Here is a 72,089-nt window from a genome sequence, read left to right on the forward strand (position 1 = left end):
AGGGGGAGGGGGTCAGAGTTTTAAAATTTTGATATTAGTTGCATCGTATTTTCCTAGAAATATTCAATTTTCTTTACATAAATTTATTCTCAAACACACAGTGACATACCATTAACAAGCTCATAACTTTTAGGCTTTTAATCAACATTTGAACATTATTATTTACTATAGAGACTAGATAATGGTGATAGTTAATAGAGAATCTATACAACAAGAAAAAAAACAATACTATATAATTATATAATATTTAACATAACCACACTTGGATTAGGAGGCTCATAAATGCTCAAATTGTCTCGAAAATACAGAAATAACTATATAGGTAATTATTTGTAAAGATATCTACAAACTGATGAGCTGATTGAATGTGTAACATATAAACTTGACTAATAGCATTTCGTTTCTCGAAAATGTAAATATATTTCCACATGTTTGGTTCTTTAGTGTTGTAATGGTTAAATGTTATGTACATCGCACTCACATTGTCACAAAGAAACAAAGGATATGGAGAAACATAAATCGAGAAAAAGCTTTTGAAGCCAGAGAGCTCCAATTACAACAATAGTCAACATCGATACTCAACTTCAATGTTAGACATGGAGAGGAAATGTTGGTGTTAAGAGGACAACGGGATAATATTGTCACCAGAAAAAAAGGACTGAAGCAGTATGTATGAGGACGACCAACCTAATCAACATCATAGTAAGAGGCCAAATGATAAATATGAGATGAACGAATCTTAAGGCGGAGTATCATGAAGGTAGAATATGATATGTTTTTAGGAAAGAAAATGTGGTTTTTGTGAGTCATACTTGTAGAGGCATACTTGTTAAACTGTGTGCACAATCTTAAAGCGGGTAAACGTGAGATATTGCAAGGATCCAACAAGAATGCAATAATGTTTTGAGTCTAAAATATGTTTTCCTTTGAAGGAGACCTTATGCATAAAGTCCATAGGTAAGGGTTGAGTGTAACCATGTTGGCATGAAATAGATATCCTAGTCAAAATAAGATAGAGAAAAAAACTAGAGGACTTCCTTGTGACAACAACCCCAATAAAGAAAGAGAGATATCCCAAGTTAGACATGAGAAACTCATATTTGAGTCAACCAATGACACAAGTAAGTAAGTCAGTAGAGGAAACAATGAAGATGATATCATCGAAATAAAGAAGTAAGTAGATGGTACTAGACTCATGATCATATGTGTTAGGCTTGTTAAGGTCATATAAGGAATTTGTAACATCCCAAAAATCATGACATAAAAATTTTAGTTTTTAGATTAATAAATCGTTAATACATATCTTTCCCATAAAACTGAGGTAATAAAAATCATCTAATCAGAGTAATTCGCAGAATGCAAAAACTTGTGTTGTGTGCTCTGCAACCATCCCGAGCTCTTCTAACTGAAAACCGGAGTACTTGAAACATAAATTGAAAACCGTAAGCACAAAGCTAAGTGAATTCCCTAAAATACCACATACCAAACATACAAATGGGCCTAGCCCTAAGGTTCATTCAAACCCAAAAAAGCCAGTATGGGCCCCCGGCTTTGGGCCTCGGCCTGGGGTATATTTCAACCCGAACATATCACAGTGGTCCCCACCCTGGGGTATATTACAACCCGATCATAACATAGTGCTCCCCCTAGCATATATTTCAACCCAAATATGACACAGTGGGCCCCCACCCTGGGGTATATTTCAACCCAAACACTCATGCAAAAGTCACAAAGACAACTAGCACAATCGAATGGTTCGGCATTAGTGTCTTCGACCCATGAGTATAGTGAGAAGACTCACGTCACACTATTGAATCACGCAGATAAATCTCTGGCTGCTGGTAGACTGATCCCTAAACTATCAATAACAAAATAACACCCAATTAACAATTAGGTTCCAATCTATAACCATAAATACATTACTAGGGTAAATGACCAATTTACCCCTTACCTAGTTTGGACCAAAACTTAGGCCCTAACCTAATAATCCAAAAGGCCCAAATACAAAAAACCACCCAAGGCCCAAACCATGTCCTAGTTTCCAAATTGGTCCCAAACCCATGGTAGGCCTTCCCAAAATAATTATCAGCCGAAACCTGATGGCCCAACAGGGCTGAAGACAACTAAGCCCAATAAGTGGCCCAAACCGAAGCCGAATACGTAAAATCCCTCGCGATTAAGTACGCCTCATATACTCAGTGGATACGCTAAGCTTACACCCAAGAAACCCAATACACATCATGTACGAGGAGGTACGACCTGCATACTGACCTTGCCTGCAACCCCTTAAGCCAAGACGTCCAAAACCTCAGAATAGCTAAATATAAGTGACTTGATCCATAAAGTCGAAGGCTTTAAACATTTTCATGGGTTAAAGAAGCCCAACACAAAAGATGAACTCCAAGGGTCAAAATCACTCCAAAATGTCTTAAAACTTCTGAATACCTTAAGACTTAGTTCAAACTTCCAGATCTGGTTCAAAGGGACATCGTAAGTTATAAATTCCTGACTTTATGACTTAGCATGAATTAATGGAACGAAAATCAAAATCCTAAGTCCTAAGATTCACCAAAAGACTACCAAACCATGCATGGAAGGTCTATACTCATCAAGATCCAAACTTTATGACTCCATAAGCCCAATAAAGGAAAAATATGAAGCTCAAAGGTTTTGGAGTAACTTCTACTCACAAGAACCACCACAAAGGGACCAAAATCATAACAAAGTGCCACCTAGCTAGATCTACAAGAAAGAATTGTCAAGGTTAAGACTTTATACCACCAAAAGTTAGATCTAAGTGAACAAAGATTAAATCCAAAAGCTCCAAGTCAAGCAACGACTCTTCAAGAAGCTCCTTCTTCCTCCTCAAGCAAAAAAAAAATACACACATAAATCACATTGAAGCTCAAAAATCAAACAAATATAGGCTAAGGGTCGATTTCTATGATTTAGATGGATTGAGCCTAAAGATATTAGGGTTAGCTTATGAGATAAGGAGCTTAAATAGGGTCCAAGACTCTAAAATAGGGTTTGGGTCTGACTGGAGTACGCCAAGTGTACATATGGTACACCCAGAATACTTCGAAGATCACCCACGACCATCCTGATCAGTACGCCTAGCATACGTCGAGGTACGCCCCGCGTACTGTCCTTTTCACTAGTACGCTACATGTACACCTGTATACGCCCCACATACCTGGCTAAGACCGAAAACCACCAAACTTCCGAAGGCCATAACTTCTTCATTATAAGTCCGTTATATATCCACGGAAAGGTGATGACAAGCCCTAAACTTATGTCAACTCACCTCTGCTGAAGAACTCCCTGAACAAAAACCCAAAATTCATAAAGGATCAAGATATCAAATTATGGTTATACCCTGCGGCTCCAAAACACAAACAAACACCCGAATCACTTAGACTATAAAAACCAAATCCAAAAAGGGCCAAATCCTTTCTTCCCCAAGGTCCAAAGCCTTATGATAACTGATGACCGGGCCACGGCCCCAAACAAAGAAACGATTTGAAACCAAGTGTTACAACTCTCCCCCACTTAAATTCAATTTTGTTCTCGAAATCATTCCTTACCATTTTTGGCATGCTCGACAGCCCGAGGGACACAATCACAACCTTGAGCATACGACGACCTTTCCAAAGCAACCAAGCCCAACCCAACCAGAAATTTCCAATGCAAAGTAGACGAATCCAAAATGCCATGTAGAAACCAACCTTAATTTTCCTGAAATATGAAATCTCAAGTTGGTTTGACTACCCAATAGACCGCCCATACCGAACCATTTCTAAATCCATTCCACTTGTCCCCTAACTAACTACTCATCTTCTGATAAATTGAGGTCCCCATTAGAGAATAGAATCACCACCTAATTATTTTTGCAGAACACTTTTACTTGATAGAAGGATCAGATAATCCTTCAAGTAAAGGACTCATCCCTGCAACGGTTAGACTCAAAGGAGAGCTATGCAACAGGGTCAAATCTTTTACTCTGAGATTATTTAACCCAAACTGCAAGTGATCTAACATATTTTCCAAAAAACAAGAAAATCTTTTTTTACACCAATTAATTTTTTTGACACCAATTTTTGCCACAACTGAACCTTGGATTGTCACATTGGTTCATTTCATATTGGTTATCTGGAAGAATACTCCTACCGTAGTTGAACTTCATATCATTCTTTATGATGCTTGCACCGCAACAGCGATTGATCAACAAAGTTGTTTCGCATTCTTCACTTTCTGGGATTTTATGACTTGTTGCTCTTGATTTTTTGTTGACGAATTATGTATCTTGAGCACGTGGACTTTATTCTCTATTGAAGACCACTTCGAGAGTTCCGGCACCGCAGTTTGGATATTTTGGTACATTTTTGGCACAACGGAGATATTTTTCATGCGGTGATTCTTCGTACTTTGGTATTTGTTCGAGCAGTCTTCAATAACTTTATCACCCATCTTCTCATGACCATAGAGTATTTATTTAACTCTATTTCTCGTGTCTTATCGAGACCCTTCATACACCTAGGGAGAGTTCTCTTAGCTCTTGGTATCCGACACTCTCCATCCGATGATTTGTTGATTTTTGATATCCAGTCATTGGTTATCAAAATTAGGAAGAGAATATCATTCGGATTTGGTCCTTATGATTGATTGAGTTTGGATTTTTGAAGACTTCTGAAGACGATTATTTATTTAGTAATGCGATGTGGCACTTATTTTTGGTCTTTACGGATCAATTTTTTGGCATTACTCGATATTTTCCGATTCAGATTATTTATTATTCAGGCTCTTCCATAAGATGATTTTGTGTTCGTATCTGGTTCAGATCTTATGGTTTCACGGGTGAGGATTTGTGATATTTTGAAGACGAAGATTATTTTGGTGATGTGACATGACACTTATTTGTGATCCTGGGATCAAATTTTTGGCATTGCTGGACCATGTCATTGGATTCACATTATTTTTATCCGGGATTCATTTTATGAATGCTTCACATTTTTAGCAGGTTATTCTTTGAAGAATCTTAGTGTATTATGATTCGAGAACTCGAGATGTTTTTCAGACTTTTTGAAGCCGAAGTGTTTCGTTTATTAGATCTTCTACTTGCTTATGGCGATCTTCTTCTTGCCCATGGCGCTTTGAAGAATTGGATCTTACTTTTCTGCTTCATTGGTGGTGATTTGAAGCCGAAGACATTCATTGTTAGATATTCATGACCAGTTTCAGACTTCACAGACACTTTAGAGTTTTAGAGACATTTCAGCACTTGGTTCTCATTATGTTTCATTTTATTACCATAATTGCTAGTAAGATTACTGTGTTATAGCCTTGTATCACTTATTATATCTCTCATCATTTGTAAGCATTTAGAGAGAGAATGTTGGAGCATGGAAATGCTCTACAAATAATGAGTGGTAGTTAGGTTGTATTTTTCCATTTATTTTATGGTTGGTGTATTTTATCTCTTCCTCCCATATAAAGGGAGACGTGGTCATTTTCTTAGTATGCATCTTTTCTCCAATGTAATTCTAGAGAGAGAAAGTAGTGGGTTCTCCCCACATACGGAGAGTTTTTCTCTCCCATCATTGTTATTCATGAATATTATTATTATCTCTCTTTTCTTTCTTATCTTCTAAGAATTCTCATCATGTTCTTCATGTTTTATATTTTGATACACGATAAATCTCGAGATATTATTCTTCCGCATCCACCGTTCGTTATAAAAGTGGGTTCCTACATGTTGATCTAGCTCCAAAAATCATAGAGTTTGAATCTTGGTGGCTTTCTCATGTGGATCTAGTGGGGTGATCACTTGTTACGTTTGGCTTTTGAAGAAGCAGGAGCTTTGAAATAGAATAGCTTGAGCACCTAGCTTTTAGATCTATGTTTTTCTCTTGTTGGTGCATCTTCCAGAGGTATCAAGTTTTGAACATGCTTAATGTTGTGCTAGTTTTTGTTTTGGGTCCATTTTAGGGTTTTTGGTCCCAAAGCTTGAAGTTTTATGAGTTGTTGAACTCCAGAGCCTAATATACGTCCCTTTGAGTATATTAAATGGTGTTATGTCATAAAAATCCAATCTTAGAGGTTGAAATCAAGCTATGCGTGAGATAGGAGGTTTTTGAGATAAGGAAGTGGGTGTTTTGGGTGTTTTGGACCTTTCCAGCCATGAAAAGGCTTAAAGTCACTGACTTTATGGAGTAAGTGCCATTAGGGAATCCAGATCTAGGGTTTGAGGTAATGTCTTAAGTGTTTCAGACCAAATGAGTAGAAAGAGTGAATCTGTGGAGTACGTTGAGCGTAATTCCTGTACGCCTCGCATACTGCCCCCGTGTCCCCGATGACCAATATGGATTCGTGAGTACACTAAGCGTACCAAGAGGAGTACACCCTACATAACCTTACTGTGGACTTTTGGGCTAAGTCTCAATTTGGGCCTTGAGTGTTGAGCCTGGAGTTTGGACTTGTTGCAATAGAGTCTTGGACCAGAGGATTATATATATATATATATATATATATATATATATGTGTGTGTGTGTGTGTGTGTGTGTGTGTGTTTTGGGCCCTCGAGTTGGGCTTGCTATTAGATGTGAGAGAGTTGGGCCTCAGGAGAGCCCATTTATTATTAGGCCTTGGTGGGCCCAATAGGTTTTAGGCCATTGATGGGCTGGTTAGTAGACTACCTTTAGACCTAATGAGTGAGAGTTGGGACTTAGTTCCTAATTGGCATAATTGTGGGTTCGGCACAGAGTTAGAGGCCAGTGCGTAGCAGCAGCGTTTATAGGGGTTGTTCATCATCTGAGGTAAGTCTTCTCACTATACTTTACCTAGAGTGGTAATTATGTGTGACTAGAGGGTCTTATGTGCTCGCTTGAGATATGCATTTTCTATGTGTTATGTGATGTGTGCTATCTTATGTAAAACTTAGATTGGACCAGAGGGTCCATCGAACTATGAGACTGGAAGGTCCTCACTTAGACCGAACCGGGGGGTCCAATGAGCTGTGAGACCAGAGGGTCCCAACCAGACTGGATCGGAGGCTCCAACGAGCCATGGAACTGGAGGGTCCCAACCAGACCGGACCGGAGGGTCCAACGAGCCATGGGACTGGAAGGTCCCACTAAGACACATAGACCGGAGGGTCTTACGGAGTTATAGCCTTGAGTAGCTTACGTGTTGTATGTGGAATTCAGGGAAATCAATAAGTTTCGTGCTTACCGTGTTATGTGTTATGTGTTTCAGGTTTTTTTCAGAATTGCGGGAAGGTACCGACTTGATTGTACACATCAGAGAATGAGTTATGATTTGAGGATCCTGGATTATTATTAATTAATTATAAACTTGTGTTTTGTAAATATATTAAATGGGATTTTTGTGAAATGTGTTATGAGAATTATGTGATTTTTAAATGAAAAAAAAATTATTTGAAAATTTATTGTGTTACATACACACACCATGATGTCTAGCCCGGAATGGTACTCTGATATATTTGACATGTGTTTTTTATGGATACTGATCATGATGTTTTGAGATACTATGGCTCCTTTTTTGATAAAATGATTTTAATAATTATGGTTTATTTAATGATTTAAAAATGAAAATGTTGGGAATGATTTTTGGGACATTACATAATCTAAGGAGGCCTAAAAGATACATAAAGCTCCAATCGGACATAAGATCTAAATGGACTCAATCAGATCCCAACCCATCACGACTCAACATATTCAACTCAACAAAGTAAAAGTCAGCGGGGTTGCCCTCACGCTGTGAGAATCCTTTCTCACGTCGTGAGTCCCAAGTAGATAACCCAAAATGGGACCAACACTTCTCACGTCGTGAGAAAAGTTTGATGCTAAAAATCCAACTTTTAAGTCCTTAATCCATTAAGCCTTCAATCCTATTTCTATCAAAAGCTAACAAGGACTCCAAAGGCCAATAAAATCGATTACTTGATGGACATGCATGCCCCAAGCATGTCCTAAACCTATCTTAGGTCAAAATGACAAGAAATGACCCCAAACTCAAACAAGATTCATATATTACAACCACACTCCAGATCCATAAGAGTAAATCATAGAGTATGACTCATTGATCCATAAAGTTGCCAACTTTATGGATCCTAAGCATGCAATCTAACATAAACATGCAAAAGGAGCTTAGAACTTAGATCTAGCAATATGAGCTCTTAAAGATTGAACGTTAGACACTTACAATGGTCCAGAATATACACAAGATGTTGATGATGAAGGCTCCTTGCTGAACCAACACTCAAGAACCTTTTCTTCTTCTTCTTCTTCTAGCCACCTAAACACTAAAAATGGAGCCAAAATCACTAAGATCGATTAGGGTTAGGATTTTCTGAGTTAATGGCAGATGGAGTCTGAGAAATGAATTATAAAAACCGAGATAAGAGGGCTTAAATATGTGGGAAACCCTAAAACTTTGTGGGCTTGGGGTGCAGCGCTCCTCACGTTGTGAGCTCTTATTGCTCATGTTGTGAGATCAGCCCCAGATGGAATCTTCATATGTCCTTCCTCGTGTCGTAAGCCTCCATGCCTCACGTCGTGAGGACCCCTTTTTCACCAAAATCCAATCTTTTGACCCTCCTAAACCCTAATTCGATTCGTCAAAGGAGTTGGATGTTACAAGATGAGAATGGATTAGTGTCTGTTGTGACTTCTAAGATGTTGTGGGAATACAATGGAAGTTGTAGAATTTGCATTAGAAGCTCAATTCTTGTTGAAAACCGGTTAGGGTGGGTATTTATACAAATCACCCTACACTATGCAAAAAGAACAAATATAAAATACTATATAAATATACAATATTTAACAGCGAGAACTCTCTTGGAAAAGCATTTAAGGGCTGCGTTGTACCAACTGTTTACAAAGGAAAAGCTAACCACGCATATATCTATTTTACTCAACTTGCCCCTCCTTTTTCAATTTGTCCCCTCCTTATGTCATACTATGTATATCTTATTCCTCCCATATCATATTCTAAAACACATGTACTAAAACTTTGTGTACTTAGATCACAAAAAGTGGAGTTAAACCTCTCATGCCTTCAATCGTGTTCTTCAACAGAAGTAAATTGTTCCATGTTTTTATTTATTTATTTTTTGTGGTTTATATTGTGCTTTGCCGTAATTAAATATTGGCAAAAACAAATCTAGTTTTGTTTAAATTAAATATCATTCTATTTTTTATTCCTATAAATCATTCTATTCAATTAAATGAAATGATGATATGTGAAATATTTCATGTTTATTTAATAAATTTTTTTGATATTTTATCATAGTAATGTTATATATGTTATTATTTAAATGGATATGATAATTTGTAAAAACAAAAGGTATGTGGATATTTATTATAGTAATGTTATATATGTTATTATTTAAATGGATAAGATAATTTGTAAAGGATATTTATTATATCGTAATACAATAATAGAATTATTACCACTAAGCATTTAAGTTTTTGTTTTAAGGATTAAACATGAAAGTAGTCAAAACAAAACCAACGCCAAAAGTTGTCTATTTAATAAACTTTAACAAATCTTGATCCAATTTTTAATATCAAAAGAATCGGGAAACCTTTGTGACCGATGGTTAACCGGAAGTAGCAAGTAAACCACTAAAACATATAAACATCTCATTTGCTTGCGATATATGCATACCAGCTTAAACCTCCCTCTAGTCTCCCCTACTCCTCCATCTGGGCAGTCTTATCAATCAAAATTTAACTATGCCGATCCGTGCAATCGCTTTTGGCCGATCTGATGAGTTTAAGCACCCGGATACCATCAGGGCCGGGGTGGCGGAGTTCATCTCCACCTTCATCTTCGTCTTTGCAGGCACAGGTTCCGGCTTGGCTTTGAGCAAGCTAACCAACGACGGTCCTGCCACCCCTACTGGTCTTATGGTAGCAGCTATTGCCCATGCTTTTGCCCTGTTCGTCGCTGTCTCCATCAGTGCCAATATCTCCGGTGGACATGTGAACCCCGCCGTCACCCTCGGTGCCTTTGTTGGTGGTAATATCACTATCCTCCGTGGTCTTGTTTACATACTTGGTCAGGTACTGGGATCCATTGTCGCTTGCTTGCTACTCGAGTTTGTCACCAATGGCATGGTGAGAATCTTATTAATTTTTTTCGCTTTTCAATATATTTTAATCTAGCTATATGTTTGCATGATAATGAATGGATCATGTTTATACAATCTCTTTACTTTTTGTTCATACCCTTTTACTTACATAATTCGACCACTATACCAATAATATTTTTCTTATAATATTTAATATAATAATTATTTTTAAAATTAACAAATATCATTTACATAAATACCACTATATCAATATTTATTATATAATTAGACCACTATGTCAATCTTAAAATAAATCCTTTAAAATGTTATTTAAAAGTATATTTCATGTTGCAAGATTTTTTTATTGGACTTGAAATGGTAAATTTGCATTCTGTAGAAGAGTTTACGTTTGATGAAGGAGTCGGGTTCTGGAATGCTTTCGTATTTGAGATCGTGATGACATTCGGGCTTGTTTACACAGTTTACGCAACCGCAATAGATCCCAAGAGGGGTAATTTGGCAACAACCGCACCAATTGCCATTGGGTTTATTGTTGGAGCAAATATTTTGGTGGGCGGGGCATTCACTGGAGCATCCATAAACCCTGCTTTGTCAATTGGCCGGGTTTTAGTGAGTTGGAACATTACATTGCCCAACCACCTGGTGTTTTGGACTGCATCTTTGATTGGTGGTGCTATTGTTGGGTTTGTTTATGACTTCCTTTTCATGAACCAAACCTATAACCATTTGCCCACAAGTGCCTAAACATTTTACAACCATACATGTTAAAATTAAGTTTTGAGTTTTTCAAAAAATAGTTTTCTTGTTTGTTCATCTCCTTCTGGTATTTAGCTACGAAATTTTCTTATTTTCGCTTTTTCAGACCCCAAACGTCGTTTTTTCTCGCTTCGTTTTCTTCAAAAATCTATTACACATGATTATATATATTTTCACCAACTTATAGCTATTAATATCTTTCATAAAGTCGTGTGCATCTTCAGGATCTAGTATTCGTTTCACAGTTTAACAATGTAATCATTATACTTTTCACCAACTTGCAATGAGTTTATTTTTGTATATGTATATTTACATACATGAATGGATTGTGGTATATGTGTACATGTATATTTGTATGTATACGTGTTTGTGAGTATTTTTATGTGAATGTAGATCATAAGCATTATAGTGTTAAACCATTAAACGGGTAATGGGTCCCATATGTGCATACGACTTTATGAATGACATTAATATATATAAGTTGGTGAAAATATAGATAATCATATATAATAGACATGTGAAAAAAACGACGTTTTGTGCCCAGAAAATCGAAAATAAGAAATAGCCGTAGCTAATTCGTAGCTAATTAGCTACGGATTAGCTACAAATTTTTATTATTTTCGATTTTTTGGGCACTAAACGACGTTCTCTTCGCTTTGCTTTTTTCACGCATCTTTTATACATGATTATAGTTATTAACATCATTTATAATGTCGTGTGCATCTTCAGAATCAAGTACCCGTTTCACGGTTTAACATTGTAATACCTGTACTTTTGACCATCTTTTGATGAGTTTATGTTTGTATATGTATATTTATGTATATGAATGAGTTGTGGTATATTTGTATGTGTATACATATTTCTAAGTATTTGTATTTGAATGTATTAATAAGTATTATAGTGTTAAACCGTTAAACGAGTAATGGATCACGTAGGTGCATATGACTTTATGAATGATATTATCAGCTATATGTTGGTGAAAATATAGATAATCATGTATAAAATAGGCGTGAAAAAAATGAAGCGAAAAAAACATCGTTTGGTGCCCAAAAAATCGAAATAATAAAAATTTGTAGCTAATTAGACGGATTAGCTACGGAATTTTAACGGAAAGCATATTCCGTAGCTAAGACGTAGCTAATTACCTACGGATTAGCTACAAAATATGTTTTCCGTTAGAATTATGTAGCTAATTATCTAAGGATTAGCTACAGATATTTCGATTTTCGATTTTACAGACACCAAACGTTGTTTTTTCCGTTTTGTTTTTTTACACCTCTATTGTACATGATTATTCATTTTTTCACCAAGTTATAGCTATTAATATCATTAATAAAGTCGTGTGTACCTTCGGGATCAACTATTCTTTTCACGGTTTAACAATTTAAGGATTATACTTTTCACCAACTTGTGATGTGTTTATTTTTGTATATGTATATATTTGCATACATGAATGAGTTGTGGCATATGTGTACGTGTATGTGTGTATGTATACTTGTTTGTGAATATTTATATGTGAATGTAGATCATCAGCATTATAGTGTTAAACTGTGAAATGAATATTTGATCCCGAAGGTGCACATGACTTTATGAATGATATTAATAGTTATAAGTTGGTGAAAATATAAATGATAATGTATAAAAGAGGTGTAAAAAAACGAAGCGAAAAAAAAACAACGTTTGGTGCCCGAAAAATCGATAATAAAAATACATTATCATCGCCCCTTTCTTGCAAAAACCCTAGATCATACCCATATTGTCGTTTGCCTCCGTACATGAAACCCATCTTCATCGGTAGTCGTCGCCATCACCACCATAATAATCAGCGACCACTACCATCAGAAACTTCCAACGTCCCCATTTCTTCTAGGAACCCACTCTCTCATCTAGATTTTTTTATGACAGAGTTTTGAGAATTGATCTGGAACCACAAGACAATCGCACCACTAATGTATTTCTCTTTAGAAAATCTCTCTAACATTGTGTGTGTGTATGTGTGTATCTTCTTTGATTTTGTAGGTTTTTGGATTGAATTCGAGTCTTATACTGTTAACCACTACCATCAAGTCTCACCTCCATCGCTTCTAGATCTGCTTATTTCCCCTGCTCTGCCATCTTTGTCACGTACCACCAACACCACTTGCTATTGATCTTTGGGCAATGAATAGGTAACCCATTTCTAGCTCTCACGATCCAAAATAAAACCCTAAAGCGTCATCTCTTCTCTAACTCTAACTCTTTGTTTTGTTTGTTAAAAGTTTAATCTGGTATAAATATGTTTCTAGACCAATGTGTGCATGTGTGTTGTCTCTCTAATTGTGTGTGTGTGTGTATGTTTCGATATTGCAGGTCTATTGGTTGGCACATGTGCTCCTCTGCTTACAAAAATGATTTTAATGCATCTAAAAATGTAAGTACTCATATTAACAAAAAAAAAATTAACTGGTCTCTTGGTTTTTATCTATTCATTTATACATAATCAAAAACCACGTAAAAAATATGTGTATTTCAGAGACAATAGAAGCACACACCTAATATGTTGTCTTCAAGACAACGAAGAACCAAACTTTGTAAAGATATTGAATTTTGATCAGCAGCTGCACCAAAATTAATAGGAACAACTATTGTTCTAAATTGAACTTTCATAGCCTTAAGTTGTTGACGATTGTTCTTGGGGATTACAGAAAAAGCAATCTACTTGTGGCTGATATACTAAAAGACCTTGGACTATTGGAGTATTCCGGGGAGCTTACGTATAGGGCTATTGAGTTGGGTGCGCCTTAGAGAAAGAGGTTAAATTCGCCCATAACAGGTTAGGCTTTTGAGATAGGGGCAAGGTTGTCCAGTAGGTTAACTGAAGAGACATCAAACTTTCATGTAGATTAACTGAATACTAAGCTTTTCAATGAAGATTGATCTTTATCATCTTTCAACACCGATAATTAGATTATTGATTTAAGAAGTTTTATATGCCCCAAGTTTATGTTAATATTAAAGCTATTATGTGGTAAACATTCTTTTCATAGCTTTTTTGTATAGGTAATATGAATAATTTTTGTCAAATTTTTTGTGTAGAATATTTGCACTAATTCTTATCAAAATAAATATGTTTACATCTATCGGGTTAATTTATTTAGATATTGTTTGTTATTAGAGAAATTTATGCAACCAGAGGCTCAAATGGAAACCATTAAAGAGAAACTAGTTGAATCAGAATAGGATTGTTGATCTGCATGTAGTTTCTATGATGGAAGATGCTCAATAGTCTTCAAGTTCAAGAATTTTGACTGGTAAAATGCTATATATAAGTATATTGCTATTATTGAAATAAATGTAAGTATATTTATATTCTAGGTGAAATCGAGTTATGTTGTCAATATCGGTTAAAATCAGTTTAAATCCCGTTTTGTCCCCAAATTTTTATTCAAGGTTGATAATTTTTTGTTGATAATAATTAAAAATTTATATTGATGATAATAACATGAAGATTGTATAGATATTGATGCTCCAAACAAAGAGCAAAAAGTAGAAAGTGAGGAGATACTGATACATAGAGTGGTGAAGAAACGATGAGAAGATCAAAAGACAAAGATTTTCCATAGAGCATTAAAGGTTACAAGAAAAAGTAAATCAAAAATCTATGTTTACATGTTTTTGATGATTTTTAAATTTTCTTACTTTTGTGAATGTTAATTTTATATTCTTTACAAAGTGGTGATGTTTGTGTCAAAATCAAGATTGTTTCCTAAATTCAAAGCTTTTATGGTAGCATGCTTAAATCTCACATAATAAAATCTATTTATTGGAAAACATTACAAGAACTTTAACAAAAACCAAGATTACGTATTATTTGACTATGTAATAGAAAAGTATACGAATCACTAATTTATATAAATATGGTTTTTAATAAGAATCAGTTGTCTAATTGAACTTTTTTAGCACTCATTCATACAAAGTATGTTCTTGAGTAAAGACAACAAAAAATATATCTTTTTACATCGTAGTGCTAAAAGTGGAGTAATAAGAATATACAAACAATTATAATCATGAAAGTTACAAGACAAACAATAATCACCGAAGTTTCAACCCCCTTTGTTTTCTATCAGCATGTTTTTGCATTTTAATGTGTAGCTTCAGATAAACATCTTTAAATTATAAAATCATTTAGAGCAAAGAAGAGCTTATTAAAGATATTACAACATATAAACATCAAAGTACTTTAAGGAGCTAATATGAAATATAGAACAACATATATCAACCCTCTTAATATTATTCTCCAACTAAAAGAATAATTTACAATATGGTAATCATATATATATTTTTTCTAATTTTCATAAGTCTACAAATCAAATTTCTCAAAGTAAGGAAAAGATAAATATTATATGAAATGTATTTATCATCTTGAATGCTATTTTACTACCAATGTTATTTAATTTGATTACAATAAAATGAAATAATGTGAATTTTTAAGATTATAAAAAAAATACATGATTGATTAATGAATATAGCCATTAAATTATGTTTCAAACCTAAATAATTACATATTTTTTTTTGTTATCCTAAATATTCAAAGCATTGTGTAATTTTTTATTCTGAAGGCTATAAAAAACCAATTTTCACATATTAGAAAATATTGTTTTCATCCATGATTTCTTCAAGTTGTTGTTTATAAAGTTTGATAGGTTTCCGAATACCAATTTTCAACCCTTGTAATAAAAGTTAAAGGTTCAAAAATACTGTTTGAACCTCATAAATGGTCCCCAATGACCGGAAAATACCTCAACTCATTGTGTAGCCAAGAGTTTTACTTATTTGCCCGTTGTATTGTCGGACTATACACCCAAACCAAAATTTTATACAAGTTTTAGTCTCCTAGCTTTAAGTAGCCTTATCCAGAAGGATATCACATGGCAATATAAAAATATTACTGAAGCCTGACGAATAATTCTACAACAGTAAACTCTATACATCAAATGTCGTGTATAAAGAAGTGTTGCACGATAAATAATGCACAATCAATCATGTGTTTATGTACAAATTTTCATTTTTAATTTTTATTGATTTTGTTTATGCCAGCACGAATTTTATTGATATTTGTTTAAATATAAATGTTTTGCGCAAAAACATTTATTGCCTCTAGAACCAATTTTCGAAGGAAAATATTTGCACCCGTCGCTTGACGTGGACAAACAGATAGTGTGTGTGTGTGTATATATATATATATATATATATATATATATATATATATATATATATATATATATATATATATATATATATATATATATATATATATATATATATATGGAAAGGATCAAATGAGAACGCCTAAAAGGTTGAGAACGCGAGAACAAATCTGGTACATTAAATATTTATAATCTAAGGATCTCATTGTTAATTAATATAAAGAAATTAATAAATGAATTTAATTGTTTTTTTAATTAAAAAAATATAAAAGGGTATTCAAGTAATTTTATGATGCTATCAAATTTGAATATATCGGGTAAGTTTGAAAATTAAAAGAAACCGTTCCTATGTTTTAGTAATCACAGTTACCTTCTAATGTTTTGGATGATTCGATCGTATCTTTAAAGAAAAATAGCGTCACAGATAAACGATTATACCACATTAGAGTGATACTGTGCATTCGGGAAGAGTTATTTTGCATTCTGAACTTTGTGAAGCGTCGTAGGTGGAGCAATGTCGTCGTTGATCAATCGAAGTGGAAGAAGTAAGTTTTCTAATCTTTATTGAATGTCGATTGACTGGAAAACGTGTGTATTAGTGTGTTTAGGTTTTTATAATGTGTACATTTAACGATTCTTAAAACCTTAGAAGTTGGGTGTTTCGTTTTTTCTTTATATCGTCGATTATGAACTGTAGGTATTCTTCATCTCTGATGAATGTTGTTTTAAATGTTTTGTTTCACAAATAACACGTTGGTGTATTTGATTGTTAAAATGAAAATGGTAATTATAGATGAGTTCCAAATTTACGGTATTGTGATTTTGAATGTGCTTAAAAATCAACAGTTTATGATTGTGTTTGATAGTTATAAAATGAATATACATGTGTAATCGTAGTCGACTACTTTGAACTGAAATAAGGTTACGTAAACCCAAAAATTAGGGCTTTTTTTACATCATAAGTAGCACAGGAAGAGTAATTGATGTTAGTATTCGATTGTGAATGTTTTTTAGTTGACAAATAATAGCGAATTGTTAGAATGTCATTCATTAATAATGATTACTTGTAAAATCCGATTATGCGACAGAAGTACTTTTCAAGTATTAATCGTTGTTGTTGGTTGTATGTTTTGAATATAGTTAAAGTGATATTCAGTTGTGAATGGGTACTTTATTGAGTATGTATGTGGTTTTGATCCTGTACATGTTTTTGTATGTAAAGATTAATGATTTAGGAGTGCAAACTGTTTTATGTGGGTAAGTTAATTGCACTGTATGTTTGTTGATGATCGTTGTAAACATTACTCTGATTTTGGGGAGAAGACGAGTCATTGATGTTAGTATTCGATTGTGAATGGTTTTTATTAGAAAAAGAATAATGAAGGGTATAAATGTCATTTATTACTACTGATTACTTGTAGAAACGGATTGTTTTTGAGACATAAGTACTTTTTCTATTATTATTCCTTGTTGTTGGTTGTATGATTTGAATATTGTTAAAGACATAGTCATTTGTGAATATGTACTTTGTTGACTATGTTTTGTATGTTAATACTAATGATGTATGAGTCCCAACTGTTTTATGTCAGTAAGTTAACTACACTTGTTGTTTATTGATGATTATTGTAAACATTCCTCTGTTTTTTGGGTATGTGTTTAATGTAGAATGTATAATGGATGATTATTTGAGTTGTTAATGTTTCAATTCTGAATTATAAATGATTAAGGTATATTAATGCTATTATTAGGTAGAAAGAAAAGCGAGAGGATATTACTAAAAACGACATTCAGCAAATTCACTAATGAAGAATCCAATCCATTGCTTATTGATATTGAAGATGCAGACAATGAAGGAAACGAACTAGTACAACCTCAGATTAGAAGAGAAGGACAGAAGAAGTTTTCAACACCTAAGAAGAAAACTAAAAATCAAACTATTGGTGATGATGATTATATGAAATTTAAAATTTTAAATATCAATTTGAATCTATAGTGATTATGAGTCTTATTTTTTGGACAGGTGTGGGGGAACGTGTTAATCGCACACCAGCTCATTCAATGCGAAGGGATCTTAAAATTGTAGTTTTGAGCTCAGATTCAAGTAATGTACTTGTTTAGAAATAAATTTATTTACGGTTTGATGTTGTAGTTAGTTTTAATAACTTGTTTGTTTTGTATTTATTAATAGAAAAAAACAGGAAACCCAAAGTCAATGTGAAGAAGGTTGATGGAGGAAATTCAAGGTTCTCTAAAGCTAAAAAAAATATACAGAAAAAAAAAGGTATGAAGGATGATTTCATGAAATGTAACTTATATATTAAAGTATCTTCAGTAATGATTATGTTGTCTAATTATTGATAGGTTTCATTGAAAGTTATGACTTGACAGAAGACAGTGGATTAAATAGGGAAAATGAATTGAGAACAAAAAGACGTTTTGATAGATGTAAAACAAAAGGTGATGAAGTTGTTGTTATAAACTCATTTTCAGGTAGTGTTATTTTCTTTAATAAATTTACTATAGCATTGGTATGGTAATTTATTTATAATCATTTATTGTGTTAAATTTGACTTAACAGGAAAAGATAATGTTACTGTCAAAAACCTTGACGAAGATGAAGACTCTGATTTTGAGGCAGACATAACCGTGGTAACAAGGAAAAAGAGAAGGCATCATACTTCATTCAAAGATGATGACAAAGAAAATGTGAAGAAATTTAAAAGACAAAGGAATAAAGAAGGAAATGTGTTGAAGCCAAGAAAACATCCTAAAGTTGTAGCAAGTGGTGCAGAAGAAGCTAAGCGAATACAAGTACGGACATCTCCAAATGTTTTGTACAGTTGTATGCATAACCTTAGCAAGGAACAGGAAGGTTATATTTCTTCTATTGGTTTGGGGAATTTGTTGAAGATGAAAGTGGATGAGTGTGCATCAATTATGGGGCATTATATTGTAAGGAATTTTAACGCAGATAGGATGGTACTCAAACTTCATCATGGAGAGATACCAATCAATCGGCAAGTTATTCACGAAATGTTGGGTCTGCCTCTGGGACATGTTACAATAAAGTCTATGCCTTATAGAGAAGTCACAGATGACACGATAATTGTTTGGAGAAAACAATTCGAAGATGAAGATAATATTAGACCAAGGGCAGTTCAACAAGTTATTATGCAGTCAACACGTGCGGATTTAATGTTTAAAGTAAACATCTTTGTCCTGTTGTGTAATACACTAGGTCAGTCGATGAGCATGGGCACGTGTGACCTGTCGATGTTATCAAAAGTGACTAAAGATCTGGATCTAAGTGACATTGATTGGTGTGGATATGTTTTTGATTGCCTTAAGGAGACAAAAAGTGCGTGGAATCCAAACAGCAAAAAAGGATTCTATGTTGGGCCAATTATATTACTGCTGGTAAAATTTGTTTTAAATTAAACTGTCATTCAATATTTGTAGCCTTATGTGTGCAGATTCATTAAAGTGTATTTAAGTAAAACATTTTTTATTTGTCTTTGTTGTAGTTGCTATACGTAGAAAGTGTTCGATGCGATTCAGTGAAGATTGTACGATGCAGACCAGCAATATGTTGTTGGAGTGTTGATAAACTACGTGAGCGAGAAAGAGTAGAGTGTAGGACAATTGGTCTGGGTATGGGTGAATTGCAAGATCCATTTCAATTCATCAATGAAGCATCGGGAACTAGTAATGTAGGGTAAGAAAAAGTTCAGGTAATATTTTATTGTATTGAAGAATGCATATGAAATTTATTATTTGTTTATTTGGTATAGTATAAATTAATTACATTCATAAATTATTGATAGGGAAATGATGCAGGAGATGTAAGGTGTAAGGTAGTATTATAATATAATCATAACTAAATAATAAGTTATTAGTACAACAACTAATATTGTGTTGCTTTTCGTATGGAAATCATGGAGATGATATTTTTAGTGGAAGTGGGGAAACTGTTGAGGTAGTTAACTACCTATTCACATTTGAATAATGAGTTTCTACAGTATTAATTAATACTAACTGACATATTAATATTTTTATTTGGTTTGTAACATAATTCTATTGTGGTGACCTATTTAGACAACTGTTTCAACAATAAAGGAGATGTACGACATGATATTGCAGCAAAAGAAAGTGTTGGAAGAAAAAATAAATGATGCTGTCAAGAAATATCCTGATAATCAGTTGGTCAAAGAATGGAAAAACAAAGTAAATGATTTGTTTACTGAAGTTTCTGCATTAGAGGAACCAGAACAATCTCAATGGTGGTATGATAACGAGGCTGAAATTGAACGTACGCTGATTCTAGCTACAACTAACAAACAGTTTGACAACTCCGCGTTAGCAAAATGTAGTATTCAAATGTCACAGGAATATGCAGATTTCGCGAATAGATCTGGAACAAAATCTTTTAAGAATACACCACCATCTAAAATGGAAATGCCAATTCCTTTGTCTGTAGTACCATTCAACAAAGATGAACATTGGGTTAGTAGAAGAGGGTACAGGCCTCGCATGAAATCCGAATATCTGAAATCTCCTTACGTTATACGGGCTGTTGATATCATCAAAGGAGTTCCACGGCAGGAAAAACATGTAGCAGAATGGATATTCTCTCTCCAGGGAGATCCAAAGTAAGTTGCATTTAAAATATTTTTAAAATTACTTACTTTTATTGTTTGCTCATTAAAAATAGTATTAATTGTTCACGTTTATTGCAGTGATATAGTTTTCCACACTCTGGATGGGTTTTCTACACAGAGGTTTCATATGGAAAGTTTTTTTCCAACATGTGAACTATTTGGCCATGTCATTGATTGTTGGAGTCAAGTGTTGAATCTTGATGAAAGTAAGCGTGCACCTGAATCGCCCCTGAGAGTTTATTGCAAGACAGATGTGATGGTATAAGTTAATATTGTTCGATGTTGATTGTATTATTTTTTAAATACAAACATATAAAGAAGTTAACGAGTTTTTAAAAATCGATCACAGAATTCGTATCTAGAAAGTGGTTTAACAAAAAGTCAACGTAAAGATAAATTCATTGAGAATTTGGTGCTTTCTATTGAAGATATGGATGCAAGCCTACGTTTTGTTGGACTGGTAAGATATATATCTCCACAGTTTACTTACATGTGTATTTATCGTTGATCAAATATGAATATAAAATAAAGTGAATACAATTGTAATTAATAAACGTTGCAGCTTTTCCTACCAATCATCCGTTCCTTCCACATTTTCCTTTTTGTGATCAATCTACAACAACCAGAGTTTGTAATCGTTGACAACAGCAAAGTTGATGATCCTGATGGTGAGAGATATGGTCAGTTGCCCCAAATCATTGTAAGTGATTAATAAAAATTACTTTACATACTTAATAAAATTTAATATGTGTTAACAATGTTTTTTTTTACATTTTCAGAAAGAGTACATAGTTGATTACTTAAAATCTCAGAATCATCCAAAAGTTGAGATGTTTTCACATGTGATGCCACATAGACTGGAAATGCCTTGGAGAACAATAAACAACAGCATTGATTGTGGTGTGTTTACGATGCGTCACATGGAAACATATATGGGGGGAAGTATGAATGAGTTTAAAGCTGGATTCAAGAACGAGTCTTCTGCACAAGATGATCAACTTGTTAAACTGAGGACAAAGTATTTATACAAAATACTCACTCATGAATATAATGTGCAAAAGGATTATGTGCTGCAAAAGGTTGATGAATTCCACAAGATTCCTTCAAAACAACGTTCTCAAATGTTGGCCATTGCAAAGGAAGAAATTCACAGGAGATTGGATGTTTTAAGTTAATTGTTTTAAGAAAGTAATTTTAGTTATGACTTTAATGGTTTCTTTTGGATGGATTAAAAATAATGCTTTTGTATGCTAAGGATGTTAACTTGGGTTGCTGTACGTACAATACTTACTTTTGGTTTGCTAATCTTAGTAATGGACTAGTGATATTTTAGTATTTATATTTTTACATTAACATTTGAATAATTAAGTTATCTTAGAAAATGATGATTAACATTGATGGTATAGTTTTAATGTATATTCAGTAATGATTCTAACTAACAAACATTTGTCAATATGCTATTTTACTATGAACATACAATCAGAGTTTTTAATAGTTAAAGTGAACATATCTATATTATATAATGATTGTTGGTGGGTTTATATCTTAAAGTAGGTTGTTATTTAAATATTGAATAATAGCATAAACACTTACTTGAAGTATTCCTAACATATTATACTTTAGTTCAACCTACATACTTACCTTTGGTTTGATAATTTTAGTAATGGACTAGTGATATTTTAGTATTTATATTTTTACATTAACATTTGAATAATTAAGTTATCTTAGAAAATGATGATTAACATTGATGGTATAGTTTTAATGTATGTTCAGTAATGAATATAACTAACAAACATTTGTTAATATGCTATTTTACTATGAACATACAATCAAAATTTTTAATAGTTAAAGTGAACATATCTATATTATATAATGATTGTTGGTGGGTTTATATCTTAAAGTATGTTGTTATTTAAATATTGAATAATAACATAAACACTTACTTGAAGTATTCCTAACATATTTTAATTTAAATGCAAATTGTTTTATCTTAAACTGAATAGTATTTAACAATGTTCATATAATCAATATGTTGAAAATAATTAACATATTTATGATGTTATTCATTATTGACTACACTTAAGGGTTAAAAAGTCAACCATGGTTAAACTTATGACTAAAATTTACCCAAATGCAAACGTAAATCAATATATGATGTATAGCTATTTTAAAAGTTAATCGTACAAACATTTGGTATTAAGATATACTACTAACAGCATACAATAAACTATGAATATTGCTTGGATTGTATATGACTATAGTATATAATGATTGATGGTTTTATAATTTGAAAAAAGCGCAAGTATATCTATTGTAAGTGCGAACTGTTTTAATATAATAAAAGAGGTTTAAATACCAGATATTGTCATTAATCTGTTAGCATTACCAAATTTGGCATTGCTATTATTCATCTATGAATAAAATAAAAACTTCAAAAGTAATGAAAGTGGTTTAAGATAACATAACCTACTAAACCATAGAAACATATTCGTATTCATAAGTGTAATAGAAAAGTAAAATCTAATGGGAAAATGACTGGGCAATTTTAAGCTGCTTTTGACTCTCGTGCAAGTCTTACTTTGCAAGTCCTCCAATTATGGTTAACATATTGATTGCAACCTGTGCACATTCTGGTTTTTTTCTTCGCAGCTGCAACGGCTTTCTCAATAGCACTAACCATTCTTTTCTTAGTTCCACTACCTTTGGTACGTATAGATGCAGGTGGATGGATATTTATTTCATCAGGAATGCTGCGTATTCCAGGCATCCGAATAATTTCTTCTTCATCGTTATCAGATGATGTTTGGTTGGAACTGGCAAACTCAATTGCTGCCCGCTTCAACGTACGTGTTTTTTTAACAAACTCCAACAGTTTCTCTTTGCTTCTTTTAAAATGATCCAAGCAGTATTCAATATTGTTGTATGCCTCTGTTAAAAGTTTAAAGGTGTCATCTTCTATTTCCATGGCAACATGTTTCATGGCAAACAAATGGCTGGAAATTGCATCCCTACTCCATCTTCTTAGAATATACTGCTCTGGAATCTCTTCAATATGGTTGTTTTTCAGTACAGCAAAAATATGACGACACAAAATGCCAGTACGTATGAAGTGATTGCATGAACATTTAACTTCTTTTTCAGGCAACTTTAGTTCAACCTACATTGTATAATAAAAATAATGTATGTTAGTAACTGATTGAAGTAACATATTAGTTGGTGGTTATTACATAATAATGAAAAAAATATATGTAATTTAAAAATAATTAGATATTATACTTGTATGATGACTAATGAAAAGCATTTAAACGATGAATATAACCTTGCATTTTATCTTCAACTGTTTGCTCTTATCCGTTTGTGTAATCATAACAACTTGCCACCCATCAATCTTTTCAACACTGTCGATAGAACAGTACTAGGCTGCTTTAAATATTTCCTTTTTGACCTCATAGAAAATCTTTTTTGTGTAAACCGCAGCTGCATGTTCTAGTAAGCCACTTGGAAGCGTCATTTCATGCTTTGCATTTTTGTATCATGTTCTAGTTTCTGTTGAGCATTTCGTTGCTTTCCAATTGCGGTGTCGTAGTTCATCATGAAATAGATAAGCAAATTACCACAGTTAGAGTATTTATTAAAAAATGAGTTCACGCTTTCAGACCTTGAAGTAGTTTTCATCAGACCGTGTAGTGACATGTCTTTAAAATAGGCTGGAATCCAAAGTTTTCTATCCCTGTACATGTCTTTGAACCATCTTTTGTCCAGTAGTTTGAATTTTCTCATAAGCAGTTTCCACCTTGATTCAAACACTTCAGGCTCGATATAGACATTCAATACAAGCTTTGTAAAACGCTTGCGAAAATCAGTGTTTTTCAAAAAATCGGCTGAAACCTAAAAAAAATAGAAATTTATTAGATTAACTATGAATAAACAATATGTATGCTAATCATTATTAGAAATATGTAAAACTGTGTAAATCATTGTTGAATAAAACTGTTGCGTGCTAACTTAGGCCAAAATATACACACCTTGGCTTGTAGTTTTTTCATAATGTGCCACATACATAAACGATGATTAGAATTAGGAAATATTGCTTCAACGGCCTGTAGAATTGCTGGATCTTGGTCTGTTAACACTAATTGAGGGTGTTTCACATGTGCTTTCAAAAAATCTTCAAGCAACCAACGATAAGATTCTATTGACTAGTTGCTTAACAAACCTGCCCCAATGTTTATTGAACGTTTGTGGTTATCAATGGCTGTAAACGGCACAAAAATCATTCCATACCTGTATCAAAAAGGTAATTAAAAACAAATTCAATATTGATTACGAAGTAAAAAAAACATCAATATTCATACTTAAAAAAAAGTGTGTAATGAGTATAAGAGCATACTTATTTGTTCGGAATGTAGCATCAAATGATATCACATCTCCAAACTCCTTGTAATATAACTTATCGGTTTCATCTGCCCAAAACATTGCGTTTAACACACTATCAACACATTTATACTCAAATGTGTAATTATGAAACTCATCTTTCCTCATGTTCATTTTGTCAACAACCAGCTGTGCATCCTTGTCACCAATAATGTTTCCCACCTTCCTTCTGAAATTTTTATAATCAATTGATTCAGGGCCAATGTTTTCATAACCTCCTTGCAAACTAGCTTGTAACTTGTGTGCCTTTGTTGCACCAATGTTAGATGTTGAAGAACGCACTATAAACTCCTTGTCTTTGTAACTAAGTCGTCGTGCACGTTTGGAATACCATCTTTCTTCTTTAGTCTCTAGGGGGTGGTTGTGATTCTCTTCAAACTCATATATTTTACAAGCATTAGTTTGCATATGTAACCTTTCAAACTTTATCAATGCCTTGCAGTCCGTAATTTTGAAGTTTGAGTTTCGTTTATTCCTTCCACTCCCCTCAGGATCCAAAGTGTCAGTTGATCTGTTAGGTATTTTACCCATTTTGTTGCAAACTACATACCTTTTTTTAATGGTTTTGTCACCAAACCTCGTTACTGTATTTAACCTGACACCAAAACCTGCTTTATCTGCATATAATTTATACATTTCAGCCGCCTCCTCTAATGATTGATATATAGCATCTACATCTGGCATAAAATCTTTAGGAACAATAGGTTTCCACAACTTGGTTTTCCCACCAGGCGAGTCAACAACATTACTATTGAATGATTCCTCTTCAGAATCAGTTCGATTTGTACCTGTTTTTTAAGACAACAAAAAACAATAATGCGACATGCAAAACCTAATATAAAATTCTATGAATTACGTATACATAAACTAAAGAACTTTATAATCATAATAAACGTATGTGAAACAGTAACCAAAGTTGAATTGTTTACATGTTTGAGTCGTATTAACGCGTAATCACCAATGATTATCGAACTTAATCAATATTGTATTAAACTTAAGAAAAAAACACCAACGAGGGACTCCTGTACAACGATATGTGATATAAACCATCATTACGTAATTAATACATGCAACGTATATGACTAATCATATACAAATATGTACTCGGTCTTATTCAACATATACAAAAACTCAATAACTATTGAAAAACACGATATGTAATTACAAGATATTGACATTGTTTTCATTAGTTACCTTCACCAGCATAATCAGAGATCTGATTTCTTCCGTCGAATTGATCATCAGACTTATAGAAATCGTCGTCGTCATATTCATTACAGTTGACGTCTTCTTCGTCATATTGATCATCATCTTCTGTATCATCGCTACTGTAATCAAAACAGTACGACATCGATATTGATTTGAATCACGAATGGTATACTGCGTTGTTATCTTCAAACGTAAATGATTAACAATATACAACATTCGACTGAAAATCCGATTGCTATACTCGATTGCTATACACGAATGGTCCCTGGACATCGTATCTTCAATTCAATATCTCATTGAACGATAACTATGGAATATCCCTTAATTATAGGAAAATATTAATGGATAATATATTGATTATTAATTATATTATATTAATTAAAAAATAGATTAAATACAAATTTACTTAAATACCCTAATAAAATGATTGGTTGATAATTGTTCTCGCGTTCTCAACCTTTTTGGTGTTCTCATTTGATCCTACTCCTATATATATATATATATATATATATATATATATATATATATATATATATATATATATATATATATATATATATATATATCAACGTGTAGTATATTTAGAATCCAAACTAAAAAACCAATAGTTGAAATAAATGCAATGCTTTAATGAGATTCTTCTTAGCATCACTAAATGGACCTACAAAAAGAATATGCAATTAATATTTATCATTATATAATGATTTACAAATTATATTATAAACATGAGAAATATAGAATTACGTAAAAGTAATGTTTTATAATTATTTTGATAAAAATAATGTATTGTGTAAAGTAATAACAACATGATGAAGATCACAATAATTTGTTTTTTTTTTTTGAAATATATCAGAAACACAATATTAAAAGCTTATATGCTCATAAATTATAATTCTTATGAACTAAAAACACATTATAGTCTGATTAATATTCTAAAGTCAGAGTTATTTAGACAAGCGGATTCAACTGATGAACAACTATGATCAAGATCAGTATTTTAAAAACTCATCATTGGTTAGCCATACAAAATCCTAACTCTTTATAGTGACCTTAGTTTTTGCAGTAACTTGACACTTAAAAATAACATCTAAAAGTAATTAGCGTATCAAACAAATAAAATTTACAAAAATGAATGTTAAACCAAACAATGATGGTTTCCAGATGCCATTTAAATTGATGTAGTTTAACCATGTGAAAGATATTAAAAATTAGATATGGACATTAGAAACTTACTAAAGAAAAGAAATTCATATTTTGATATTGGGATTTGTAGCTATTCGGTTTTCGTATTCCACTTTCAATGATTATCAAAAATCTACATTTTTTTTAGATTTGAAAGGAATCACGATTTTAGAAAGTGAAATTTAGTTATTATAGGATAATACACATAAAATTCCTTATATAACATTCTCACATTAGCATGCCTTTTCAGATGGAATAAAATTTTCAAAACATAATAACTAGAGTACTAAACATACTAACATTTAGAAAAACACAATTCACTCCAACATAATATTTTATTACTATTATAAAAAATGTAATCTATTAAGTAACTAAAATCATTAACCACACATAACATTCTAATATTAATTAAATGTTACATCTAATACTAAACTATGTAAAAACCAGAAATACTGGAATATCAAATGTCAGTTAAATGCAATATGCTATTACTAACAACAATTTATTTAAAATAATTGACTAAGTACATTGAAGCAAGTCCTAATTTAGAACATCACAATCATATCATATGAACATAAACTCTAACTTAAGTACTTGAAAGGACTCTTATTTCATACTCTTATTTTATCCTCAACATGAACCCTGACTTAAATACCTAGAAAACTCTTATATCTTCAGACTCTTTATCTATTTAGGACTTACATCAAACAGGTAAAATGCATGTATAGTTTAAGAGAATTTGCTCAAAAACATTGACTTTTTGTACATACCACATTAATTTTATAGAAAGAGCTCATAAAGACTCTAAGATTCGTTATTGTTGTTTCCTTTCATTTATGTATTATGTGCTTGAATGTGTAGAAGAAATATCTAACCTTGAAATTGATAATCCATTATTGAAATCAAATATTCCAACTGATAATAGATACGAGGTAATGATGATTTGCAAAAATCGATGATTTGATAGAAAAAAATCGAAGCTTCAAATAGTTGAAAGTTTTATCTCGGTTCATGATTGATTGTTGATCATGAGGAATTATTGAAAATCATTGATATGAGAGTACAACCTAATGTTTGAAATTGTGGAATATCATACTTCTAGTTGCGATTTCATCAGGTGAAGAAGAGGAAGATCTATGTATGGTTTGATGTTTACGATTTAAAATATCATCTGATCAAGGGGGCAACTCCTGGTGATTGATTTAAGAGCATCAATCTTTTCTTTAGTATAACCCGTTTTCTATAGGCTAATAGGAGCATATTAAAACAAAATTGTGCTAAAAGACATATCCTCATATATGTATTAACAAAACTAGGTAAATTTAATAGGAGTAATCAACATTGAATTATGCTACACTAATTGCAACTCATATTGAAGTATATTCATATTCTTAAAGAAGACTTTATTTGTAGAAATGAGGGGGTGATATATCGGACTCTTTATTCTTTTAGGACTTTTATCAAACAGGTGGAATATATGTATAGTTTAAGAAAATTTGCTCAAAATAAATAATCAGTTTGTACATACCTAGTTAATTTGACAGAAATAATGCAAAATGACTCAAAGATTCGTTATTTCCACTTGATTCTCTTCAAGTATTATTTCCTCGGTTGTGGAGAATAATGTATTCAAATTCTGTTGAATGATTGCAACAAAAAGATGATGAAATAAATCAAAGCTTGTAATCGATGACCAGAGAAAAAAAAAGTCAAACCTGATGCTACTGAAAACGATCTCAAATGACAATCAATTGTTGATCACGATTAAAATTAATGATTCAATTCATCAACTAGGCTAAAAAATGAATATGTTATATGCAAGTAACAATGAAAGCGATAAAAATCATACCTTGATAAATTGATGAATTCATGTTGTTCAGTAAAAATCACTGCTTGAAAGATCATAAACAATTGTTGAAGATGAAGATTAACAGAAATCTTTGAACACATGAACCTATACCAAAATCGATGATAACAGAGTTAAAATCGATCAAATCTTCTAATGAATTGCTAATGTTGATAGATGAACATAAAAATCATAACTTGGATCATCAATTTCAGATGTAGAAAAATGAAGAACATGAACTCGAAAAACAAAACAATCGCAAATTTAAAAGCTATGATTTAGCATCGTTTGATCAATGCCCAACTCAAATCGATTATCGGTTGAAAAAATATAAGATTGGAGATAGAAGATCGATCGAAGTGAATTGAAGGACAATGAACGTTGATCCATCGAATAAATTGGTAGATGAATCGAAACAAATGAGATGATTTCTTGGTGACGTGAAGATGACGCTAACATTATATAAGATCCGATCATCTTAAATTTAACCTAATGACTAATCTACTCATAATTAACTAATCAGTTAGATTAATTAGTATTAATCTATTTTTTATGAGCCAAAATATCAAATTTGATCAAATGCTAAGATTTAATCTATATGTCTAACAAAATATAAGTGATTTCAAATGAATATATATATATATATATATATATATATATATATATATATATATATATATATATATATATATATATATGTATGTATATATATATATACATACACACTAAAGTAAACAAAGGGCCCTCCACTATGCAAGGAGATCCAAAAAATACTAGATAACTATAACTATACAATATTTAACAGCGGGAACTCTCTTGGAAGAGCAGCTGCGTTGCGCCAACTGTTCACGAAAGAAAAGCAAAACCAGGAATATATCTATTTTACTCAACTTGCCACCCTTCTTTTTTCAACTTGTCTCCTCCTTATGTCATACTCCTTATGTCATATATGCATATCTTATTCCTCCCATAGCATATTCGAAGATACATGCACTATTAAAATTTGGAGTACTTACATCACATAAAGTCGAGTTATAACCTCTCCTGCCTTCAATCGAGTTCTTCAACAAAAGTAAGTTGTTCCATAAGTTTTTTTTTTTTTTTTTTTTTTTTTTTTTGGGGGGGGGGATTGTGTTGATTAAATATTGGCAAAAACAAATGTAATTAGGTCTAACGTTAATAACATTATTACGACTAAGCATTTAATCTTTGTTTTAATGATTAAATAAAACAGTGGTCAAAACAAAACCAACGCCCAAAAGTTAGTGTGTTTAATAAACTTTAGCAAATCTCACAAAATTTTTAATAACAAAAGAACCAGGAAACCTTTGTGACCGATGGTTAACCTTTGTGACCGGTGGTTAACCGGTAGTAACAGGTAAAACACTAAAACAAACCAGTATATAAGCACCTCATTTGCTTGCGATATATGCATACCAACTTACACCTCCCTCTCCCCTTCTCCGCCTACCTCCGCCATCTTATCAATCAAAACTCAACTATGCCAATCCGTTCAATCGCTTTTGGCCGATATGATGAGTTTAAGCACCCGGATACCATAAAGGCCGGGGTGGCGGAGTTCATCTCCACCTTCATCTTCGTCTTTGCAGGCACAGGTTCCGGCTTAGCTTTAAGCAAGCTAACCAACGATGGTCCTGCCACCCCTACTGGTCTTGTGGTAGCAGCTATTGCCCATGCTTTTGCCCTGTTCGTGGCTGTCTCCATCAGTGCCAATATCTCCGGTGGACATGTGAACCCCGCCGTCACCCTCGGTGCCTTTGTTGGTGGTAATATCACTTTCCTCCGTGGTCTTGTTTACATACTTGGTCAGGTGCTGGGGTCCATTGTCGCTTGCTTGCTACTCGAGTTTGTCACCAATGGCATGGTGAGAATCTAATTGATTTTTTTTTTTCTTTCAATATATTATAATATAGCTATACGTTTGCATGATAATGAATTCCTCATGGTTATACAATCTCTTTAACTTTTTTTATACAATCTCTATAATATATCCTTATAATATGTAATATAACAACTCTTTTTAAAATTAACAAGTAGATAAAAACAATGACAATAGGCCATCTAGCTAGCATACCACCATCGCTAACGTTTGAAATGTATATTTTTCAACTTTAAGATAACCTCCTACTCAAAATATTAAAATAAATACTTACCTTAAAATGCCACTTTAAAAGTATATTAATTCAAATTACAAGTTTTTTATGGAGTTGAAACGGTAAATATCATTCTTTTGCAGTCTGTAGAAGAGTTTACGTTTGATGAAGGAGTCGGGTTCTGGAACGCTTTCGTATTTGAGATCGTGATGACATTCGGGCTTGTTTACACAGTTTACGCAACCGCAATAGATCCCAAGAGGGGTAATTTGGGAACAACCGCACCAATTGCCATTGGGTTTATTGTTGGAGCGAATATCTTGGCGGGCGGGGCGTTTACTGGAGCATCTATGAACCCGGCTTTGTCAATTGGCCGGGTTTTGGTGAGCTGGAACATTACCTTGCCCAACCACTTGGTGTTTTGGACTGCACCTTTGATTGGTGGTGCTATTGCTGGGTTTGCTTATGACTTCCTTTTCATGAACCAAACCCATGACCATTTGCCCACAAGTGCCTAAACGTTTTACAAACCATACTTGTTAAAATTAAGTTTTTGAGTTTTCTAAAAATTTGTTTTTTTTTGTTTGTTCATCTCCTTTTCGTTTGTAATTTGTGGATAAAGGATTGTGAGTTACCCAATGTGTCCTTGTTGGTTTGTAAAGATCCATGGATGGTGTTTACACTCTATGTTGCTTTCAGATTCTTATATTTACACTTTGGGTATTTTATCCATATTTGAATGAAAGAATGTTTCAATGTTATTCAAGTATCTGAAACTTGTTTACTTATAACTATTGTGAAGTACCGAATCTATTCTCCTGTATGCCATTATTTTCACAACGTGCTATTTTTAGGATTCACTACTAGAAAAAAGGGTGTTTTCCTACAGAAAATAGCTACAAAAAATTTTCGTAGCTAATTAGCTACGAAATGGCTACGGATCAGCTATAGAATGAGACGCCTTAATTTAGTAACGGAATAGCTACAGAATAACTACGGATGCTAGTCCATAGTTATTCAGTATTTATAATAGAGGTGTGAAAAACTGAAGAGAAAAATATGATGTTTAATGCCCGAAAAATCAAAATTAAGAAAAATATGTAGCTAATTAGCTACGGATTTTTCTTATTTTCGCTTTTTCAGACCCCAAATGTCGTTTTTTCTTGCTTCGTTTTCTTCAAAAATCTATTACACATGATTATATATTTTTTCACCAACTTATAGCTATTAATATCCTTCATAAAGTCGTGTGCATCTTCAGGATCAAGTATTCGTTTCACAGTTTAACATTGTAATCACTATACTTTTCACCAACTTGCGATGTGTTTATTTTTGTATATGTATATTTACATACATGAATGGATTGTGATATATGTGTACATGTATATTTGTATGTATACATGTTTGTGAGTATTTTTATGTGAATGTAGATCATAAGCATTATAGTGTTAAACCATTAAACGGGTAATGGATTCCGTATGTGCACACGACTTTATAAATGACATTAATATATATAAATTGGTGAAAATATAGATAATCATATATAATAGAGATGTGAAAAAAAACGAAGTGGAAAAAACGACGTTTTGTGCCTAGAAAATCGAAAATAAGAAATAGCCGTAGCTAATTCGTAGCTAATCTGTAGCTAATTAGCTACAGATTAGCTACAAATTTTTATTATTTTCAATTTTTTGGGCACTAAATGACGTTCTTTTCGCTTTGCTTTTTTCACACCTCTTTTATACATGATTATAGTTATTAATATCATTTATAAAGTCGTGTGCATCTTCAGAATCAAGAACCCGTTTCACGGTTTAACATTGTAATACCTATACTTTTGACCATCTTTTGATGTGTTTATGTTTGTATATGTATATTTATGTATATGAATGAGTTGTGGTATATGTGTATGTGTATACATATTTCTAAGTATTTGTATTTGAATGTATTAATAAGTATTATAGTGTTAAACCGTTAAACGAGTAATAGATCACGTAGGTGCATACGACTTTATGAATGATATTACCAGCTATATGTTGGTGAAAATATAGATAATTATGTATAAAATAGGTGTGAAAAATATGAAGCGAAAAAAACATCGTTTGGTGCCCGAAAAATCGAAATAATAAAAATTTGTAGCTAATTAGACGGATTAGCTACGGAATTTTTACGGAAAGCATATTCCGTAGCTAAGACGTAGCTAATTACCTACAGATTAGCTACGAAATATGTTTTCCATTAGAATTCTGTAGCTAATTATCTAAGGATTAGCTACAGATATTTCGATTTTCGATTTTACAGACACCAAACGTCGTTTTTTCCGTTTTGTTTTTTTACACCTCTATTATACATGATTATCTATATTTTCACCAACTTATAGCTATTAATATCATTCATAAAGTCGTGTGTACCTTCGGGATCAAGTATTCTTTTCACGGTTTAACAATGTAAGGATTATACTTTTCACCAACTTGTGATGTGTTTATTTTTGTATATCTATATATTTGCACACATGAATGAGTTGTGGCATATGTGTACGTGTATGTGTGTATCTATACATGTTTGTGAATATTTATATGTGAATGTAGATCATCAGCATTATAGTGTTAAATTGTGAAATGAATATTTGATCCCGAAGGTGCACATGACTTTATGAATGATATTAATAGTTATAAGTTGGTGAAAATATAAATGATAATGTATAAAAGAGGTGTAAAAAACGAAGCGAAAAAAAAAACAACGTTTGGTGCCCGAAAAATCGATAATAAAAAAACATTATCATCGCCCCCTTCTTGCAAAAACCCTAGATCATACCCATATTGTCGTTTGCCTCCATACATGAAACCCATCTTCACCGGTAGTCGTCGTCATCACCACCATAATAATCAACGACCACTACCATCAGAAACTTCCAACGTCCCCATTTCTTCTAGGAACCCACTCTCTCATCTAGATTTTTTTATGATAGAGTTTTGAGAATTGATCTGGAACCACAAGACAATCGCACCACTAATGTATTTCTCTTTAGAAAATCTCTCTAACATTGTGTGTGTATGTGTGTATCTTCTTGGATTTTGTAGGTTTTTGGATTGAATTCGAGTCTTATACTGTCAACCACTACCATCAAGTCTCACATCCATCGCTTCTAGATGTACTTATTTCCCCTGCTCTGCCATCTTTGTCGCGTACCACCAACACCACTTGCTATCGATCTTTGGGCAATGAATAGGTAACCCATTTCTAGCTCTCACGATCCAAAATAAAACCCTAAAGCGTCATGTCTTCTCTAACTCCATCTCTTTGTTTTGTTTGTTAAAAGTTTCATCTGGTATAAATATGTTTCTAGACCAATGTGTGCATGTGTGTTGTCTCTCTAATTATGTGTGTGTGTGTGTGTTTCGATATTGCAGGTCTATTGGTTGGCACATGTGCTTCTCTGCTTACAAAAATGATTTTACTGCATCTAAAAATGTAAGTACTCATATTTAAAAAAAAAAAATAAACTGAGCTCTTGGTTTTTTTCTATTCATTTATACATAATCAAAAACCACGTAAAAAATATGTGTATCTCAGAGACAATAGAAGCACACACCTAATATGTTGTCTTCAAGACAACGAAGAACCAAACTTTGTAAAGATATTGAATTTTGATCAGCAGCTGCACCAAAATTAATAGGAACAACTATTGTTCTAAATTGAACTTTCATAGCCTTAAGTTGTTGACGATTGTTCTTGGGGATTACAAAAAAAGCAATCTACTTGTGGCTGATATACTAAAAGACCTTGGACTATTGGAGTATTCCAGGGAGCTTATGTATAGGGCTATTGAGTTGGGTGCGCCTTAGAGAAAGAGGTTAAATTCGCTCATAACAGGTTAGGCTTTTGAGATAGGTTCAAGGTTGTCCAGTAGGTTAACTGAAGAGACATCAAACTTTCGTGTAGATTAACTGAATACTAAGCTTTTCAATGAAGATTGATTTTTATCATCTTTTCGCACCGACAATTAGATTATTGATTTAAGAAGTTTTATATGTCCCAAGTTTATGTTAATATTAAAGCTATTATGTGTTAAACATTCTTTTCATAGCTTTTTTGTATAGGTAATATGAATAATTTTGTCAAACTTTTTGTGTAAAATATTTGCACTAATGCTTATCAAAATAAATATGTTTACGTCTATCGGGTTAATTTATTTAGATATTGTTTGTTATTAGAGAAATTTATGCAACCAGAGGCTCAAATGGAGACCATTAAAGAGAAACCAATTGAATCAGAATAGAATTGTTGATCTACCTGTAGTTTCTATGATGGAAGATGCTCAATGGTCTTCAAGTTCAACAATTTTGACTAGTAAAATGGTATATATAAGTATATTGCTATTATAGGAATAAATGTAAGTATATTTATATTCTAGGTGAAATCGAGTTATGTTGTCAATATCGGTTAAAATCAGTTTAAATCCCGTTTTGTCCCCAAATTTTTATTCAAGGTTAATAATTTTTTGTTGATAATGTTAATTAAAATTTTTTATTGATGATAATAACATGAAGATTACACAGATATTGATGCTCCAAACAAAGAGCAAAAAGTAGAAAGTGAGGAGATAATGATACATAGAGTGGTGAAGAAACGACGAGAAGATCAAAAGACAAAGATTTTCCATAGAGCATTAAAAGTTACAAGAAAAAGTATATCAACAATCTATGTTTACATGATTTCGATGATTTTTAAATTTTCTTACTTTTATGAATGTTAATTTTATATTCTTTACAAAGTGGTGATGTTTGTGTGAAAATCAAGATTGTTTCTTAAATTCAAAGCTTTTATGGTATCATGCTTAAATCTCACATAATAAACTTTATTTATTGGAAAACATTCCAAGAACTGTAACAAAAATCAAGATTACGTATTATTTGACTATGTAATAGAAAAGTATACGAAACACTAATTTATATAAATATGGTTTTTAATAAGAATCGGTTGTCTAATTGAACTTTTTTAGCACTCATTCATACAAAGTATGTTCTTGAGTAAAGACAACAAAAAATGTATCTTTTTTACATCGTAGTGCTAAAAGTGGAGTAATAACTAATGAATATACAAACAACTATAATCACGAAAGTTACAAGACAAACAATAATCACCGAAGTTTCAACCCCCTTTGTTTTCTATTAGCATGTTTTTGCATTTTAATGTGTAGCTTCAGATAAACATCTTTAAATTATAAAATCATTTAGAGCAAAGTAGAGCTTATTAAAGACATTACAACATATAAACATCAAAGTACTTTAAGGAGCTAATATGAAATATAGAACAACATATATCAACCCTTTTAATATCTTTCTCCAACTAAAAGAATAATTTACAATATGGTAATCATATATATATTTTTTCTAATTTTCATCAAGTCTACAAATCAAATTTGTCAAAGTAAGGAAAAGATAAATATTATATGAAATGTATTTATCATCTTGAATGCTATTTTACTACCAATGTTATTTAATTTGATTACAATAAAATGAAATAATGTGAATTTTTATGATTATAAAAAAAATACATGATTGATTAATGAATGTAGCCATTAAATTATGTTTCAAACCTAAATAATTACATATTTTTTCTGTTCTCCTAAATATTCAAAGCATTGTGTAATTTTTTATTCTGAAGGTTATAAAAAACCAATTTTCATATATTAGAAAATATTGTTTTCATCAATGATTTCTTCAAGTTGTTTATATAAAGTTTGATAGGTTTCCAAATACCAATTTTCAACCCTAGTAATAAAAGTTAAAGGTTCAAAAATACTGTTTGAACCTCATAAACGGTCCCCAATTGCCGGAAAATACCTCAACTCATTGTGTAGCCAAGAGTTTTACTTATTTGCCCGTTGTATTGTCGGACTATACACCCAAACCAAAATTTTATACAAGTTTTATTCTCCTAGCTTTAAGTGGCCTTATCCAGAGGGATATCACATGCCAATATAAAAATATTACTGAAGCCTGACGAATAATTCAAAAACAGTAAAATCTATACATCAAATGTCGTGTATAAAGAAGTGTTGCACGATAAATAATGCACAATCAATCATGTGTTTATGTACAACTTTTCAGTTTTAATTAATTTTTATTGATTTTGTTTCTGCCAGCACGAATTTTGTTGATATTTGTTTAAATGTAAATGTTTTGCGCAAAAACATTTATTGCCTCTAGAACCAATTTTCGAAAGAAAATATTTGCACCCGTCGCTTGACAGAATCCAAAAAAAAAAAACCAATAGTTGAAATAAATGCAATGCTTTAATGAGATTCTTCTTTGCATCACTAAATGGACATACAAAAAGAATATACAATTAAGATTTATCATTATATAATGATTTACAAATTATATTATAAACATGAGAAATATGGAATTACGTAAAAGTAATGGTTTATTATTATTTTGATAAAAATAATGTATTGTGTAAAGTAATAGCAACATGATGAAGATCACAATAATTTGCTTTTTTTGAAATATATCAGTAGAAACACAATATTAAAAGCTTATATGCTCATAAATTATAATTCTTATGAACTAAAAACACATTATAGTCTGATTAATATTCTAGAGTCAGAGTTATTTAGACCAGCAGATTCAATTGATGAACAACTATGATCAAGATCAATATTTTAAAAACTCATCATTGGTTAGCTATACAAAATCCTAACTTTTTATAGTGACCTTAGTTTTTGTAGTAACTTGACACTTAAAAATAACATCTTAAAGTAATTAGCATATCAAACAAATAAAATTTACAAAAATGAATGTTAAACCAAACAATGATGGTTTCAAGATGCCATTTAAATTGAGGTAGTTTAACCATGTGAAAGATAAAAAAATTAGATATGGACATTAGAGACTTACTAAACAAAAAGAAATTCATATTTTCATATTGAGATTTGTAGCTATTCGGTTTTCGTATTCCACTTTGAATGATTATCAAAAACCTACAATTTTTTTTTTTAGATTTGAGAGGAATCACGATTTCAGAAAGTGAAATTTAGTTATTATAGGATAATACACATAAAATTCCTTATATAACAATCTCACATTAGCATTCCTTTTCAGATGGAATAAATTTTTCAAAACATAATAACTAGAATACTAAACATAGTAACATTTAGAAAAATACAATTCACTCCAACATAATATTTTATTACTATTATAAAAAATGCAATTTATTAACTAACTAAAATCATTAACCACACATAACATTCTAATATTAATTAAATGTTACATCTAATACTAAATTATGTAAAAACCAGAAATATTGGAATATCAAATATCAGTTAAATGCAATATGCTATTACTAACAACAATTTATTTAAAATAATTGACTAAGTACATTGAAGCATGTCCTAATTTATAACATCACAATCATATCATATGAATATAAACTCTAACTTAAGTACTTGAAAGGACTCTTATTTTATCCTCAACATGAAACCGGACTTAAATACCTAGAAAACTCTTATATCATCAGACTCTTTATTTATTTAGGACTTTCATCAAACAGGTAAAATGTGTGTATAGCTTAAGAGAATTTGCTCAAAAACATTGACTTTTTGTACATACCACATTAATTTTATAGAAAGAGCACATAAAGACTCTAAGATTCGTTATTGTTGTTTCCTTTCATTTATGTATTATGTGCTTGAATGTGTAGAAGAAATATCTAACCTTGAAATTGATGATCGATTATTGAAATCAAATATTCCAACTAATAATAGATATGAGGTAATGATGATTTGCAAAAATCGATGATTTGATAGAAAAAATCGAAGCTTCAAATAGTTGAAAATTTTATCTCGGTTCATGATTGATTGTTGATCATGATGAATTATTGAAAATCATTGATATGATAGTACAACCTAATGTTTGAAATTGTGGAATATCATACTTTTAGTTGCGATTTCATCAGGTGAAGAAGAGGAAGATTTATGTATGGTTTGATGTTTACGATTCAAAATATCATCAGATCAAGGGGGCAACTCCTGGTGATTGATTTAAGAGCATCTAATCTTTTCTTTAGTATAACCCCTTTTCTCTAAGCTAATAGGAGCATATTAAAACAAAATTGTGCTAAATGCCATATCCACATATATATGTATTTGAAGAAAAAGGCATATTTTTAACAAAACTAGGTAAATTTAATAGGAGTAATCAACATTGAATTATGCTACACTAATTGCAACTCATATTGAAGTATATTCATATTCTTAAAGAAGACTTTGTTCGTAGAAATGAGGGGGTGATATATCGAACTCTTTATTCATTTAGGACTTTTATCAAACAGGTGGAATATATGTATAGTTTAAGAAAATTTGCTCAAGAAAAATAATCAGTTTGTACATACCTAGTTAATTTGACAGAAATAGTGCAAAATGACTCAAAAATACGTTATTTCCACTTGATTCTCTTCAAGTATTATGTGATCGATTGTGGAGAATAATGTACTCAAATTCTGTTGAATGATTGCAACAAAAAGATGATGAAATAAATCAAAGCTTGTAATCGATATCCAGAGAAAAAAAAAAGTCAAACCTGATGCTACTGAAAACGATCTCAAATGACAATCAATTGTTGATCACGATTAAAATTCAATGATTCAATTCATGAACTAGGTTTAAAAATGAATATGTTATATGCAAGTAACAATGAAAGCGATAAAAACTCATACCTTGATAAATTGATGAATTCATGTTGTTCAGTAAAAATCATAGCTTGAAAGATCATAAACAATTGTTGAAGATGAAGATTAGCATAAATCGTTGAGCACTTGAACCTATACCGAAATCGATGATAACAGAGTTAAAATCGATCAAATCTTCTAATGAGTTCCTAATGTTGATAGATGAACATAAACATCATAACTTAGATCATCAATTAGGTTAATTAGTATTAATATGTTATTTATGAGCCAGAATATCAAATTTGATAAGGCTAAGATTTATTCCATATGTCTAACAAAATATAGAGGATCTCAAAAGAATATATATATATATATATATATATATATATATATATATATATATATATATATATATATATATATAAAAGATACTAAAGTAAACAAAGGGCCCTACACTATGCAAGGAGATCCATAAATACTATATAACTATAACTATACAATATTTAACAGCGAGAACTCTCTTGGAAGAGCAGCTGCGTTGCGCCAACTGTTCACGAAAGAAAAGCAAAACGAGGAATATATCTATTTTACTCAACTTGCCACCCTTATTTTTTCAACTTGTCTCCTCCTTATGTCATACTCCTTATGTCATATATGCATATCTTATTCCTCCCATAGCATATTCGAAGATACATGCACTATTAAAATTTGGAGTACTTACATCACATAAAGTCGAGTTATAACCTCTCCTGCCTTCAATCGAGTTCTTCAACAAAAGTAAGCTGTTCCATAAGTTTTTTTTTTTTTTTTTTTTTTTTTGAGAGGGGGGGGGGGGGGGGGGGGGGGGGAGGGAGGGGGGGAGGATTGTGTTGATTAAATATTGGCAAAAACAAATGTAATTAGGTCTAACGTTAATAACGTTATTACGACTAAGCATTTAATCTTTGTTTTAATGATTAATAAACTTTAGCAAATCTCACAGAATTTTTAATAACAAAAGAACCAGGAAACCTTTGTGACCGATGGTTAACCTTTGTGACCGGTGGTTAACCGGTAGTAACAGGTAAAACACTAAAACCAACCAGTATATAAGCAGCTCATTTGCTTGCGATATATGCATACCAACTTACACCTCCCTCCCCCCTTCTCCGCCTACCTCCACCATCTTGTCAATCAAAACTCAACCATGCCAATCCGTTCAATCGCTTTTGGCCGATATGATGAATTTAAGCACCCGGATACCATAAAGGCCGGGGTGGCGGAGTTCATCTCCACCTTCATCTTCGTCTTTGCGGGCACAGGTTCCGGCTTAGCTTTAAGCAAGCTAACCAACGATGGTCCTGCCACCCCTACTGGTCTTGTGGTAGCAGCTATTGCCCATGCTTTTGCCCTGTTCGTGGCTGTCTCCATCAGTGCCAATATCTCCGGTGGACATGTGAACCCCGCCGTCACCCTCGGTGCCTTTGTTGGTGGTAATATCACTTTCCTCCGTGGTCTTGTTTACATACTTGGTCAGGTGCTGGGGTCCATTGTCGCTTGCTTGCTACTCGAGTTTGTCACCAATGGCATGGTGAGAATCTAATTGATTGTTTTTTTTCTTTTCAATATATTTTAATCTAGCTATATGTTTGCATGATAATGAATTCATCATGGTTATACAATCTCTTTAACTTTTTTATACAATCTCTATAATATTTCCTTATAATATGTAATATAACAACTCTTTTTAAAATTAACAAGTAGATAAAAACAATGACAATAGGCCATCTAGCTAGCATACCACCATCGCTAACGTTGGAAATGTATATTTTTCAACTTTAAGATAACCTCCTACTCAAAATATTAAAATAAATACTTACCTTAAAATGCCACTTTAAAAGTATATTAATTCAAATTACAAGTTTTTTGATAGAGTTGAAATGGTAAATATCATTCTTTTGCAGTCTGTAGAAGAGTTTACGTTTGATGAAGGAGTCGGGTTCTGGAACGCTTTCGTATTTGAGATCGTAATGACATTCGGGCTTGTTTACACAGTTTACGCAACCGCAATAGATCCCAAGAGGGGTAATTTGGGAACAACCGCACCAATTGCCATTGGGTTTATTGTTGGAGCGAATATCTTGGCGGGCGGGGCGTTTACCGGAGCATCCATGAACCCGGCTTTGTCAATTGGCCGGGTTTTGGTGAGCTGGAACATTACCTTGCCCAACCACTTGGTGTTTTGGACTGCACCTTTGATCGGTGGTGCTATTGCTGGGTTTGTTTATGACTTCCTTTTCATGAACCAAACCCATGACCATTTGCCAACAAGTGGCTAAACGTTTTACAACCATACTTGTTACAATTAAGTTACGAGTTTTTCAAAACATTGTTTTTTTTGTGTGTTCATCTCCTTCGGGTTTGTAATTTGTGTGGATATTGGGTAATTTTATCCATTATTTGAATGAAAGGATGTTAATTTCAATGTTATTCAAGTATGTGAAACTTGTTATTCAACATAACTATTTTGAAGGATGTCATTATTTTCGCAACTTGCTATTTTCATAGGATTTAGGGTTTTACTTTAATCTTCATATATAACAAATATTTATTAACCAATCATTATATTATATACATAAGAAATAAGTAGTTACCAATAACCTGGATGTCTCTTTAATGATTTGGTGGCAATGATCTACATTTTTTTGGGCGTGCTGTAGTATATGATTCACTGCTATGTAAATTACTTTATTTGTTAACATACATAAAAAGCACTAATATAGTATATATATATATATATATATATATATATATATATATATATATATATATATATATATATATATATATATATATATATATATATATATATATATATATATATATATATATACTCTTTTTACAGCAAGATTAAAATGTTTTTTACCTTGGAAATAAAAGGGTTTGATAATGATTTTATAATTTTGTAGACTGCAATATGGTGTTCGGCAGTTGGGTCTTGGTCTTATGAACCTTATTTAGTTAAAAACAGGAAAGTCAGATTTTCATTGAATTGTTCAATAATCACAAAAGTCAACGACATTGATTTTGACCACTAAGAAATTTTATTAAACTAAAACATCAACAAAAAGGGTGAATTTGAATTATGACCTTCTACCGCTGATAGTGTGCTCCGAAGGTGAGTGCCGGAGGTCTTGAAACAGTGTCTAATTAAACTGTGCCATTTATTTCGATCCAACTTGCATTGCCATCCCAAATGAACGTAATTTCAAATAAATCAAATGAAGCTTATTAAAAAAAAAAGTGTTCAATTATATGATGTTTTTTATTTGCATTCACAATGAAGCAATATCTCCACAAAGTATTCAGTTCACCAACGTGATAGGGTTATTTTAGCACAATAGAACTCAGTTAATTTCACCAACATCAACATCAATTATTTGCGATGTCCCCTATGTGTTAGTCGTCATGAGTCGTTCCAACCAGATTTTGCATGCATCACGATGGGAAATGATGAGAAACTAGAATATTGGCAATGGAGAATAGGAAGGAATCAACTCTATCGCTGGAATGTAACACCCGTTCCTCATGTATATTTCTTTATGATGTTAAAGTTTATAATTTTTTAGAAATAAAAGTCTACACAGGGCGTAGATTGGGAATTACACAGGGCGTAATTCATTAAACTCATGTGGGGATCTTATGCCCTATGCATGGCGTAACCTCGAGTAGTGGCGCGGATTGCAAACCCTAATTTATGGGGCTTTGAGTCATATTTAAGGACCTTAACACCTTGAGACCTTCATTATAGCCAACCTTGTAACATCCCGATTCCCAGGTATGAGAATTTTATTTAAAAATGCAATTTTTCCTTGGAAATCGTCGAGTTGATGACCTCAACTCCACGTGTTGAAAGTCTTTGAGTCGCGGATCTTTTTGGACCAACTCGACGAGTTGGAGAAGAAAACTCGACGAGTTGGTGGCTGAATATAAAACCCTAATTTTTAAGGTGTTGTAACATATTTAAAGGCCTTAAGTCCCATTGTTGGCCTCCCTAATCGCCTCCTCTGTCCAGAAACCCAAGTCTCGTGTTTACTCTCCCATTTTTAAGTGTGTGTGAGCTTAAAAAATGTTTCCTTGGTGTTCTCTTGAAGAAGCTTGAAGTTGGTGGTGCATAGCTTGAAGGGGGAAGCTTTAGATCCAAAATCTTCTTGAGCTTAGTTACTCTTTTGAGGAACAAAGTCGAAAACTTGCTCATCTATTGCTTAGATCTCTTCCTTGGAAGTTTATTGTCATTTTTTGCTAATTTTTGGGTTTTCTCTTGATTTGAGCATGTCATGAAGTTATAACTTCAGATCTGGACGTTTTGTAGCCTCCTTGGGCTTAAAGTTTCAAGCTTTATCTAGATATAGGCTTCCTTCATGATCCAAGTCCCTTAATAAGCCTTCTTTGAGTGTTTTAGCCTCTTTGTGTTATGCATGGACGTAAAGTTAGAAACTTTACGTGGTTTTTCAACTCTTGGGTTCCAGATCTACATTTTTGACCATTTGAAGGGATGAAAAAGGATTGAATGAGTTAAGTTGGGAAAACTCGATGAGTTGTCCTGACAACTCAACGAGTTGGATCGGATTTTCCCGCTTTTCTGGATACTGTAGCAACTTGATGACTTGTCCTGATAACTCGACGATTTGGCTCAGATTTTCCCCTTTTTTTCTGAGTACTGAAGGAACTCAACGAATTGGTATGTGCACTCGACGAGTTGGGTCAACATGGATTATTGACCTTGACTGTTGACTTTGGCTTTGACCATGGTTGACCACATTTGACTTTTGAGGGTATTTTGATGTTTTGATGGGTTGGTCATGATGTTTATAAGTTTTGAGTCAGGAAATGAGATTTAGAGTTAGGTCTTAGCAGTTCAGCTGCTGGTGAGATGAGTCTTCCTCACTATACTTTCAGGTCGAAGGTACCAAGGCTGACCGATTGGGTTGATAATCTGATGTTGCTGATATGATGAGTATATCATAGTTATGCATGCTAGTCTTGCTATGCTAGTCTGGTAGATCTGTAGGATTACATGTGAATTGTTTGTTTATTCTGTTTACAATATTATCTGTTATATGTCGACATATTATGTAGGTTGCATTGAGGTTGTACTGATTTGTGTTGTAGCCAACAAACCCTGAAGTATGCCAGGTATGAGCTGACAGCTAGGGAAGGCATGCCAAACTTATACTAAGGACTCATTTGCATTCCAAATATGAGTTGAGGGTCTGGTCGGGCATGCCAGACTCGTACTAAAGGCTTAGCAGTATTCAGTCTGTTGACTGACCAGGCCGGAGAGCAAGCCAGACACAAGTTGTGGCTCTATGAGGTAATCCAGGCTTATGTTGTGGGCTTAGGGGTAATCCAATCTGTAAAGGTGCGAAGTCATTGCATGTTGTTATTATATTGTGTTATTTGTTATGTATTGTTATTTTGGGGGAAACACACTAAGCTTCGAGCTTACAGAGTTTGACTTATGTTTCAGGTACATCTCAGGATCGCGGAAAGGCGAATGCGTGATCGTGCACCTCCTCATGTTTTTATTTCATGATTTAGGGATTTCTCTGATATGAATCTTATTTTGGAAACTTTTTACAAACATTAATGATTTTGAATGTTTTTCAAAAGTTTAAATTTTTCATGAATTTTATGAGTGTTATAAACCTCCATCCCCTTTAGCCCCCATCTTGAAACCCTAGTCCTTTGGAGAGAGTTTTGGAGATTGAGAGTGATTTTTGGTGCAGTTTGATTTTGAAAGAAGGCCATTGTAGAGTTGTGGTGCACTCAAGCTTATGGATCCTGATTTTGCATCCTTTTGTTCTGATGGGTTTTAGTCATAAGACATCCTATGTGCTCATACAAACCCTAATGCTTGGATCTAGGCTTCTCTATTGTACATGCTTTGAATCCAAGACTATAAACCCTAATTCTAGCATGCAAGTAATCATATTAATATAAGAATGAGTTTATAATGCTACCTTGATTGTTATGTAGCAATAACAATCCTAATTCCTCCTTGAATTGACTTTGGAAGGCTTAGAGTCACAAGTGTCACTCCTCTAATGGCTTACAAACACCAAGAGCAAATGGAGAAGGTATAAAGAGAGAGGATAGAGGTTAGAATTCGTCCTTAGGACTTCTTGGGAACAAGTACACGAATTCTAAGGCCTTAGGGTCTTTATATAGGTGTAGAGATAGGGTTTCAGTCATTATCCTTATCTAGTTGCTTATCCACAAAGCAACCCATAAGATAAGTCTTAGAAATCCCTTATCCTTTATCATAGTCGAATTCTAAGGCCTTATCACCTCAAATTCGTTCACCATATATTTAAGATAATCCTTACCTTATTTTTTAACTATCACATAATTACAAATCAGCCCCTCTAGTTTAATTAATTACACTTGATCACAAAATTAATTCCTAATTAATTATTGACCAATATTAATTAAACAAATATGATTTCTCCTTTAATATATTATTCTTATAACATATTAATAAATCATAATAACCTCTCTCTCTTTATTTATTTCTCCAATCAAGTTGCTTTGGTGAAGGCAACCCAAAAGGACCATGCACCATCGGGTCAAGTACATACCAAAATAGTTATGGACTTAGACACTAATCCAACAGTCTCCCACTTGGATAAGTCTAATAACTATTCTGCGTATGACTTCAGATCCTGATTTGCAATCATAGCTTTCCAAAGTCGCTGTCAACTCTGATCCTATCAGATACACGTGTCCTTAGATAAGAGATCATATATTCCTCCATTCTAGATATCGTATGAGATATGATTTCAAATCATTCTCTTTTTACTACTTCTCAATTTCTGATTTATGACGACAGACTAATTGAACAAATCAAATTAGCCCTAGCCCGGCCGAGCATTTATGTTTGTCATCACTAAACCATTGAGGGGCCCAAAAGATATCGCTTTTATCCTACCTTGGATAAAAGGAACGGATAAACTTTGATACAATGCTTGCTTGCACTCACTAACCAAATCACACACAACAATATGTTTTATAACACCAAGTTACTAGTGCGTTTACATATTATCAATGTGCAACCGATTAGCAAGATACAACTCACACATCTCGGTTTCAAGAATATAAGATGTTATCGTCTCACCAATCACTCGTGATACAATTCATGGAGTGATCCATGTGAGCGTGGGTTTAATCCAATGCTCAAATTCATATTCATAAGCACTCATGAACGTTGCAACAAACATTTGCTTATGTCTAATACTCTTCTAGACAATCCACATACCAATTCACGACAGTCTTCATTCATATCTACTTCCAACATATGAACGACTGTGGCCTGTTCGAATAATTCGATTATTCTTAATAAACTCAATTATAATAGGAAGTCAAAACATGCAAAGTGAAACACAAGAATAATACTAACCCCATATGGCCTCAACCCTTTGAGCATAAATAAAACGCCTTTTATTTATCACCATATTGATTACTCATTATTTGTCGTTTCGGGTAATCAACTTCTTACTTGAATTATTACACTTGTCCCATGCTCCTAGCATGCACATAATGTTTACCTATGGTTCTTACTTTGTGAAATAGACAAATTGAACACATTTCCAATCATTCTCATTTTACAACTCCAAATCCTTTTTTCATAAGTGTAAGAATATCAATTCTCGCCACTTATAGAATATGCTAGATTCTAACATTTTATGCAATGATTCTTTCGTAATGTCACTGCACCAAAGTCACAAAGACTATTGCCAATGATATTACAAAGTCCTCTAACGGAGATCGTTACAAGATAATTCCTTAGATATGATGTCTCTCACTCAATGTACATTTCTTTGAACATCCTTTTGCATAAAAGTTTCTAATCTAGTCATAGATTTTCAATATTTAATTCCTAATATGGACACGCTTCCATATTTTCCATATGACAACTCATTTCTTAATAGAATCTTATCTATTCATAATAATGTCAATATGGTCCATCCAATACCATGCTTCCAACTACTCACAAGCAACCAATCCTCGTCGAACTTTGGATTGTCCTTTGATAGTTGTTTAATTATTTTAGTCAAAACCAATTCTAGTCCCTTTTCCCTCTAAATACGCTAGACATTTGGAAAAATTTTAGAATGGTCAAACATTAAAGCATTTTCAATCGATCCTATACCCAAAGCGTATGGGACACGACGCACAATGTTTTATTTGCTATGTTCTCAAAATTCGAATTGTGAAGAGGAATGCCGTAATCATAATCGAAATCTTAAGAACACACTATGTACCTTTGACTACATTTATTAACATTTCTCAACCTAAGCCTTTAGATTTGAAATGAAGCATAATATTCTCTCCCTTAATTATAGCAAAACAACTTTACAACCCTTACGACTTTGCAAGGTATAACTCTTGTTTTTCTATAATTAATATTGCCAACTTTGCAATACGTGCCTTAATAATCATACAATCATAACTTTTATGCTCCCACTATCATGATGATTACTATAAAACATAACACTTATGCTCCCACTAGCTTCGACATGTATTCATAAACATCTTAACTTTCAGAAAAACAATACCTATTGAATTTCTTAAGTCCATGTTTCTAATACTTAGTGCTTTGATAATCTTTTATCAAGGCTTCTTGAACTTATACACCTTTACCTTAGATAGTTCATATGTGTGTCTTAAACAATTAAGACTAATTGCCAAACCTCACAATTCAAATCATGGAAAGGGATACTGTAACCATAATTGAATTCGAGAATGCAACTTTACAATCACTATCTTCTTAAAATCTTTCTTAGTGAAAGCATTTCCTCACAATCATTTTCATGAAGGAGGAAATCTTATGACACTTAAAGCGGTGTATTCGTTCTTATCAATGTGAATTTGTTAAAAATAGAGTTTACGACAAATTCAAACTCATATGGATCGAACTCTCTTAATCTTGATTTCTTGCCTTATGGTAGCACAGCTGCCCACCACATCTTCCAAGTAGTTAAGCATCTCACCTTTTTCCTATCAATGTACCTTTCATTGATCAAGGTGCCTTGCCTTTTATGCGTTCAAAATGAGAACTCATAGAACTCACATGCATAATTAACTCAATTGGAAACAGCACAAAAACAAGATAACGTCAACACGATAGGTTGTAAACCTCAACTCGTGTGCTAGTGATGATCGATAAGGTTTATTTGATTTGTTCTTGAAACTTTTCGAGGCCATTAGGACTCCCACTGACTCCTTGACATATAAGATTCTCTTGTCAATAAACATTTGTTGACAATCAAATATTCACGAGTTAGTGTAGCTTTTATCAAAACACTTCATAAATTGGTCCAAGTTGGTCTTTGTCTTATTCAAGACATCACAACTTTCCACTTTTTATGAATGTTATAAACCTTTAATACTTTTCACTCATTGCCACAATCTTAACTTTAAGACTTGTTATTGGAACGAAGTATGATAGACTTCTTGATTTCTCCATTTCTTCGATTCTTGATTCCTTTTCTCAAACATACAGTTGTACTAAGACTTACTTAGAGGATCAATTGAGATATGGTTCTTAATCATTAAGACCTATCATAAAGCATAAAAGGTACTCTCCCTTCTTCTTAGAATGGAGAAACTTTTATCTTTCTGCCTACTTGACTCTTCTTATTCGTTCTACTATTGATTTAAACATTTTCAATCAATTCAGAATTACACTTAATAATATTTATTAAACCTTTAGTAAATCATGACGAATGTCTTTGTTACTCTTATGATGAACTTGATCAACACACAACTTTGTGTACTCGATCTCCTAGTCCTTCACTTGATGCTTTGTCAACGAATTTGTCTAATTTCCAAATATGAAATTTCTCATTCATCATGCAACCAAGTTGCGTGATTCCAAATTTCAGTCCAATTGAAACTTTGGGCGATGAGAAACTCTCCCTATTTGGTAAATTCTCAACATTCCCATAAATAACATAACTAAGAATCATATACATTCGTTGTAGAAATATGCAAGCATCAATTTTCATAACGATTTCATTGCAAGGAAGTAAACAAAATTTATTTTATTTATAAAAGCAGCGGAAAAACATTTGTCCTTACAATGCAAAATCTATTGAAAACTATGTAAAAGGAAAATTTCTAACAACTCTATCATAACTATCTAAGCTCAAAATTCAATCTTCAAGTCCATGCGATCAAGATCCATCTCTTGTGATTAGATTCATCTTGCTCTCTTATCAAGCTTCCTTTCTTTTCACCGATCCTTCAAAACATTTAAATGCAATCTTATCACATCATGTATTAAGAATCAATGAATAGGAACTTAACGGAGTTAGATAGTGGATTTTACCTGAAGTGTAGTCATACTTTTGACTCTCCAATCTCTTAGATCTCTTAGGTAAATAGGGCAACTTCGTCTCCAATGCCCCTTCTCTTGGCAATAAAAGCAAATTGACTCTTTTTGGAACAAGACATGGAACTACTTCAGACATCGCCTTTCTCTTATGATCAAACTTTTCAATCATACCATGTCTTTCGTTGCCATTGTCTATATCCATAGAGGTCTCGAAGGCAGATTCACCAATCAACTTTGCTTTTCTATTGCGCCAAACCATTGCTGATTCAGAAGCAATAAGCATATAGGTGAGATCTATAAGGGTCACGTCGTGGTTCATCATATAGTACTCTCTTATGAACTCACTATACGAGCTAGGAAGTGACTGAAGAACCCAATCAACAGCCATCTCTTCACCGACAATGGATCCCATCATTCTTAGTCTATCAATGTGTGACTTCATCCCTAGGACGTGTGCACACACCGGCTTTCCTTCATTATGTTTACTTTCCAAAAGGGCTTAAGTGATATTGAACCTTTCAATTTTACGATCTTGTGGGTTAGGGAGAACAATAGGAGGAGGAGGAGGAGGAGGAGGAGGAAGTGAAGCATGATTTCTTGTTCCTTGATCGAATCGTGGAATATCATCTTCATGTGGAATGCTTGTTCCACGGGATTTGGGAAGACCATAGTTGTCGAACTTTGACATCTACAAAACGGGAGAAAACGAATTCAAGTTAGTTGATTGATTGAGTCCTTAGTAAATCACCCAAATGTGATACTAAGGCTAGGACCCAACACAATACGCTACAACCTAGAAAAGGGATGTCGTAATCTAGTTGCAGAATATTTGAAGGTAAGTGAATTATGATTCACTAATTTCCACCATGAAAAACGAAAAAGAAATTTAAGTTTTAAATCTATGAAAACTCTTTGAGATTCATTGAACATTTCAATGGCATGTTTAAATCTCGATATGCCCCTCTTGTTTGTGACTGGGATGCCGAGGATCACAAAGCGGGTGTGAATAACCATGCAAACTTACATGGTGCCCTTACATGTTACAATCACCTATTCGATGTGCCGGTAAACCACACACGCTCCACCGAACTATGACAAACATTGAGTCACCCTTTTCTACCTTTGCTTAGAACCATTTAGTGTGCCGGTAAACCACACACGCTCCACTAACGTCTTTGCAAGGACACAAAGTGTAATTTCATGGAATTGCATCAATTCACCTTTGCCTAAGTAACTAAGATTGGGAATTTGCAAAACATTTAGTTACTTTGTATTTCATTATACTTATAATGGAAGTTTTTGTCTTATCCTACCTGTTCGGCTAACGACCCTCCACTAGTCAAGAGTGCGGTGGGTAAGAGTGGATACCCATTCAATCGCCATTTTATAGGCAATTTCCTTAAACATCCCTTATAGACCAGCTTCGTGAATGAGGCCTACTAACGGTAAGACTGACTTTTACTCATACATATATATAATGTTAGACTTTTAATGTTATATATAGTATAGGGTGCATTTTATACTTTTAAAATACTATGTGGTTTACTTTAACAATTACACTTTTAATTCAATTAAATGGTTAACCTAAACTTTTATGGATTTATTAAACTTCTTTTAATTATACACCTTAATTGATTAATAAAACCATAAGGGTGTGATTTGAACTTTTCAAAACATTACTAGGGTTTTAGAATTTAACATTCCTAATTAAACTTTTAATCAACTTTTAAATTTCAAAACTTGAGGGCAAGTTTTGAAACATTTCAAAACAATTTAGTTTTAATCTATCTTAAAATTTCGAATTTATGACATTTAAATTAAAATTTTAAATATTAAAACTCTTGATTTAATAATTATCTTGAATTAGACTATTAATTTAATTATTAAATCATAAGGGATTATCTAAATAATGAGGATAATGACCATTTAGACATTTAAGTTATCCTAATCCCTTAAATATCTATACAGATTTCGAAAATATGGATGGATAATGCAAGATCTTGAATTACCATATATAACAATTAGAGGATAATTACAAGATATGGGATAATCCAAATCCCTAAAAAATTAGGAACTTATCTTGGGGAGGAGGCAAATTTCGAAAATCAAGGGATTATAACAAACCCTAGATTTCGAAATTTAAGGGTTTAAGGAAAGGATTTGAAGATCTTATTCAAACTCTTGCAAATTAGGGTTTGCAAACCCTAATCTCGAAAAACCCTAGCCTCTTAAGGTTTATTGGCAATAAACCCTAATATATCAAGTTCATACAATTGAAACCAAACCAATGGCTCTGATACCACTGATGGGTTTTGGTCATAAGACATCCTATGTGCTCATACAAACCCTAATGCTTGGATCTAGGTTTCTCTATTGTAAATGATTTGAATCCAAGACTATAAACCCTAATTCTAGCATGCAAGTAATCATATTAACATAAGAATGAGTTTATAATGCTACCTTGATTGTTATGTAGCAATAACAATCCTAATTCCTCCTTGAATTGACTTTGGGAGGCTTAGAGTCACAAGTGTCACTCCTCTAATGGCTTACAAACACCAAAAGCAAATGGAGAAGGTATAAAGAGAGAGGATAGAGGTTAGAATTCGTCCTTAGGACTTCTTGGGAACAAGTACACGAATTCTAAGGCCTTAGGGTCTTTATATAGGTGTAGAGATAGGGTTTCAGTCATTATCCTTATCTAGTTGCTTATCCACAAAGCAACCCATAAGATAAGTCTTAGAAATCCCTTATCCTTTATCATAATCGAATTCTAAGGCCTTATCACCTAAAATTCGTTCACCATATATTTAAGATAATCCTTACCTTATTTTGTAACTATCACATAATTACAAATCAGCCCCTCTAGTTTAATTAATTACACTTGATCACAAAATTAATTCCTAATTAATTATTGACCAATATTAATTAAACAAATATGATTTCTCCTTTAATATATTATTCTTATAACATATTAATAAATCATAATAACCTCTCTCTCTTTATTTATTTCTCCAATCAAGTTGCTTTGGTGAAGGCAACCCAAAAGAACTATGCACCATCGGGTCAAGTACATACCAAAATAGTTATGGACTTAGACACTAATCCAACATGTCCATCTTCAGAAACCTTGATGAGTGTTTTGTTAGATGCTACTAGTTTATGAGTTTATGTCCTTTTTGTTCCATATTGTTGGTCTTCTTGGGTATTAGCTATTCCATACCTTGTGAGTAGACTTTCTAGACGTTTTGGAGTGTATTAAGTCAAAAAATGCAATCATGGCCCCTTCCTTCCATCCATGCATGAGATGTGGATCATGAGAATGAGTACATGGTTTTGGTTTTGGATTTGAGCTCTTTTAGCCATGTGAAGCCATAAAGTTAGAGACTTTATGATTTAAAATGTTCATTAGGGTCAGATCTGAACTTTGAGTGAAAGATCTTAATGTATTAAGAGCTTAAAATGAGGATTAGGTAAAAGTGTTGTGCGTAGGGCGTAATCTGGGCTAGCGTAACCTGATTTCCACCAGATTCTGGTTAAGGCTCTATGCACTATATATAGATTTGGCCTACGTCATGCATAAGTCAACAAAAGGTTAACTGTTGACTTTTTCCTCAGTTTTACTTTTGGTCAACTGTGAGGGGTTGAGGACTTTGAGGGGTAAAATGATATTTCGCCCAAATGAGGATTAGTCTTGGTATTTGGACTTGTTGAGTTGGAATAATTACCTTAATTGTTAATAGGGCTATTTTTGGATATGATTAGGAAGAGTCTAGTACCGGTAATTCCGGTGTGCGGTTTATTAGACTTCTGTGAGATGTGAGCCTACTTACTATATTGTCTATGTCATAGTATGTGTGCATGCTGACCAGCTGGGTCTTACTTGATATTTGTTGTCATGTGTTCTCTAGAGTTGCTGATAAAACTCGGGCGTGTTGTTAGCCCACTGAGATTGCTAATAGTCTCTAGGGTTGCTGATAATCTACCGGGCATGCTGTTAGCCCACTGAGATCACTGATAGTCTCCAGGGTAGCTAATAACCCTTCGGGCATGCTCTTAACCTATTAAGAATGCTGATAATCCTAAGGTTTTTGATAACCTATATTTGTTTATTATATGTTGTGTTGTATGTTTATATCGGGGAACTAACTAACCTTCGTGCTTATAGTTGTTGATTAAATGTTTTTCAAGTTCTCCAGATGATCGTGGGAAAACGAAGGCTTGACTGCACACATTCGCCTGCAATTTTTTGTTTCCACATATTTTGATACTCTGATATTTTGAGATAAATGTATTTGATACTTATGTTTTCTTAACGTGGGTTTTATGAACATTGTTTCATCTAAATTAAAATGAAAAAAAAAATTGTTTGCAAAATGGGATGTTACAATTTGTTATCAGAGCCATGGTTTGAGGAATTTAGATGAACACTTAGTGGGACTCCAGACTCAAACTAAGGATTTGAGAGTTTTCATAAAAATGTTTCAAAGGATACAAAGAACACTCAGTGGGACTCCAGACTCAAACAGGGTAAATCGATGTGTATAATCGGCCAGAGCTCGAGCGATGATTTTCCAAAACATCTCAACTTGTTTTATATGTTGTGTTGAGTTGTTATATTATGAGCTGATGGAACTGCATGCTAGGAGGTTGCTTTTAGGGATTGAACTTATCCTTGTGAATTGGTTTGTGTATGATGCATAGTTGTACGTAGTTAGGATGCCTAATTCGACTTAGGTATAATCATTTATTTGATTGCCTATCGGGTTCTAAATTATGTACAATTGGTGTACGTGAAGCGATTGGCGAGAGTAGCGGAGATCCCAACGAGGTAGAGTTGTCGTCGAAAGGTAGCCTAGAATGAGTTCCTGGGTGCTTAGTTGTGATTCTAGGGAACCTATAGGTGTGTAGATACACCAGAGGAATAGTGTTCGTGTAACTTAGTGTAACAACCCAAAAATCCTACCCTAGACGACGTTAGTTTTTCCATTACTCAAAGAACTATTTATGCAAAATATTTTAGGAGGAGTTACCCAGAGTGCCTCCGGAGAGGCAGGTTGAGTTCAGGATCGACTTAATGCCAGGTGCGGTCCCTATCACCAAGGTGGCATACCAACTGGCACCGCCTGAGATGCAGGAGCTATCATCTCAGTTGCAGGAGCTGTTGGACAAGCAATTTATTCATCCGAGTAGTTCACCCTGGGGAGCATCGATCCTTTTCATCAGGAAGAAGGATGGTTCGCACAGGATGTGCATTGACTATAGGGAGCTGAACAAGTTAACATTAAAGAACCGTTATCCACTCCCGAGGATAGATGATCTTTTCGATTAGCTGCAGGGTGCATCTTGGTTTTCCAAGATTGATTTGAGATCAGGATATCACCAATTCAGGGTGAGGGAGGAGGAAGTGGAGAAGACCGCGTTTCGGACTTGTTATGGTCATTACGAGTTCCTGGTGATGCCGTTTGGGCTCACCAATGCGCGAGCGGTGTTCGTGGATCTGATGAACCGAGTCTGCAGACCGATGCTCGATCGCACGGTCATTGTGTTCATAGATGATATCTTGGTGTATTCCAAGACTCGAGAGCAGCATGAAGAGCATCTTAGGGACCTACTGGAGGTTTTGAGGCGGGAACAGTTGTATGCCAAGTTCTCGAAATGTGAGTTTTGGTTACGAGAGGTCCAGTTCCTCAGACGTCTCGTTAACCAGGAGGGGATTTTTGTCGATCCGGCCAAGGTGGAGGCGGTAATGCAATGGGAGACTCCGAAATCTCCCTCAGACATCAGGAGTTTCTTGGGTTTAGCAGGTTATTATCGGAGATTCATTCGTGATTTCTCCAAGATTGTCATACCCCTCACTCGTCTAACGAGGAAGGGGGTGGATTTCTGGTGGGGCCCTGATCAGCAGAGGGCGTTTGAGACCCTCCGACAGTGTTTATGCGAGGTGCCAGTGTTGACACTCCCCGAGGGAGTGGAGGATTTTGTGGTATTTTGTGATGCATCCATCACAGGCTTGGGGGCAGTCCTCATGCAGAGGGGACGAGTGATAGCCTACGCATCTCGGCAGCTGAAGCCGTATGAGACAAGATACCCTACGCACGATCTTGAGTTGGGAGCGATAGTTTTTGCTCTCAAGATTTGGAGGCACTATCTGTATGCGGTCCATTGTACTATATACATAGATCACAAGAGTTTGAGACACATCATAGATCAGCCAAACCTGAACATGAGGCAGCGCAGGTGGCTGGATGTGGTCAAGGACTATGCTTGCGAGATCCTTTACCATCCTGGTAAAGCGAATGTGGTTGCGGATGCTCTGAGATGCAAGTCAGTTGGGTCCTCGACCCCAGCCATGTGTATGAGGATAACGATGGATTCCCTACTAGTGGGTTTGATCAGGGATGCTCAAATTGAGGGCATGAGGCCAGAGAATCGGAAGTTGGAGAGGATTAAGGGAAAAATTGCCCGGTTTGTTCAGGATAGCCACGGATTGTTGACCCGTTACGGTCGGGTTTGGGTTCTGATGTCTGGAGGGGTCCGGCAGACAGTGACGGAGGAGGCTCATAAGTCTTGTTTTTCGATTCACCCGGGAGCCACCAAGATGTATCATGATTTGAGTTCGAGTTGTTGGTGACCTGGTATGAAGCGAGATATCGCTTGGTTTGTTGAGAGGTGCTTGACCTGTAGGATGGTCAAGACCAAACATCAGAGGCCACATGGTAAGTTACAGCCTCTGGAGATTCCCATGTGGAAATGGGAACGAATCGCGATGGATTTCATCACGAAATTGCCGAATACAACAAGGGGTTCGATGTTATATGGGTCATCGTGGATCGATTAACCAAGAGTGCCCATTTCCTAGCCATACGGGAGAGTTCGTCGGTAGAGAAGTTGGCCGACCTGTACGTTAGAGATTTTCTCATTAGCATGGAGTTCCAGTTTCTATTGTTTCTGATCGAGATGTCAGGTTTACTTCCCATTTTTGGCAGAAGTTCCACGAGGAACTGGGTACGAGAATGCATTTTAGCACGACGTTCCATCCGCAGACTGATAGGCAGAGTGAGCGGACCATTCAGACCCTCGAGGACATGTTGAGGGCGTGTGTCATTGATTTTGGTGGGAGTTGGGATTCCCACCTACTGCTTGCTGAATTCACCTACAATAATAGCTATCATTCCAGTATTGGCGCCTCGCCTTTCGAATTGTTGTATGTGCGGAAGTGTAGGACCCCAGTCTGCTGGGGCGAGGTTGGGTACAGAGTGATGGGTCGGACAGAGGTAGTTCTGCAAACTACTGAAATGATATAGAAGATTAGACAGCAACTGCAGGCCGCTCAAAGCTGGCAGAAAAGTTATGCCGACCGACGTCGATCTGAGCTAGAATTTCAGGTAGGTGATATGGTTCTTCTGAAGGTCTCACCCTGGAAGGGGGTAATCTAATTCAAGAAGTGGGGAAAATTGAGTCCCCGTTATATTAGACCATTCAGGATTATTTCCAGGGTTTGCAGGGTGGCTTAAAGGATAGAGCTTCCGGAGGAGCTTAGCCGGATCCACAGCACATTTCATGTTTCACAATTGCAAAAATACATTATGGATCAGGAGGCAGTGGTATCGTTGGAAGACATTTAGGTCGATGAGCGCCTGAACTATATGGAGAGACTTGTGGCTATTTTGGAAAGGAAGAAGAAGATTATGCGAAACAAGGAAATACCTTTAGTAAAGGTATAGTGGGAACATCGGAAGGGATCCGAGTGGACATTGGAGCCGGAAGCGGAGATGCACGAGCATTACCCAACATTGTTTACTCCAGCGGACTTCGAGGATGAAGTCTAGTTCAAGTGGGGGAGATTTGTAACGCCCTGATTCTCAGGTATTGCTTAAATAAGATTTATTGGGTTCAGCTCTACTCAACGAGTTGGTTGACTTACTCATCGAGTAGCAGCGGGGTGGGATCGCATCTTAAGTGACCTACTCGACGAGTCCATGTTGGGACTCGGCGAGTAGGAGTTGGTAGTGGAAACCCTAAATCCCGAGGTTTGCACCTCTATTTAAAGGAGCCTTAGCCTCCTTTGGCATCTTTACAGTCTTTGAGATCCCCCTTAAAACCCTAATTCGTGTGTGTGTGCCTTGGTGTGGTGTTGAAGCTTGGAAAAGAGGATATTGGAGGAAGGAAGCTAAGAGTGCAAAGGAAATTGAAGCAAGGAAGGAGTGGGAAGTCGGATTTACCTCAAGTAGCATCCTTTGGAGGTATCAAAGTTCCATTTTTTACTTCCCTTTTTCGCTTTTGTTGAGTTTCTAGGGCTTTTATTAGTTTTCAAGTTGGTATGATGAGCTATGGGCTAGATCTGAAGTTGTAACTTCAGATGTAGACCCTCCTTGGATTCTAGAAGCATAAAGTCACAGTCTTGGTTGTGATTAAGGTCCCTCTTGAGCATGAAGTTCCATTAAGAACTTAGAATAGACATTTAGGGCCTTTATGGTCATGCATGCACATTAAGTTTGCAACTTTACATGATAAACATGCCCTAGAAGCTAGGATCTATGAGTTAGAGCCGTTGCATGGCTCAAAACAAGTCTGTATGGAAAAAGGACTGAATGGACTCGGCGAGTCGCAAGGTTAGCTCGGTGAGTCGCATGAAGATTGCCATGAACTTTATGAGTTGATAAACAACTCGGCGAGTCAGATGAAGATCGCCATACGACTCGACGAGTTGAAGAACAACTCGGCGAGTCGGATGAGTTTTCTCTGGGATATGTATGAGTGTGTATCCGTCGAGTTGCAAGGAGGGAACTCGACGAGTGACCTTAAGTTTGATCGAGAATCAAAGGAACTCGACGAGTCTCTCCGATGACTCAGCGAGTTGGAATGTACTTCAGAGAACTCGGTGACCCAAGAGTACTCGTCGAGTTAAGGTCAACATGGACTGTTGACCTTGACTGAGGACATTGAGTTTGACCAGGGGTTGACTAGTGGGTTATGGAGCACCTTATAAGGTTAAGGACTTATGAGTATGTTGTGCTATGACGATAGGTGGTGGGGCCTGTGTCAAGTGAACCGAGAGTTGGATTTTGCCTTTCGAGTCAACATCTGCAAGGTGAGTTATCCTCACTATATCGATAGGGTCTACGACATCAAGGCCGGCCCCTTTAGTTGTTATTGTTATGGTATGTTGCATGTGGTTATGATATGTTAGTTCGGAATCGAGGTAGACAATGTGTTATGCTCTTATTATCCGTAAGGATTGGTGTGTTAGTGACCTGCTAGGTCGGTACCCTAGTTATAGGAGAATTCTATGATTGATGATCAGTGTGACAAATATGTTTGATGTTTATATATGCCTGTATATGATCGTATGCGCACATGGTTATTTGCTTGTGGCTGGGTTGAGGCGGTCCTACTTTGTGCTGAAGGCTAATATACCCTATGAGTGGTCCGGGGAGACTGTAGGCCCACGTGGCGGACGAGTCATACCGAAGGCTCGGGATAGATTCAGACTGTAGGCCCGGTAGGGCGGTCCAGTCAGGCCGATGGCCCAGTATGCATGTTGATTGAATTGATTATTACTGTTGTGGTATTTTCAATGTGGTATTCGTATTTTGGGGGTAGCTCACTAAGCCTTCGAGCTTACAGTTTTCAGTTTATGGTTTCAGGTACTTCAGGAGATTGTGGAAAGGCGAAGGCATGACTGTATCGCTCCTCATCCTTATGTTATGATTTTTGGGACACTCTGATGGAAAATGATTGGAAAACATTTTGTAAACAATGCTATGTGGTTTTTATTTATGATTGAAAAAGTTTAAATTTGGCGTATAATTTATGGTTGTTACAGTTTTTTTAGATAAAAGGGGAAACCCCTTGGCAAAGTTTGACTATGGGTTTTAAGGTTTTTGGGATGATGGATAAAGAAGATGAAGACAGTGATTGTACTCTTTGCATCCAAGAGAGAGAGAGAGAGAGAGAGAGAGAGTGAGTGAGTGAGTGAGTGAGTGAGTGAGTGAGAGAAAGAGAGAGAGAGAGAGAGAGAGAGAGAGAGAGAGAGAGAGGTGGGCCATCTAATAAATAAATAAGTATTAGATTTAAAAAATGAAAGAAAAACATAAAATAAATACCTCAAGGGTATTAAAGTTATTTCAGATTACTGAGGGACCAAATCCGTAACGAAACTAGCTCAAAAGGACCACGAAACCAAAAAAATTTGAAGTTTTGACTAAACCTTAGAAAAAATGCATACCATAGGGACCATTTTTGCGGTTTTGTCCTTACCATTTGACGAACCTAATGATTTGGTGTTCTTGATGCGTTTCCCAGTCCTTTCAAACATCCATGGGTTTTATGCACAAAGAAGAGTTGCTATCCTAATAATCAAATCTAATAAATCCCATCACCCAAGAGGAAACATACATAATTATTCTCCTTCATATGTTGATCATGACATTCCAAACGGTTTCCCCACCCCTCGGAAAACCATGTTAGAAAACCAGGTCACCGTTAACCCTAGCACAAAAACATCGGGGCTATATATATATATATATATATATATATATATATATATATATATATATATATATATATATATATATATATATATATGTAATATGCACAAAGTTGATAACATTTTTTGTATTAATTCTAAACTTTAAAACAATGTTAAACCGCACTATTCGAGCGAGCTCAACTCGTCTAAGGCTCACATAGGAGTTCAACCACGGAACAATAGGAATATCTTGGGCATGTAATGGTTTAAACCCATTGCGGGGGTTTCTTTTATAAGATTATTGGTATAATGTTTATTAATAACTTTTATTTATTTTATTGACATAATGTTTTATCCATGTTATGTTTTCTAATATTTTGTTAGCATTTTCGTATTAACAATTAAATATTTATTCAAACATATACAAATATGGTATATACTATATAATACATATATACATGTGTAAAAATAGAAAAAGGTACACAAATATATTAAAACATGCATGTAATCACAAGGAGCCTTTGAATTGGACCTAAACTGGGTCCAATTGGCTTTTCATTAAGTTTTGTGACTGGACAAACAACGATTGAAACACCATGGATCCATGTGCAATAGCAATCCATGTTTTTTTTTTCGAATGTTTCTTTGCAATTAATATCCACAGATTTAAGGCATTTAAGCTTTGTTGTTGAGTACAAATACTTCAACTTTTATTGCATTATTGATAAATTCATTTTATGTGTAGGCTTATGATCATTATCAACGTCTCTTTTTACCCTTGGTTGCATTCCTTTGGGCAATTTTGTCGAATAAACTGCCATCGAAGACGCCTCTCATGGCTTCTTTTGACAGGTAACCATCTTCATCTTTTGCAATTAAGTACACAGCAACCCACTCGACCTTATTTAATATCCTGTAGCATATTAAACATACTTAATTAGAATTTAAATTTAAATTGCTTAAAATGATTTTTGTTTGTAGTGATCGAAGCACAAACCATCCAATGATGTCAAGTGAAACACGATTTCCTGCAGTCATACTCCATAGCTCTTTGAATGTTAGTTTATCAGGCGTAGTTTTGCCATATTTGCTGAATATGTTCTCAAAATTTGCTGGCAGATACCTAGAAAAAGTAACTAACTTCAATGTTGATATAGCTGGTGTCATATAAAGAGGAAACTAGTTTTTCAAAGTTTGGTATTCATGTCGTAAAACTAAATGTGGTAGCATATTTTGTATAAAATCCATTTTGTTGCACAAATTTAAAAAAATTTATGTTTTTACATTAGTAGGACATTAACCCCTCATATAATATATAAACTACGTACCTTCCTTCCGTGTCATATGTTCCAGAATCACTTGGATGCTTGCATTTATGTACGTTGACTATGTAAATTGGAAACAAGAGAGATGGAATGTAACCCTGCAATACATACGAGTATCAGTTGTTTCGTTAACTTAGTGTTCGGTTTGCTACGTAACCCATCAGGAGTTTCATCAACCCATCACTATTTCTACAATTGTCTACTATAGCAATGCATTGTTTATTCGATATCAAATCCTATTCAAAATCATAGAACAAAGCATATTGAGATTGATATTCTTCGGAACAAAGTTGTGATTGGTCAACTTCTGGTGCTTAACACTTTATTGATTTCGGGTCTATTTTAAATATTCGGATTCAATCTCTCAAAGTGTGGGAGAATGTTAGTGTTATTATTTATGATGTATTATTATTTTGGTTCAATGGCTTTAGCCCATTCATGTAATCTTTCTACATATTAATATTTATCGAGAGGAAATTTGCAATGGAGAATACTTTGTATCATTTATTAGCATAAATTATTATATGTGTATTTATCAGTTGCAAAACATGTTTGATGTGAAAGCTAATTAAAAAAAAAAAAACTTAAATCCGATTGTAACTAGTTGAACCAAACTAATCAATTTGCTTTGGGTCAATTTGGGCACCTAAACTATTTTGGTTTGCAATATTCTCAAACGACTTTCTTGATAGTTTTTTACTTCAACTGTACATACCACCCCATATATATCCTTAATTTTTCATCTTTTTTTAACTGGCTGAAGTATTAATTTACTTCGTTATTAGAGGAGAAACATAAAGGTTCACAACTTTAAGCTTAATTAAGAAGTTTGAGCTCTTGAAAAAGCACATAGACTAAACATAAACTCACCGGGAGAGATGGGTAACTAAATAGCAGGTGAGTAAAGAACGTAAAGAGAACGTTGGATATTATATTGAACCCAAGTGCTTGACATCCTGAAAAAGTGAGAATTTCGTTAGTAGCTGAGTCGGATAAAAGTTACAAAAATAATTATACGAATTTATTTCTAAGAATTAAAAATTGTATACCTTATGACTATATACTAAGATATTTTAAACATATCTATTAACAAATCAAATTGGATGACCCGTTATCTACTTGGATCTGTATAGATTAAGTCGATATTAATATATCATATTGGTATCAGCTTGAACATATCAAAGATTTTTCTTTAATAATGTAATTTATTAAAATTAATATAGAAGTTTAATAGTACGGATCGCTTTCATGCTATGTTGACAAGAAACTCTTTCATATGTCCAAGAGAATAAAACGGTATTTTATAAATTAATTTGTAATTTAGAAAACTTTAGGAGGCAAAATATGACTATATTAGTTAGGTTCAGTTCAACAGTACGGATCGCTTTCATACCATGTTGACAAGAACCTCTTTCATATGTCACAAAAATTTATAGGCCACTTATATATAAAAGTTTCGACTTCTAAATGAAGTTTATATATTGGATATTGAAAACCTTGATCTATATGATAAAAAGAAATCCGTTCCTTAAATTAACAAGTATGAGATAATAAGTTGTTATACGAGTCCATAATCCTTTAATGTAAAATGAAAATTAAAGATTTGTGAAGTAAAAGAGTCATTAGTATAGTTTGGCATTCACCGGTGTAAGTCTCCCAAGGATAAATAATGCCATCGTTGTCTTGATCAAAGAAGGCGGCATGCTGTTGGACCACGCTCATGCCACGAGCGTTGTGATCTGGTGTGCCATCGGGATGTTCCATGTCAGGTGCAGCCATAGCTCTAGCCATGTCTATTGAAGAACACATAAATTAGTCTAACTAGATAAACAAATAATGATTCATCAAGCATGAGTTGTTACAAAAGCTTACAGGGTTTAGGAATGGATGACTCAAGATCACTACGAATAGGACGTTCGGATTATAATGACTAATCAATGATTTGAAAAGAATAGTATTTTACAAAGTTTGACATTTTTTTTATAAGTTTAAAATGATTAGTTAAAATTAATATATACCGGTATGAATATCTGTTCAACATTCTACATGTATAAATGTAAAATTGCTTACCTTCAAAATTTTAAAATAACCGTTTAAGCTTGAAAAAGAATGACCTAATACAATAATTAAGACATTAAAACAACTTTAAAACTTAATAGGCATGATAATAATTAATATTGGATTTGCAAACAGTTAATAATAATTATTGTTAGAATGTTTTGAAAAAAAAAAAAAGATTTCAGTAGGTTGGTTTTATAATGATATAAAAATAGAAAAATATGATGTGTTTGAATTAAAATAATATAAGACTATTACCTTTCACTAATATAATTAACACATTAGTTGATTTAAAATGATAAAAGACTATTACCTTTCATGTTCGGTTAATCTGTATCCAATCCATCATATGCTTGTTTTAGGAATTTATGACAAAGTTAGTATATATGGCTTTGGTAAATGAGATTCACCTAAACATCATTATGACACTCTTAGCTTCTTTTACACATGTTACTCAATTACTACTATTGTTTTAAGTTATTTCTATATGAAACATTTTAATTGTTTAGAGATTAAACATATGTAGATATTAAATTACTTATAATAACTGTAATGTCTTTTTACGTTGAAATACAGCAGACCATCCATATTCCATAGGCTATAAATTTCAATCCTTCTAGAAAAGACAAACAAAAACTTTTATCCACATCAAATAACATGAGCATCAACATAAGCAGATCAACTTCTTCATACAAACCATATTGTTATTCAAACTTCACTCCAACCAAAAACTTTATAATAACCTTCAAACCCAAAAAGAACAAATGGTCAACAAATGACCATTTTATCCTTGATTAAAAAAGCTCATATACTCTTAAAATTAACAACAATTACCTGTTTAGGATCATAAACAACATAATGATTATATTCATGAGGACTTTCTTTATGCTTGATTTCTACCAGACAGCCAATACAGATCCTAAAACAGAAGAGTGCGATGGAACTCAAAGCCATCTTACGCTCATTACTGAATTTGAACTATTACACCCAAGATTCTAGATAATCCAAGAAACACGAAAATGATATTTACTAAGAAAAAAAACCCATCAAATTAACAAATTAACAATTAAAATGGAGAAACCCACAAATAACCCCTTCAGAGTATAAAGCAAAAAATTGTAATATTGAATTATATTAACCTTTTGCCGATGACTACACTCTTCACATCCACGAATAACCGCTTCAGAGATCCGATTGTTTGAAGTTTAGTTCTACATTAATACCGTACAATCAACAAACATCTTATATACACTATTAATAAATTTAATTGATTAAAAACAATATTTTAATACAAACCTTTTCAAATGTAAACGCATCTTGTGAATTGCTATCAATTAGCCATAGTTTATCCAAGGTCTAGGCCTAACAGGCATCTTAATCTTTTCATCGTCACTTTTCTCAATATATGCTTCGTTCTTGGATGTTGTTCAAAAATACTCATAGGGACAAGAATATTGTTATCTTTAACTCTTTTTACAGTGAACGATGTAAGAGATTCAAATCCTTGTCGAATTGATGGAATATCACTGGCTTTTTCTTTGACATCATGTCTGTCCCCATCATGAAATTATTTTCACAAAAATTCTAGCTCGATATTATTTAATTTTTTAAATGCTTTATCTGCATCATAATCAAGTTCAAGCATATGGAGTAATTTGCCAATTAGTAACACATAAAAGTACCATGGATTGGATCGATGGTTATACATATACATAGATGATAAAAAAGTTCAAAGAATATGAATATTGATTACCCCAAAAGAGAGATGCAGTCTTTATTAGTCAAATGCAGGTCCAAATGTTATATATGGTTCTAAATTTAAAAGAAACCTAATAATTCAATAAAAAGAAAGATGATTAAGAATTTACTTTATAGGAATTGGTTTCAGAGTCTTGTTTTCCATCTCAGTCGTCTATATAAAAAAAAGTATCATGTTAATGGAACCATAAGAAGTAAGAGGAGTTTATTAACAAAAGGGAAATCAGAATTTATCATCACCTTGTGCTTAAGTAGCTGATAAAAATACTGTTTATAGATTTCTTTATAGCCCAAAGAAAATCAATTAACCAAACTAATCTTAACTACACTAACCACTTTCTTTCAAACATTTCATCAAGCATGTGGTGTGCATCTTCAAACCTGCCAACTTAATCGTGACAATATTTATCAGGACTTAAAATGCATGTCAATTGGAAGGTTTTCCTATGACTGTCATGAACAATAAAGTTATATTCGCTATAAATTAAAGGTATAGTTACCTTGCATTGGCAACCCTCCTCGTTCTCCTATTTGCCTCTCTATTCCTTCTGCGGGCAACTCTCATCCCTATCGATGACCCTCATGTTCCAGTCCCGATCTCCTTCTCCACAACCTAAATCACATAAACTCAAAATAGAATCAATCCAGGTCACTCATGAAGATCGCTTCTTAAAAATAAATACCCTCCGCAAAATCGAAGCAGGAGTTGACTTTTGGAAATACCTCTTCAAAATCCACCCAAACTTATACTGATTTATTACATAATAGTTGTTGTACATCAAACAATCTTAATCTAACATACGAATGGAGCTATGGTGGAATAAGAAGAAGAAGAGGAGAGACAAAGACATTACCACAGAGAGTTAGATTTGATTTTGTTTGAACGACAACAAAAAACACAACCATTCAATTTCGTTCCTCAAATCTTGGGATCTTCGTAATCAGATCACAAATTTTTCGTGATTACATAGTTGATTTCTCGGGAAAAAAACTGGAAAGTCTTAGTCAGTTACAATCTTGTGCCATAAAGTAGGATTTCATTTTGAAATTTGATATTATTCATCCAAGGATTCACTTTCCTAATCCTAATCTACGTGACTTTTAAGCATAAAAAGGCAAAATAGGAACATCACATTGGAAAATTGGGCGAGAGAAAAAGGTGGAGAAAGGCTGAGTAATTGACACATGTCATGTTGGTACTGTTTTATTAGGATAGTGTATATATATATAACATTTCTTATAGAGAATATTTAAGAACAAAACTCCTTTAAGTTGCAGGATGACACTATTATAATTAAATCAAAAACTAGATGTGAATAAATATATTTATGTAAATAAATGATAATTAAAAAACTCTTTAACCAATACCACCCACTACCATCACTTACCACCAGCGTTGTAGAACTTGTTATTCGGTACTTGTTCGGCTGACTACCGAGTAACGAGTACTTAAGGAGTACTAGGATTCGGTAATTGATGTAGAAATCTTTTTAAGAAAATTATCTATGTCAAAATCATAAGTTGATTGAAATATTTAACAAAATTAGATACATGTGAATACATAAAAATTGAAAAACACATAATGGTTTCACTTCGTGAATAATTACTGAAAGTATAAGATATATATGTAGTAATAATCACATGTATGTGTGTTAAATAATAAATCATTAGGTATATTATATATATAAATCACCCAGTTGACCGATTTTTACAACATTGCTCAGTTTAGTAAGAGGTCGATCGGGGAGTACTCGGGATTCTGTAACTCGCCTCGATAAGGGGCCGAGTAGCGAGTACTCAGAGGAGTAATCATCCAACTCGACAAGTTTTACAACACTGCTTACCACAAACCACCCGCCACCAACCACCCATCACCACCTACCACCAAAAAGCACCAATCACCATCATCCACCCGCAATCTCTTACCATCCACTACCACCCACCAGCCATAGTCACATAGTTCGTGGTACGGTCTGGTACGTGAATGAGGATCGGGAACACAATTCAACACTTAGGACGTATCTGATATGGTGGGGGTATGATCATTTCGGTACGTCCCGATACATTCTGATACGGTGTACCCATGTTTAATACAAAAGTCTCAGTCATATTTTACTTACAAACAAAGTTTTTAATAAGTAATACTTCCCTAAAAACACATTAACATGAAAAAAAAAATAGAATTTTAATATTTCCCAGCAAAATTACTTTTAAAAACAGTTAAGTGATAAACTAACACTGCAATACATATTTCCAATAAACTTCCTAAAAAACACATTAACAAGAAAAAAAAAACATAATTTTAATACATCAAAACAGATTTCCAGCAACACATCAAAATAAATTCCAAGTTTCCAACACTGAAAGACAAAAACAGTAACATAATTCCAAAAAAACAGATTAAGATAAAACAATTCTTCAATCCATGTGTTGTCTTTTTCCTTGCCCATTCTCCTTGTCTTCATCTAAATTCTCCCAAAGCATTTCTTCTAATCATGAACTTGAGCCTTTAATGTAAGTGCTTTCGGGATTCATGTCCCACTTTTTGTATGGGCCCGCTCTATATGAATCCGAGAAACGAGATAGTGTTGGATTAGTATCTAAGTCCATAACTATTTTTGGTATGTACTTGACCCGATGGTGCATGGTCCTTTTGGGTTGCCTTCATCAAAGCAACTTGATAGGATGAATTATGGAGAGAAAGGATAAATATGATTTATTAATATATTACGGGAATAATATATTAAAGGAGAAATCATATTGTATAATTAATATTAGTCAAGAATTAATAAGAATTAACTTTGTGACTAAAAGAGATTAATTATACTTAAGGGACTAGAATTGTAATTATAAGATAATTGCAATTGGGCTATGGATTGCCTTATATTATAAGGTTGGACGAATTCTATGGGGAAACCCATTAAAAATAGTCCAAGGCCTTTAAGGAAAGGAGTCCATGGGTTGCTTAGGGCTTAAGCATCCAAATTAAGGTTTCCTTGTTAAAATACCCTAATAGCCTTACAATATATAGAGCCCTTATGCTCCAAAAACGTGGTGAACTGAAGATCTAGGGTTTCCACACGTTTTTGAGAGCCTCCTTCTCTTCTCTCCTTCATCCTATTGTTCTTGGTGTTTGTGAACCATTAAAGGAGTGACACTTGTGACTCTAAGCTTTCTAAAGTCATTACAAGGAGGATTTGTGATTGTTATTGCTACATAACAATCAAGGTATGAGCTAAACCCTAATTATATGTTATATTGATTATCATATGCTAGATCTAGGGTTTATAGTCTTGGATAAATTGCATGTACAATAGAGAAACCTAGATCCAAGCATTAGGGTTTGTATAAGCACATTGGATGTTCTTATGGCCAAAACCCATCAGTGGTATCAGAGCCTTGATTGGTTTCTATTGTATTGATGCCTTGTATGTTTGTTCAAGTTAAAAAAATTTGATATTTATGAAACTGTCTAATTAAAACGGCGAGTCCCATTGTGGACTCGGCGAGTTCGAGCGTCAGAAAGAGGGGATTTCGGGATTTCTTGTTGTTTTTCTCATGGATAATTGCCTTATCTGTTTTAGATCAATCAAATCCGATTTTAATCAATTTTATGAGTATATCCTTGATTAAACACAAGATAATTACCAATTGATTAGATAATAACTTCCTTATATGATTAAAGTTGATTATTTGTATTAATTGGGTAACTTATTTTGCAAGAAATTGAAATTAGGTCAAATATAGATAATGATGAAATTAATTGTTTAATTTATATTATTTGTTATTTGATCCTTGTGTTACGAAAAGTTTCAAATTTCCCCTTTAGGTTTTATAGTTTAAATTTAAACTCAAAAGTTCAGTTTTGAAATTTAAATAGTCGAAACCCTAATGTTTTGAAAAGGTTTCAAAACCTGCCCTCAAGTTTTGGAATTTAATTTTTTATTAAAAGTTTAATTTTGATGCATATTTAAATTCTAAACCCTAAGTTTTTGAAATGTTTCAAAACTTGTCCTCAAGTTTTGGAATTTAAATTTTGATTAAAAGTTTAATCTAGGAATGTTAAATTCTAAAACCCTAGTAGTGTTTTGAAAAGTTCATATCACACCCTTATGGTTTTATTAATTAATTAAGGTGTATAATTAAAAGAGGTTTAATAAATCCATAAAAGTTTTGGTTTATATTTAATTGAATTAAAAGTATAATCGTTAAATTTGACCACCTAGTATTTTAAAAGTGTAAAATACACCCTATACTATATATAACATTAAAAGTCTAACATCATATATATGTATGAGTAAAAGTCAGTCTTACCGTTAGTATGCCTCATTCACGAAGCTGGTCTATAAGGGGTGTTTAAGGAAATTGCCTATAAAATGGCGATTGAATGGGTATCCACTCTTACCCACCGCTCTCTTGACTAGTGGAGGGTCGTTAGCCGAACGGGTAGGATAGGACAAAACCTTCCATTATAAGTATAATAAAGTACCAAAGTAACTAAATGTTTTACAAATTCCCAATCTTAGTTACTTAGGCAAAAGTGAATTGATGCAATTCCATGAAATTACACTTTGTGCCCTTGCGAAGATGTTAGTGGAGCGTGTGTTGTTTACCGGCACACTAAATGGTTCTAAGCAAAGGTAGCAAAGGGTGAATCAATGTTTGTCATAGTTTGTTGGAGCATGTGTGGTTTACCGGCACATCGAATAGGTGACTGTAACATTTGAGGGCACCGTGTAAGTTTGCATGGTTATTCACACCAGCTTTGTGATCCTCGACATCCCAGTCACAAACAAGAGGGGCATATCGAGATTTAAACATGCCATTGAAATGTTCAATGAATCTCAAAGGATCTAGGAGTTTTCATAAATTTAAAACTTAATTTTTTTTTTCGTTTTTCATGGTGGAAATTAGTGAATCGTCATTCACTTACCTTCAAATATTCTGCAACTAGATTAGGACATCCCTTTTCTAGGTTGTAGCATATTGTGTTGGGTCCTAGCCTTAGTATCTCATTTGGGTGATTTACTAAGGACTCAATCAATCAACTAACTTGAATTTGTTTTCTCCCGTTTTGTAGATGTCAAAGTACGACAACTATGGTCTTCCCAAATCTCGTGGAACAAGCTTTCCACATGAAGATGATATTCCACGATTCGATCAAGCAACAAGAAATCATGCTTCACTTCCTCCACTTCCTCCAATTATTATCCCTAACCCACAAGTTTGAAGGCTTGAAAAGTTCAAGCTCACTCAAACCCTTTTGGCAAGTAAACATGAAGAGGGAAAGTCGGTGTGTGCGCACGTCCTAGGGATGAAGTCACACATTGATAGGTTAAGAATGTTGGGATCCGTTGTCTGTGAGGAGATGGCTGTTGATTGGGTTCTTCAGTCACTTCCTAACTCGTATAGTGAGTTCGTAAGAGAGTACTATATGATGATCTGCGACGTGACCCTTATAGATCTCACCTATATGCTTATTGTTGCTGAATCAGCAATGGTTTGGTGCAATAGAAAAGCAAAGTTGATTGGTGAATCTGCCTTCAAGACCTCTATGGATATAGACAATGGCAACGAAAGACATGATATGATCGAAAAGTTTGATCATAAGAAAAAGGCAATGTCTGAAGTAGTTCCATGTCCTGTTCCAAAAGAGTCAACTTGCTTTTATTGCCAAGAGAAGGGGCATTGGAGACGAAGCTACCCTATTTACCTAAGAGATCTAAGAGATGGGAGAGTCAAAACGTATGGCTCTACTTTAGGTAAAATCCATTGACTAACTCTTTTAAGCTCCTATTCTAGATTCTTAATACATAATGTGATAAGATTACAATTGATGTTTTGTAGGATCGAAGAAAGGAGAGGAAGCTTAAGGGAAAAAGTGAGCAGAATCTAACCGTGAAGAAATGGATTTCGATCGCATT

At 33.7% G+C, this 72,089-nt stretch overlaps 6 protein-coding genes across 7 annotated transcripts; 3 read left to right on the forward strand and 3 right to left on the reverse strand.

Annotated features, from left to right (window-relative positions):
• The first annotated feature begins 9,667 nt into the window (after positions 1-9,667).
• Positions 9,668-11,194, forward strand: LOC144999141 (putative aquaporin TIP-type). 2 transcript variants are annotated; one of them, XM_078958692.1, is made up of 2 exons: positions 9,668-10,142; positions 10,499-11,194. In XM_078958692.1, the coding sequence occupies exons 1-2, from the start codon at positions 9,759-9,761 to the stop codon at positions 10,859-10,861; spliced, it is 747 nt and encodes a 248-aa protein (XP_078814818.1). In that variant the 5' UTR covers positions 9,668-9,758; the 3' UTR covers positions 10,862-11,194. The 2 variants fall into 2 exon arrangements, with proteins under 2 accessions (XP_078814818.1, XP_078814817.1); XM_078958691.1 differs by having other exon boundaries at positions 10,494-10,646.
• Positions 11,195-23,262: 12,068 nt separating this feature from the next.
• On the reverse strand, positions 23,263-24,228 carry LOC145007883 (uncharacterized). Its single transcript, XM_078966547.1, has 2 exons — positions 24,163-24,228; positions 23,263-23,874 (listed from the first exon to the last, which is right to left on the reverse strand). The coding sequence occupies exons 1-2, from the start codon at positions 24,226-24,228 to the stop codon at positions 23,263-23,265; spliced, it is 678 nt and encodes a 225-aa protein (XP_078822673.1).
• On the reverse strand, positions 24,225-26,502 carry LOC145007899 (protein FAR1-RELATED SEQUENCE 5-like). The gene is made up of 5 exons (XM_078966548.1): positions 26,346-26,502; positions 25,108-25,939; positions 24,934-25,001; positions 24,743-24,885; positions 24,225-24,605 (listed from the first exon to the last, which is right to left on the reverse strand). The coding sequence occupies exons 1-5, from the start codon at positions 26,500-26,502 to the stop codon at positions 24,225-24,227; spliced, it is 1,581 nt and encodes a 526-aa protein (XP_078822674.1).
• Positions 26,503-30,805: 4,303 nt separating this feature from the next.
• On the forward strand, positions 30,806-32,271 carry LOC145039211 (putative aquaporin TIP-type). The gene is made up of 2 exons (XM_078987306.1): positions 30,806-31,273; positions 31,646-32,271. Exons 1-2 carry the CDS (start codon positions 30,818-30,820, stop codon positions 32,018-32,020), a joined length of 831 nt encoding a protein of 276 aa, XP_078843432.1. The 5' UTR covers positions 30,806-30,817; the 3' UTR covers positions 32,021-32,271.
• A 9,028-nt stretch (positions 32,272-41,299) lies between these two features.
• LOC145039223 (putative aquaporin TIP-type) lies at positions 41,300-42,630 on the forward strand. The gene is made up of 2 exons (XM_078987310.1): positions 41,300-41,742; positions 42,116-42,630. The coding sequence occupies exons 1-2, from the start codon at positions 41,359-41,361 to the stop codon at positions 42,488-42,490; spliced, it is 759 nt and encodes a 252-aa protein (XP_078843436.1). The 5' UTR covers positions 41,300-41,358; the 3' UTR covers positions 42,491-42,630.
• An 18,917-nt stretch (positions 42,631-61,547) lies between these two features.
• LOC144999167 (putative peroxygenase 3) lies at positions 61,548-64,265 on the reverse strand. The gene is made up of 6 exons (XM_078958693.1): positions 64,222-64,265; positions 63,993-64,142; positions 63,220-63,305; positions 62,353-62,447; positions 62,022-62,147; positions 61,548-61,937 (listed from the first exon to the last, which is right to left on the reverse strand). The coding sequence occupies exons 2-6, from the start codon at positions 64,138-64,140 to the stop codon at positions 61,784-61,786; spliced, it is 609 nt and encodes a 202-aa protein (XP_078814819.1). The 5' UTR covers positions 64,141-64,142; positions 64,222-64,265; the 3' UTR covers positions 61,548-61,783.
• Between the last annotated feature and the right edge of the window lie 7,824 nt (positions 64,266-72,089).

The sequence above is a fragment of the Lactuca saligna genome, chromosome 1 (assembly GCF_052625555.1).
Source record: "Lactuca saligna cultivar CGN05327 chromosome 1, ASM5262555v1, whole genome shotgun sequence".
NCBI lineage: Eukaryota > Viridiplantae > Streptophyta > Magnoliopsida > Asterales > Asteraceae > Lactuca > Lactuca saligna.

Excerpts from the sequence above, each read along its gene's own strand:
- LOC144999141 (XM_078958692.1), top strand. The coding sequence starts at position 9,759 with ATGCCGATCCGTGCAATCGCTTTTGGCCGATCTGATGAGTTTAAGCAC. Across the intron at positions 10,143-10,498 it reads AGTTTGTCACCAATGGCATG|TTTACGTTTGATGAAGGAGT; the intron begins GTGAGAATCTTA and ends TCTGTAGAAGAG.
- LOC145007883 (XM_078966547.1), bottom strand. The coding sequence starts at position 24,228 with ATGACGCTTCCAAGTGGCTTACTAGAACATGCAGCTGCGGTTTACACA. Across the intron at positions 23,875-24,162 it reads CAAAAAAGATTTTCTATGAG|GTTGAACTAAAGTTGCCTGA; the intron begins GTCAAAAAGGAA and ends TATACAATGTAG.
- LOC145007899 (XM_078966548.1), bottom strand. The coding sequence starts at position 26,502 with ATGTCGTACTGTTTTGATTACAGTAGCGATGATACAGAAGATGATGAT. Across the intron at positions 25,002-25,107 it reads GCTACATTCCGAACAAATAA|GTATGGAATGATTTTTGTGC; the intron begins GTATGCTCTTAT and ends TTTTTGATACAG. Across the intron at positions 24,606-24,742 it reads TGAAAAAACTACAAGCCAAG|GTTTCAGCCGATTTTTTGAA; the intron begins GTGTGTATATTT and ends TATTTTTTTTAG.
- LOC145039211 (XM_078987306.1), top strand. The coding sequence starts at position 30,818 with ATGCATACCAACTTACACCTCCCTCTCCCCTTCTCCGCCTACCTCCGC. Across the intron at positions 31,274-31,645 it reads AGTTTGTCACCAATGGCATG|TCTGTAGAAGAGTTTACGTT; the intron begins GTGAGAATCTAA and ends ATTCTTTTGCAG.
- LOC145039223 (XM_078987310.1), top strand. The coding sequence starts at position 41,359 with ATGCCAATCCGTTCAATCGCTTTTGGCCGATATGATGAATTTAAGCAC. Across the intron at positions 41,743-42,115 it reads AGTTTGTCACCAATGGCATG|TCTGTAGAAGAGTTTACGTT; the intron begins GTGAGAATCTAA and ends ATTCTTTTGCAG.
- LOC144999167 (XM_078958693.1), bottom strand. The coding sequence starts at position 64,140 with ATGGCTAGAGCTATGGCTGCACCTGACATGGAACATCCCGATGGCACA. Across the intron at positions 62,448-63,219 it reads TTAGTTACCCATCTCTCCCG|GGTTACATTCCATCTCTCTT; the intron begins GTGAGTTTATGT and ends TATGTATTGCAG. Across the intron at positions 61,938-62,021 it reads TCACTTGACATCATTGGATG|GATATTAAATAAGGTCGAGT; the intron begins GTTTGTGCTTCG and ends AATATGCTACAG.